The sequence below is a fragment of the Heptranchias perlo genome, chromosome 10 (genome assembly GCF_035084215.1).
Source record: "Heptranchias perlo isolate sHepPer1 chromosome 10, sHepPer1.hap1, whole genome shotgun sequence".
Taxonomy (NCBI): Eukaryota; Metazoa; Chordata; class Chondrichthyes; order Hexanchiformes; family Hexanchidae; genus Heptranchias; species Heptranchias perlo.
In genome coordinates, this window is record NC_090334.1 from 70,167,330 (window position 1) to 70,239,418 (window position 72,089).

Sequence of the window (72,089 nt, forward strand, 5' to 3'; positions counted from 1 at the left end):
TCCTTTAAGCAAATTAAACAGTATTTTAAAAATGCAATTATTAAATTCACCCACACACTTTATCAAAATAAATTATAAATGACTAATTATGTTAAACAACAGAACAATCAGCAAGTAAATCCTGATGGAAAGATTTTTGTGTATTAAATACTTCTGAATTCTATATTCACAGTACTTTGCAAAGCAAATTATAAAACAAAAATTATTTTAAGTTTACAGCGCAAACACGCAATAGAAGGAACATGTGGAGGACTGAAAAGATGTTTGCTAGAGATTGCTGATGTTCAATTTGAAAGATTGGTCTGTTTTTATTTTCAATATTCTGCCAATTAGAAACTGTGTAGAGGATGGTTTATTATGCAGACTCTTCATATATAACACATGCAACAAGTATTATCATGTTTTAGGGCTGCAATACTCTAAAGCGACAGTGTCGCAGCACTGGAAGGGTTAATTTGTTTGTATCCTTGCGATATCGATGAGCTCTTAGATTTCGTACACGCTCTAGGACCCGGGGGACACCTTTTTCTCTGCCGTGGCTATAATGAAGATGGTTTCGGGAGGAGTGAGTGGAGGTTGTTGAGCTCTGGAATGCAGGGATGGAGTCAGTGACAGGATCCGGGGGACAGGGACAGGGGCAGGGGCAGGATCAGGATCAGGCAGAGCCAACGAGGAACCGGCTGCAGTAAAGAGAAAGGAAAGAGCCCGTTTGAGGAAAGTTGCAGCGAAGTTTTCCTCCTAACTTCACAAACAGTAACTTGTAAATCTGAACTGTCACTGGACCTTCACTCCTCCACAAGTTCCTTCTATCTGGGAAATTGGTGCTTTTTTTTAAAAAAAAGTTAAAATCCCATTATTTTATCCCCATAATCAAAAAAAAAATTGTATCTTGCAAAAAAAAATTCTTTTGTGATTTTATTTTGAGAAGATGTCAGCGGTTGAAGTTTAGCGAGTGTCCCCTGGTCTATATCCTTTCGATAACTCTATCAGTACTTGTGTGTCCGGTGTTTGGAGCTGATCCACTTTGACTTCTGCTGAAACCCCCTACCCCCAGCAGATGGGATTGAGGTCTCTTTTTATATGAAGAAGCCCAGGACAGTGTTGGAGATCAGCGGCCGGAGGTAGGTGTGTTTATTTCTGTTTCTCTCTTCTGAATAAAATGTCATATTAGTTGGAGAGCCCCGTGGCCGCCAAAGTTTGCTGTTTGTGAGCGCAGCCTGCTTCTAGCTCCCAATTGCTGCAGAATGTGTGCTGCTTTTTTAAAAAAATTCTTGAGAGAGGGGAAGACATGAAAAAAAAAATAGACCGTCCACTTGATATGGGACTGTCAACATCGGCTGTAATTTACCTTCCAACCAGGGCTCTCGAATTTCCTGTTTAAATCGATGGTAGCCATGGTGTGGAGATGCCGGTGATGGACTGGGGTTGACAATTGTAAACAATTTTACAACACCAAGTTATAGTCCAGCAATTTTATTTTAAATTAAATTCCACAATCATTTCCACCATCCGCCCGACGAAGGAGGAAGCCTCCGAAAGCTTGTGGAATTTAATTTAAAATAAATTTGTTGGACTATAACTTGGTGTTGTAAAATTGTTTACAACTGTTTAAATCGAGCAGGCTTTATTAAATTGGGTGGTGCTGTCCTCATTCCTTTATATGATATTGGTCTCCCTAGAGCGATACTGAACAAGTTCAACCAGCTTCGAATTCCCACCGGCATAACTTCCAGGCGTGGGTAGTGTATTCTGCCAGCTGACTCAAACTTATCTTTAGCTCAATTGTAAAAACATTGTCGGATGGATTTATACACTGGTTTAGATTAAAGTAAACCTTTTTTGGGGGGAGGATGATGGAAGGGTTAACAATTTTTAAAATGTCACGGTGTTGGTGTGTTTACTGGTTCCTTTGGACTCGTATACCCGCAAATGCATCGCAACATATCTCTGTTTAGTGAATTGGCCCTGTCGTCTCTCCCTCCCAGTCCTGCCGGTTTATACAGCACCGTAAGTACATGTTTCATTTCTACTGCGTGCGTGGACCAGGTGATTTTCGTCAGTTATTAGTCCAGATATAAGAGGTGGAGATCTCTATAATGGAGATTGCCTTGATCCCATATCTAGTTTACTTGTGATGTGGAGATGCCGGTGATGGACTGGGGTTGACAATTGTAAACAATTTTACAACACCAAGTTATAGTCCAAGTTGTGTCAGAAGCAAAATACTGCGGACGGCTGGAAATCTGAAATAAAAACAGAAAATGCTGCAAATACTCAGCACGCCAGGCGGCATCTGTGGAGAAAGAAACAGAGTTATCGTTTCAGGTCGAAGACCTTTCGTCAGAACCAAAGCAGGTAGTTTACATGTGTAACTGCTGCCCCAAACGCTACCGCGTTAAATGCGATCGTTTCATTCTTTTGAGTTAAAGAGTGACTCTCTTGGTTAGCACAAATGTGCACATATGTCGTGCCTTTAACGTGGTAAGATATTCCTAAAATACTTCGTGGGGCAGGAGATGGAGGGAGAAATTGGACACTGAACAGGAGTTAGGGGAAGTTTCCTAGAAGGTGTGGTCCAAGAGTTAAGTTCTGAGGAGACATTTGGATGTGGGGGAAAAGATGTGACAAAGCAGAATGGTTGAGAGAGAGGATTACAGAGTTACAGAGTGGCTCAAGATTCTGCGAGTGATGGTGGAGTGACCAGAGACATAGACCAGAGTTAGAGGAGCAGAGGGTGAGATCCCATCCTACATGACAAATATTGGCTAAAACGCAGTAGTTTGTGATTGTGGCTATGTCTGTGATCAGAATGTGTAATTCTTTAAGATACTTTGTACAGCATTTTTGTTCCTTTTTACCCCCTTTCAATGGCAGAGGATTGCTTCATCACTGACTAAAAAGAGATTTGTCCCAGGCAAACCCACTTTAATATTAACAATCTCTCTGGTGGCACACAGGGTTTATGACTTAATGCACTGTAGAGTTGGCAGAGCAAATGTTGCCGCTCTAGTGGTGTGTCCAAAAATGCGACCGTCACTAACTTTAACTGAACAAGTGTTCGAGCATCGTTTATATTAATTGGGGGGAAAAATAATCCTTTTAACTCCCAGTTTACAGTGTGATCCCAGGTGTGCCAGGAGCACAGTTAAACAGCATAGCCCTGAAGTTAAACAATGTACCGTACCAGTATACAAATGCTTAATGTGTCTGTCTGAAATTTCTCTCTCTACTATTCTAGTGGCGGCTTTAACTCATTTAAAATAAATAGGTTAATGCCTTTGCTAAAATAGTGGAGAGGGGAATATCAAACAAACACATTGGCCCAGAATTTGCTGGGTAAATAATGGTGAGTTTAATGCGCATGCTGTTATTAGTGTGTAAAAAAACCCAACAATTTTTTGCGAGGAAGTGATATCCCATGAGTTGTGAATCGCAACCAATTGCGGGATGATTTGTGCAGCTCGCGAAAACAGGCACTCATCAACAACTTCCCCATGAATTTCAAGAAATTGCTGCATTTGCGCTGTTAAAACAAGAAAGTTAGGGCTGGTATCCCATGTGTAAGGACCCTTTTAATGATGAGATTTATGTTGCTGCCACTCAACTTCTCCGGCCCAGAAAGGGAACAATTGAAACTGTGGAGTCTCATTCCTACAGGTAGTAAATTGTTCCTCAAGACTTTTAAAATTTAAAATTTACACTTTTTTTCTTATTTTTTTTCTCTTAATCCAAACTTTCTTTCGCTCTCTTTATTTCTCTTTCTGTATCTAATTTTACTCTATTTCACCCAATTTCCTTCTCCGCCAGTCTTCTGTTTCTTTCTCAATCCTTAAGTTTCATTGGTTAAGGAGGTAGGCTTGTCCCATCATTCACCAAGGTCCTGGATGCCCCATTATCAATTCACACTTCCAGCAATTTGCAGCACAAAAAAATTTCGAGCTGAAGGGTGAGGACAAAAATCCAACTTACGGGACGTGCCGCGAGATGCCTCACTCCAGCAAATTCTGGGCCATTAATTATCGCACAGTGCAATTTTAGGGCCCATAACTACGATGAGCTAGTGTGTAATTCTCTGCTGATCCAGGGATAAATAAATACATAAATAAAACTCATGGGTTCTAAAATTTGGTATTTATTTGGATGTTAAGGTTTCTATGCCTGTAGCAGTTAGAGGGTCCTGCCCAGTATCTCTATCTGTGTGGACAAGCAAATGACCTGTGAGTTAACACACCTATCGAAATAGAGTCTCAGCAAAGTGGTTTAAAAAGTACACTGATCAAAAGAGGAAATCCTGATATTTAAAATCTGACACCCACAAGGGATACTTTGCGAAAGACCATTATCTTTAGCTATTTTAAATTTGACTTTTTGCAAAGGTGCTGAGAAAGTACAAGAAATCTGATATTCCAACTTATAAACATCCTTTGTCTCAAGTCACTGGTACCAAAGATCAGCAAACGCATTGCTAATAATGGTTTTGTATCAACCCCCTTTTACTTGTAGGATCAGATTTCTGTACCTCAAAAGACAATTACTTTTTGATTGAGAAACCCACTGGTAATATGTTTTAAAAAACCTTCTATTATTGACTGTCGTCATTCTGCAGTCTGCGAGGGTTCGTCAGTGTTTATGGGACATTGTCACTCTCTTAGGAGGTGTGATATGGTGAACATGGCAATAGCCGACTTGTTCTCCACGTAACAGAATAACCAATACACTGTTACTAATGAGTAAATGAGGCAGTCATTACTTCCCCCTCTCCACCCACCCCCCCAACCCCCTCCATGACTACACTTCAAAGGTAATTCACTGGCTGTAAAGCACTTTGGGACGTCCTGAGGTCATGAAAGGCACGATATAAATGCAAGATCCTTCTTTCATTGTCTCTCGCCACATCTCTCATAAACTTTAACCATATCATCCGGCTCACCGTGAGCAATGCCACGGGAGGTTCGTTGCTAAACTGTAGTCTATAGTATGCTACCATGCAAATCATGGTAATTGTTATTTAAAAGTCAAGAAACATCCTGTGCCCCTCAGAGTTATAGGATCATTGTGATGTGCCAGGGGGTGGGGAGAGTGTGTTGCCTTGCCTTCACTGATGAGCTGCTGACCTTCTGGAATATGTGCTCGAGCAGCCTGCTCACAGTCACTTGTCTACCCTCCCAACAGCAGGTGGAGAGATACTAGGGAAAATAAAGATTGGAAAATCGTTTCATGAGGGTATCAAAAAAAAATCTAAGCTGTAATCTAATCTTGGGATTCAGATGACTGTTACGAATTGCTGCAGCTTTGCTTGTGTGCTTTGACGTCAGTTAAATTCCCTGATAAGTTTGCAGCTGTAATTGCTCTCATAATCTATTATGTGTAATATGAAATTAATAGTATCTTTGCACTAATGGAAGTCACTCCTGGGCAAACTGTTAATTTAAAGTATATTTGTCTGTATTAAAAACATTGATTGTGAATCTGTAATACCGTAGTGATGATTGGCGTCTCTCAACATGGACCAATTGGATCCCTTGAATAGACACATAAGGGAGCCATTTTTAAAAACTTATATTTTTAGCTTTTTTTGTTATTTTTATGGTCTTCCCTATTTTTTCCCTCTTGTACTGCCAGCTTTCCACCCAATCAGCCTTTCCCCTCCCCTCCCCTCCAAGAATTGCAACATGCTGGGGTTCCACCTCTCTGTCTCGCCCTGTTCGTCCTGGCTCCAAATGCAGTCTCTGCCTGACTCAGCACTGACCTAACCTGGTATCTTTTAGCCACTAAAGCTTTAATAGTGTGTGCTGTCACAGCCAGTCAGATCCCTTCTTCCCCCACTCCACTATTATTACTCCCGAGATGATACCCTCTAGCCTGGAGACTTCCTTCATTCCACCACCTATTTCCTAATATAGAAGACATCGGCAATTCCCAGAGAGGTCCACTAGTGAAGTGTCAAATTCTTTGTTATTTAATTAATTTTTTTTGTATGTTGGCAGAAGTTATCTATCCAGATGTTGACAGCTAATGTGACAACCCGTAATAGGAACCATTTTAACACTGCTGACAGAAACAAACCAGTTCATTGGAGGAAATCTTGTAATCATTTATGTAACACCCTGGACAGCTTTCTTCCTAGTAGCAATATCCAAGCACAAGCTTCAACTCTTCCCACTTTGATAGTGAACTGATTGATAATATGAAGAATTTCTCTACACTTTGCTTCAATATCATGTTCCAATTCTTCAGTATTGGAGATAAAGCCTTGGGACAGCCTGAAGCAAAACGTTACACGTATATCTGAATTGAAGTGTTTCAATTTTCTCCGAAGGGTATGGTTACATCGTAACTGTTGATCTCAGATTGGTACTTCCAGCATCCATTTGCAGCCTGCAGTGTCCTGTTTTGTGTTGCCTGACTGTGACTCAGACTGTCAGATCCGGGAGAAAGCTTCGCATTCATTGCGTACACACAGACCCGGAGCTCTGTGCCCTGCCATTTAGTTTAAATATTTGATACTATAGTTAAGATCACCTTGGAACATCGGAACAGGAGTAGGCCATTCAGCCCCTCGAGCCGGTTCCACCATTCAACTAGATCATGGCTGATCTGTATCTTAACTACATTTACCTGCCTTGGTTCCGTAACCCTTAATACCCTCATCTAACAAAAATCTATCAATCTCAGTTTTGAAATTTTGAATTGACCCCCAGCCTCAACAACTTTTGGGGGAGAGCGTTCCAGATTTCCACTACCTTTTGTGTGAAGAAGTGCTTCCTGACATCACCCCTGAACAGCCTAGCTTAATTTTAAGGTTATGCCCCCTTGTTCTGGACTTCCCCACCAGAGGAAATACTTTCTCTCTATCTACCCTATCAAATCCTTTAATCACCTTAAACACCTCAATTAGATCACCCCTTAATCTTCTGCACTGAAGGGAATACAAGCCTAGTTTATGCAACCTGCACTCTTTCAATGTATTTAAATATGCATTGGGTAAGTTTTTAATAAAATATCCAGGAGGTTTAAAAGACCCCCGAACACTTTCTAAACCTGGTTTGAACTTGCACTGGAAGTTATACTGTGTGGTGTCAAATTCAAGGGACAGCCTCCTGCAGGGGAGGGGGGGATCTCACACGGCTCCACTCCAGAGCTCTGGACCAAGCTCTGGAGATAGACTACAACGTTGGGGCCACTCCGAATGGAAACCGCTTCTCTGCAATGCCAAAGTTGCAGTATAAATGTACCCGTAGATTGAGACAATGAGCTGGGTGACTGACTAGCTGGCTTTCATTTTTAGTGTTTAACTGGAGTTTTTCCAATATTTTCAGTTCATATGGAAGCAAGAAGAGACTGCAGTGCAAGGGACTGAAGAGAAGTTGTGTAAACCTTCCAAGCTGAGTATATTTGAGTATATTGTGTTAACTGGTCTGGAGTTTATCTATATGTGGTTCTATCGGGGGAGGTAGTTGGTGGACTCCAGGACATCTTTCGATGTGCTGGGTGCACTGAAAGAAGTTTGTTTTTTTAATGGGGATTAAAAGCTAAAGTCTTGGTGTAACTTAGTGATTGCGGTAGTAATGTAAAGGTTGTGAGTTCAAATCCCACTTTGGTAAATTTGAAATTGAATTCAGTAAATCAGGTAATTATAAAAGGACAATAGAAGCTGCTGATTCTTGTAAAAACCCAACTGGTTCACTAATGTCCTTCTGGGAAGGAAACCTGCTGCCCCTCCCTGGTCTGGCCTACATGTCCCACATTATGTGGTTCACTCATTCACTCTAAACAAGGCAACTAGGAGTGGCAATTGTAAACAATTTTACAACACCAAGTAATAGTCCAACGATTTTTATTTGAAATCTACAAGCTTTCGGAGGCTTCCTCCTTCCTCAGGAAGGAGGAAGCCTCCGAAAGCTTGTAGATTTCAAATAAAAATCGTTGGACTATAACTTGGTGTTGTAAAATTGTTTACAATTGTCAACCCCAGTCCATCACCGGCATCTCCACATCATAACTAGGAGTGGGTAATGGATGCAGCTTTGCCAGTGTTGCCCATATTCCAAGAACATTAAAAAATGCAGCAAATGTGTAATCTGTTCCAACGTTTAGATATCCCAGAAACCATCTGAAATTTACTTGGGATTAATTTATCATTTCTTCTGTTCAGTCTTTCCACACTTGTGGTAAATCTAAAGTAGGAACAATGGATTAACCCATTAACCCACTCCTACAGACCATTGCCCCCTCTCCCTATGATGGATTCTACTCACCTATTTAACATTCTGTAAAATTTCACTCTTTAACTTCCAAAGAGAACATAGCAAAACTCTGCACAATATCTACCCATTCTCCACCATTTTAAAAAGCCATTGGGATTTGGCTTTTCTGTATCCCACCACCTGTGCTCTGATCAAATAGTGCACTTAAATTTTAAGTGTACTTGGCGCTAACCAAAGGCCATGCCTTCAGCTGCCTAGGCCCAACACTCTGGAATTCTCTCTCTAAACCCCTCTGCCCCTCCACCTCTTCTCCTCATTAAGAGTCTCTGATAGATTGTTCTTTCACGCTGTAAATGGAATAAAGTTCCGGCATAAAGCTTTAGTATGTATTGCAACTAACTAGGGAGGATTGCACGTGTCTCAGTTACCAACATGCTGGGCGACTGCACTCATTGAATAGCTGACTGCCCAATGTACCAGAAGACCCGAAGACACTTCATTCTCACAAACTGTTCTCACGTTTTGCACCAGTGAACTTTTTAAGTCCGTGTTCTCTGACAGCAGCAGTTTTTCATTCTCTCTTCTGTATTCTTTATTAATGGAAGGTCACATCAAACAGTTATACATTGCTGGCAAGAAAGAAATGAGCTATTTCAGTTGTGTGTTTAACAGAGCTCACTCACTGTTCAGATAAGGCTCCGTGCATTCACTGGAGACCGGAGCTAGCTCTCGGTGACAGTGACAGAAGCTAAGTCTACAGAAAAGTTGTCACACGTACAGTATGCTACTGTAAATATGTTTACCCACATTATTTCCATGTACCTTAGAGGAGCTGTAGAAATACAATACCACAGCAGTTCAGATCTACTTCGTCATTACTATGTGTGATACTACCCAGATAATACTGTAAGGTGGTTGAATATTTAACATTGGTGCGTACAATGGGAAGAATGGCCTGCAAAATGTATTCACACTGAGTCTAAACCTCTGTATGCATTTTAAATAATTAATTGATTAGGATTGGGTCCTCATTCCATGTTTTTGTTTTCTAACATAACTTGACTAAAATGGCAAAATCAAATATTTGTGTTTATTCCACTTCTTAAAAAGGATATAGAGGTACCGGAAAAGGTGCAATAAAGATTTACAAGGATGATACCAGAACTGAGAGGTTATAATTGAACAGGAAAGACTGAATAGGCTGGGGCTCTTTTCCCTAGGAAAGAGAAGGCTGAGGGGTGACCTGATAGTGGTCCTTAAAATTATGAAGGGGTTCGATAGGGTAAACGTAGAGAAAATGTTTCCACTTGTGGGGAGTCGAAAACTAGGGGTCATAAATATAAGATAGTCACTAATAAATTCGTTAAGGAATTCAGGTGAAACTTCTTTACCCAGAGAGTGGTTAGAATGTGGAACTTGCTTCCTGATGGAGTAGTTGAAGCGAATTGCATAGATGCATTTAAGCGGAAGCTAGATAAATGGATGAGGAAGAAAAGAATAGAAGGATATGCTGATAGGGTTAGATGAAGAGGGGTGGGAGGAGGTTCATGTGGAGCATTAATACCAGCATAGGCCAGTTGGGTCGAATGGCCTGTTTCCGTGCTGTAAATTCTATGTAATCAGTGAGGGTGTTGGTCCTTCTGTTCCGTGAAAAACTTGGTCATTCCCAAAACTCCAGCTTCAGCATTTTTTAAATTTATGCTCTCTGCACAATTTAAGAGTGAAACTTCAATCCCCAAACCCTGTTCGCTGAATAGATGTCGCCCATTACCATTGACCCCTGTCTCTCATCGGAAACCATGTGCAACCGGCTGAATCGGAGATGCTCCTGACCTTTGTCTGGGTCACTGCCTGGAGCTGCGAGTGTTTCTATTCCCGGATCTCTCCCATTCACGGTCCAGGAAACCAGACAGGAAGCAGGTTGTCACTTTGGGAAAGCTAGCTATTTAACAAACTGGGAAATAAAAGTTGGAAATATATAGCAAGCCGCTAGCCTCTGTAAAAGGAAAGGATGGTTTTGAAGCTTGGGGTGTGTGTATCCTGAAGCTTATACACCTGAAGGCCTTAACCTGTCTTTGCTTTTTACCTAATTTTGACTGACCCACTGTTATACTTTCAGCATTTTCTGTTCTTATTTCAGATTTCTAGTCATTGCAGTTTCTTTTTTTTTGCTTCTACCTGTTTAACATATTCTCTGAACTCCTAAACTGGAAACATAATTAGAAAAGTGTACAGAATATCGCCTAGTCTGAAAAAAAAGTGCTTTATCTTCTTAATTACATTTCCGACAGGTGAATATTACTTCTTTTAGGCCGGTTGGGGGGTGGGGGTGGTGGAGGAGAGGGGCGGTCAGAGTGGGCTGTGTTCCCATTCCCTATAAAAGCAGACAGAGAAATTAAATAATGAAAGAGCTTGCACTTCCACAAAGAAAGAAAGACTTGCATTTATATAGCAACTTTCATGACCTCAGGACGTCCTAAAGCACTTTACAACCAATGAAGTACTTTTGAAGTGTAGTCACTGTTGTAATGTAGGGAAATGCAACAGCCAATTTGCGCACAGCAAGGATCCACAAACAGCAAGGCATAATGGCCAGATAATCTGTTCTGGTGATGATGTTTGAGGAGTAAATATTGGTCAAGACACTGGGAGAGTTCCCCTGCTCTTCTTCAATAGTGCCATGGGATCTTTTACGTCCACCTGAGACAGGCAGACGGGGCCTGGGTGTAATATTTCACCCAAAGGATGGTACGTCCGACAGTGCAACACTCCCTCAGTACTGCACTGATGTGTTGGTTCAGACTACATGCTCAAGTCTCTGGAGTGGAGCTTTGAACCCATGGCCTCCTGACTCAAAGGTAATAGTGCTACTCACCGAGCCAAGGCCAAGACCTAAATTACAGCTGTTGAGTGTTGTACTCCAACGAGCTTTGCCAGGAAGCAGACTAGGGAAAAAAAATGCTCCTAGCTATGTACACTTACTATTATAAATCACCTTGTAAACATTTTTGATCTAAAGATATTTTAAACAAAATAAGAAAGTAACACCACTATTGCAGAAAACTGGCTTTTATTTAAATTTTAAAAAAAAATTTAAACCCCCAACAAAATCACAAGTGAAAGTTTAAAGTGAAAATTAAACTCACAGGCAAGATCCTCATTTAATTAGCAACTCTATTTATCCATAAAATGCTCCCACTTCTCGTCCTATTGTATTTCATTGCACCTGGTGTTCCAAAGTCCTTTGAATTTGTTCTTTTTTTAAAATGTTTTTTTAAAAGTTTCAATGTTTGCCAGTTCAAGGAACTTTTGTTAAAACATTAACTGAGCAAGACAAAAACCCATCTTTGTTTAAAAGCCAAATTAGAAATGGACACCAACTTGGCTTCTCGGTCATTGATTGAGAATGTGGAATGAGGAAGAGAGATAATCATGTTTACATTAAACAAAGATGCAAGAAACATTTTGTTTCCTCATTCTTTGAGAAGTTAACATCTTAGAGCTATTCACAATCTATATCAATGATTTGGATGAGGGGACCAAATGTAATATTTCCAAGTTTGCTGATGACACAAAACTAGGTGGGAATGTGAGTTGTGAGGAGGATGCAAAGAGGCTTCAAGAGGATATGGTCAGGCTAAGTGAGTGGGCAAGAACAAGGCAGATGGAATATAATGTGGAAAAATGTGAAGTTATCCACTTTGGTAGGAAAAACAGAAATGCAGAGTATTTTTTAAATGGTGAGAGATTGGGAAATGTTGATGTTCAAAGGGACCTGGGTGTCCTTGTACATGAGTCACTGAAAGCTAAAATGCAGGTGCAGCAAGCAATTAGGATGGCAGATGGTATGTTGCCTTTATTACAAGACGATTTGAGTGCAAGAGTAAAAATGTCTTACTGCAATTATATAGGGCCTTGGTGAGACCGCACCTGTGTACAGTTTTGGTCTCCTTACCTAGGAAAGGGTATACTTGCCATAGAGGGAGTGCAACGAAGGTTCACCAGACTGATTCCTGGGATGGCGGGATTGTCGAATGAGGAGAGATTGAGTAGACTAGGCCTGTATTCTCTAGAAGAATGAAAGGTGATCTCGTTGAAAATACAAAATTCTTACAGGGCTCGACAGGGTAGATGCAGGGAGGATGTTTCTCCTGGCTGGGGAGTCTAGAACCAGGGGTCGCAGTCTCAGAATAAGGGGCAGGCCATTTAGGACTGAGATGAGGAGACATTTTTTCACTCAGAGGGTGGTGAATCTTTAGAATTGTCCACCCCAGAGGCCTGTGGAGGCTCAGTCATTGAGTACATTCAAAACAGAGATGGATTGATTTCTAGATATTAAAGGCATCAATGGATATGGGGATAGTGCAGGAAAATGGCATTGAGGTAGAAGATCAGCCATGATCTTGTTGAATGGCGGAGCAGGCTCGAGGGGCAGGATGGCCTACTCCTGCTCCTATTTCTTATGTTGTTATATACGTCAGGTTACACTCGTTGAAGAACAGCAAACAATACATACAGAGAATGTGAAAGCAACAGCTGTGGACGATGTCAGTACTGTCAATCTAATTGAAGTCATATATAACTTTATATCTGCAATCATACTAAAACTGTACTAATGATGATATATACAGAGGGAAATATTAACTTGGCTTTGTCTGTCCTCGTGTCACCTGGAATGCACCTGATATGCAGTTCGACACGTAGCCTGGCACTGTACACTGTTGGAGTTGCAAAATGGTGACTCTTCAAATCTCCCTATGGATGGAGATGTTGCTCTGTCCAAGTACCATTGGTTATCTGTGGTTCTGAAGGCGAACAAATTCCTTGGGCCCGATATTACCATGGCGGCGGGTTCGCGGCGGGGGGGTCAATTGGGCGCGTGGGTAACGCGCCCGGTGAAATCAGTCTGCTCCGCGCGCAATCGCAGGCTGATTGGATCCACTTACCTGGTCTTCCGGGTTCCCCGCTGCTAAGCTGCGCAGCGGGCGGACTGCGCATGTGCAGTAAGGTCTGTCAGCTGGAGTAGCCCTATTTAAAGGGGCAGTCCTCCACTGACTGATGCTGCAAAAAATAGGAAAAATTACAGCATGGAGCAGCCCAGGGGGAAGGCTGCTCCCAGGTTTAATGATGCCTCACTCCAGCTCTTATTGGATGGGGTGAGGAGGAGGGGGAGGACAGAGATCTTCCTCCCCGGCAGGCGGGAGGAAGCGGCATGCCTCTGCCACCAAGAAGGCCTGGCTCGAGGTGGCAGAGGAGGTCACCTGCACCACCAACATATCGCCCACCTGCATTCAGTGCAGGAGGCGCTGCAATGACCTAAGTAGGTCAGCCAAAGTGAGTACACTTACTCATTCCCCTACACTCCGTCTGCCACATCACCGCCCCCACCCCACATCTCCTTCTGCACAGCCAACACTACTCTGTCACATCACTCCTCACACCCACTCAAACCTCATCCTCATCTTCCCTGCACTTACTCACCTCGCCAGTACTCATCCCACCACTACCACTCAACCCAATCCTCATACAATCTCATGGCTCTATCTCATACTCACCCTCTCGTGCATCTCTTTCACGGTCAGCCTCACTCAACCTGCCACTACCTGTGCTGCAGCCACAGGGCATGCATCACATATGTGCAGTAGGAAGCGTAAGGCAAACGTGTCGTGAGCATGAAGGGGATGCACAAGGGTGTTTGAGGGTTTGTCATGGTTTTTACTTATGTTTAATTTCTGATCAACTCACATTACATATTATATTGGCACCAATACTGCCACGTCTTTGTGAATCTTGTCTGGTTTGTGCAATAATGCCCTTTCCTGAGGATCACAACGAAGACCCACAACTGATGCCACCCATTGTGTCTCTGCAGAGTGGGTGTAGGTGTATTTGCAGGGCTCTTTTGTGCAGACGACTGAGAGACGTTGGCGATGTCCCCGGTGGCACCCTGGAAGGATGCGGAGGAGAAGTTGTTGAGGGCAGTGGTGACTTTGAGAGCGACAGGTAAGAAGATGGTGCTCGGGCCAGCCGGGAGCAGCTCGGCATGAAGGAGGCTGCAGATGTCCATGTCGAGTGACTCTGAGCCTCCGTGTGCACTGCTGCTCAGAGAGGTCCAGGAAGCTGAGCCTCGGTCTGTGGACCCTGTGGCGAGGGTAGTGCCCTCTGTGACGCATCTCTCTCTGCGGTTGCCCTCCCTCCTGCTGTGCAGGTGGATGTGTCACAGCACTGTTGTGGAGCTCCACGTGTCAGAGGTGGACGGCGTGGCCGGCGAGGTTGGTGATGCTGCTCGCCCTCCGAGGAGGTCATGACTGCAGCTACGGCAGCCCCCATCCGGAAGATATACATCTGAGGGGGACCGCAAGGTAGGTAAATGTGTCTGGACACCGGGGTAAGTTTGAAAGTTGGTGAATTTTATTGTTAGGAGGAGGGTGGTGGAGGCCAAACTTTGTCCCAAGTGACAGAGTGGCCTCCTGCAATGAGTGAGGGTCCCCCCCACCACCTGTCAAATGGACCTTTGCAGCTGCCACAGGCTGATGGCTGCAACTCGTCCATTTGAACTGGGAGTGTTTCCCCCAGTACGGGAAACAGTCCCAGTCAGTTGCAAAATCCCATTCCTGCTAGAATAACAGGTCAATCAGGTCTGTAAACAGCCTGAAGTACCTGTTCAATTACCTGCCGGCGGGAGTCCCACATGCGGGGACTGAGCGTGCATGTCAGCGCGTCAGTGGGGAACCCAGAAGTGGGTGGGTTGGAGCCGGGCTCCCAGCCCGCCCCGGGAATCCCAGATTTTCGCAGCCCCCCCACCACGAACGCACCCGATTGCGGGTGTGAAAATCGAGCCCCTTGTCTCTCAGACATCAAAGTGCTTCCCACGACTAAATACTTTTTTTGATTACATACAAGTAAGTCCATTTTTTGATTACATTTCTGGATGTTTCTCTGTGTTGAAAGCACTATATGAATGCAAGTACTTATTGTTGAAGCAGAGGTGCAATTTTCGGTAAAGAGTTGAGGGGGCGTCACCAGAGGCAAGTTTTGGGGATTTGAAACATAACATGACAAAAATAAGATTGGGGTTAGGCATGTGTCCATTTCACACTCGCCTCCAATTTATGGGAGCAGATTTAGAGGTAGGGTTTTGCCTTCACTGCCTTGGCGCCAATCTGACAGCTGATCGCCCGTCCTTTATAAAAGCTGTTGATCTTCATTCCAATTGAAATCCGCCCCGTCAGGAAGTGATAATGGGACAAGTATGGAAACACCACCCAGGTGGTGAAGATGTAAATCTACCTCTTATTCTTCATTCTCCCCACCTCCCTCCTCAGTTGCATTTTGAAATTTAGTGAATGTTATGTAGGCTAAATATGGCAGTTACTTAAATGGTGGGCTCCCCCGTCCTCGAGGGGGGTTTAAACCTTCTAACAAAGGAAAGAGTGTGACCAACTGAGCCAAACAGACACCAGTAGTCCTTTTAATATAATGCTAGTTGATATATTATGTCGCTCTTGGATCCATTCACCTTTTTAAATTGCTTTTTTAACTCATCTCTCACTGTGATCGTAAATAATGAAACTCAAATAATTGGATTAAGAGTTATTACAACAGACTTTTATAACTCCCAGCACCAATTTCCAGAGGAACAAAGGATAAGAAAGACTTTGAGATTTTATTATAATGCGAATGGTCGTGCTGAGCGAACTTGAGAACCAATATGAGGGTGTGTTGGTGACTGGGGAAAGCTTGTCCTTTCCTATTGTATATTTCTAAAACATTTTTTACCTTGATTTGTTACCAGATAACGGATTTCCAGCTTAAAAATAAATATCACTGACTGCTATTTAACCTGATTTGAAATCGATTGTATGCACCAAAAAAAAAGATTTTTCGGGAAACAGGATAATAACCAATGCCTATTACTGGCAGTCCCTGCAGTGTCTAACAGTTCAGACCAATGTGCATTTTGTTTCTTGCAAACGTAGTTAGCTATTGGATTGTACTATTCTTGTTCTGGTTTTCTAATGTTGTGTTCAATGCCTCTGGAAACTCCTTTTTTATATTTAATAAAATGACACGTTGCTGCTTTATTTACGCAGGAGTCTTATGACATGTAGAGATCACTCAGAACTTAAAAAAAAATATTCCCAAAAGTCTTGGAGCCTGAGTAACTGAAAGAATGGCTGCCCAGCAGATAGACACATCCACCACAGGTAGGTCTCTGTTATTCTAGCTGGACCTCGATAGGAGTTCTGTTTAGGTGATGTGCGTCTTTTGTTAACTGTTGAGTTTCTGGCTCTCAGCACTGCGCTAGAACTGCAGGAGTAATCTGGAAGGGTAGCTGGGTTAGATGTTGCCCCATTAACCTGGTGCTGCTCAGTGCCTCCGTAGAATGCTTTGTGACTATTTATGAATTTTGATATACTCTGTATTCATAGCTAAATTAATCACAGCTGCCAAACTAAATAGGCACAGCAAAAATCAGGACTCGCGTTTATTTTGTTCTTGAGACATTAAAGTTAAACTTTGAGTTAAATTCAGTTTAATTACTAATCAGACGCTACTTGTACATCAGCCCACCTATATCATTGGGTTGTATGTTGAAGCATTTATCCATTATCCATATGTATTAACATTGAATGCCTGTAATTTAATAAGATACCTTTTATTATCTATAAATGGGACTAACTGGTTATACGCGATTGGAAATGCTCTTTTATATTGTTACTTTTCTGTTAGAGTATTTAAGTAGTGACAGGTTATTATACATACTATGTTTGATAATGATTGTAAAACTATCTGTGCCTGGGGGTGGGGTTGTGATTATACGGCTAAGATTGGAAAACTATATACAAGTTGCCACGAACATGCAGTATTATTGCACTGCCATTCAAATCTGTCTCCATGTTGTACATATTACTTGGTAAAATCCCTTGGGCCATTGCCAATACAAATCACTACAGAGTAAGAAAGGTTGAATGTAGGACTTTCTGTAGTGAATTAGAAAGCAGAATCCGTGCTGATCCATGACCCCTTACATTCCAGGGAACTAATGATCATATTTTTATTCTCTCCCCGATGCAGAGTAACCCTTTCTATTTGGCTAATTATATTTTCAGGAGAGTTGATGTGAGAACTCTGGTTGTCTGGTATTTTGTTAGACTCATAAAACCCTTTTGAATCAAGAAGAATGGAGCGGTCTACATCGAAATAGAGCTTCCTCCTTTTATAGCAAACATAATAAAGCAAAAGAATGAAAACAGGTTTCGCCCCATCCAGCTTGTTCTTTCTGCAGACCATTGCCTTATCATGGACTGTACCAATTTACTAATCTCCAGAGAGTTTCTCCTTATCTCTCATCTTCCTCCTCCCCCCTCCCCCCCCCCCCACTCCCTGCACCTAGTTATTACTAACACATCAATACCTCTCGGAAGTATGGTGCCAAACCTGCTCCACAATATTGCAGCCTAGCTGATAATCTGTACAAAATCAGTATAACTCTTCCTGATTTTTAATCAAATGCCCTTCAGGTATCTTAGTATTTGATTAACCTCATATTGACACAAAGTTTTGGTGAACAATTCAATAATCACAACAAAAACTTCTTTGATTACTCATTAATTTTGCTAATAGGAAATTCTAAAGTATCATCCCTTCCTGGCGTACACACCTCATGTTACCCGTTCCAATGTGCAGAACCTTGTATTTATCCTCTTAAATAATCCATCAGACATTTCTTAGCCCATCCAGTTAATGGACCTTGGGCAGAACTTTCAATTCTGACAGGGATGTAATGCTGGCTGTATCGGATTGCCCATATTATACACCTTAACCACATTTCCTTCCCATTGACGCTGAAGTTGAAAGTTCTCTTTGAATACTACCAGTCTCCTTGAAAGTTTATCACCTGGCCACAAGGTTTAGTGTCATCAGAAAATCATACAGAGGTACCCTTTCGCCACATTGTCTATGAAGAACAGGTGCTGCAGAACAGATCGCTGCAGAACTTCCTTCCCCCCGCCCCCCCCACCAAACGCCTGACCACCAAAAAAAAAATTATTTATCATCCCTTCGCTTACTGCACTTGCTGTGCGCAAATGAGCTGCCACGTTTCCCTGCTTTATAACAGTGACTGCACTTCGAAAGTATTTCATTGGCTGAGAAGCACATTGGGACGTCCTGAGGCCATGAAATGCGTGATATAAATGCAATTTTTTTCTTTCTTATACTACTACTGATCCAGGTTACTGCCCAGCAAGCTAATTTGCCATTAATTCCATGAACCTTGAATCTTAACATGCCTTTTGAAAACCCATGTTGATTCCGTCCTCAAAGAATTCCAACAGATTCCAACCTATTGTTTCCAAATCCATTTTAACTAGTTGTTATGGTTTTTCCACTCTTTAACAATTGATAGCATCCTGTAAAATGTTGCCAAGCATTCCTCACCCCACAATGGATGTTAGGCTAACTGACATCTACATGTGGCAACCCCATAACAAGGAGGAGAACAGCAACACTGAGAACAGGTGGTTAGTTCAAATTAACCATCTGGGACTTCAGTTATGTGGAGAGACTGGAGAAGCTGGAGTTGTTCTCCTTAGAACAGAGAAGGTTAAGAGGAGATTTGATAGAGGTGTTCAAAATCATGAACACTTTTGATAGAGTAAATAAGGAGAAACTGTTTCCAGTGGCAGAAGGGTCGGTAACCAGAGGACACAGATTTAAGGTGATCGGCAAAAGAACCAGAGACGACATGAGGAAACTTTTATTTTACGCAGCGAGTTGTTATGATCTGGAATGCACTGCCTCATAATAATAACTTTCAAAAGGGAATTAGATAAATACTTGAAGGGGAAAAAATTTACAGGGCTACGGGGAAAGAGCAGGGGAATGGGAACAATTAGATTACTCTTTCAAAGAGCCAGCACAGGCACGATGGGCCTACTATGATACAATGGATATCCTGAATAAATAAAGATGAAAACAAAAGCAAAATACTGCGGATGCTGGAAATCTGAGGTAGAAACAGAAAATGCTGGAAACTCTCAGCAAGTCAGGCAGCATCTGTGGAGAGAGAAACAGAGTTAACATTTCAGGTCGATGACCTATCGTCAAGTAAATAAAGGTAACTTAAATTACAATTGTTGGATCAAGTTGAAAGAAGCACTCAATCCCTTCCAGTACCCACTAATTCTGGAATGCTTCTAACAAACTGGCGGCCACCACATACCCTCACGTTAGTGTGAGCTGGGCATGTAACAAAGCTCGAAAGATGGCCAAGCAGCCACAGCTGTAGAATTTGTTTTCAAATGTAGAATCATAGAATGATTCAGCACAGAAGGAGCCACTCGGCCCTTTGTGCCTGTGCCGGCTCTTTGAAAGAGCTATCCAATTTGTCCCACTCCCCTGCTCTTTCCCCCACAGCTCTGAAATATTTCCTTCCATCACAGCATTTGGAAGCCCACTTTGAGCAAATGCTCTTTTGAAACTTTTCCTGTATTCATATTAAACCTCATCATTCCCATCTCTTCCAGCATCACTTTGGTTGCTCATCCCTGTTTTCATTGGATTGCTGCTCAGCATTGTACTGGGGCTCACCACAGACTTTCTAAAGGATTGCTGCAAGAAAGCATTTTCAAAGGAAAACAAAAAAGATGACACCAAAAGTAAAAGTATGTATTTTTTTTTGCTCTTCATGTCAAGTTTCGTCTTGAGGTGACAATATGGAGAAATCAGGATAGATCTTCAACTTGCTGCCCAAGTGTAAAACTGATGTTGTGGATCGGCCACCATTGATTAGCCTGTTTCTGTAACAGGCGGACAGCAAATCTACCCCATTATTTCCAGTTTAAACAACAACACCAAGCATTACAAGTCAAGTGTTGTATTGACCAGATCTTCCAGTGCTAACTTGTCCCCCGTGTTACCCTCCTGTGCTTAAAACTCAACTTTGGATGACTGCTTGTCACTCCCATACAGTCTGACCCTCTGGAAAGTTTGTAGAATTGATGCTGTTATACTTATTGACTACAAAGTGGATGTAGGTACTGGCCAAGGTCAATTTTTTAGTATCTTCTGTTAATAGATAACATCATTCTGGAACTTTCAAGAAAGCCTGCTTTGAAAACCTAAGGAATTCTTCCTAGTTAAATACTCTAGAAATATCATTTTTTAATTAAACATTATTATTATTATAAAACATTTTTGTATTAGGCTGATGCCCACTATTTCAAAAGTTTGGATGGCCAAATGTATAAAAGGTTATGTTTGGTGTTCAACTTCATAGTGAATCTGTACTATTTGAGATTCAACCTTTATAGCATTTGGAAAACTGTTATGCTTCTAGCTTGACTTAGCTACTACCTCTAGGACTCTTGTTTCGGATCCCCCAACTTGTAAACTTAACAAAAATGCATGCTTGATATATCAATTCAATTCAAAATTCTCATTTTGCATCAAAGTTTGTTGCACCCTTTTTTAACAAAAAAACTCATCTGCTAATTAATCTAGAATTATAAAACTAGCAATCAAGCATTTTCGTAGTTTTGCCAATTGTAGTTCAACGAACAGCCTAAAGTTAAGTATGTTGATAACGAACATTAATAATGGAAAAAAATTAACATCTTCCCAGTTCCTGAGGAATCTAAAAGTCCAGCTTTGCGACCTGAGTCCAGTTCTGGCCCTAGGAAGATCGAATTTACCGAGGATGCTTTGCTGTCAAAACTTCCTCCCGACGGCAGGGAAGTGCCCTTTGTGGTTCCAAATCTAAAAGCGACCTATATTCAACCCAACTTTCCATGGAGCTATGAAGAAGCCGTACCAGGTAAGATAGTGCCATAGGCCTTGCTCTGAATGTCTGTGACATTAATTGAATTGTTGAGTGTGTTGCAGTTTAACTTTCTGACTGTAACCTTTACACAGAATATAATAATTACTACAACAGGAAAATCAGGTTTGACTAACTTGATTGAGTTCTTTGACGAAGTAACGGAGAGGGTTGATGAGGGTAGTGTGGTTGATGTTATGTAAATGGACTTTCAAAAGACATTTGATAAAGTACCGCATAATAGACTTGTAAGCAAAATTAAACCCCATGGGATTAAAGGGACAGTAGCAGTGTGGATACAAAATTGGCTAAGGGGCAGAAAGCAGAGAGTAGTGGTGAACAGTTGTTTTTCAGACTGCAGGGAAGTATACAGTGGTGTTCCCCAGGGGTCATTAATAGGACCACTGCTCTTTTTGATATAAATTAATGACTTGGATACTTGGATTTGGGTACATAGGGTATAATTTCAAAGTTTGCAGATGACATGAAGCTCAGAAATGTAGTAAACAATGGAGGATAGTAACAGACAACAGGAGGATATAGACAGACTGGTGAAATGGGCAGACACGTGGCAGATGAAATTTAACGTAGAGAAGTGTGAAGTGATATATTTTGGTAGGAAGAATGAGGAGAGGCAATAAAAACTAAATGGTACAATTTTAAAGGGAGTGTAAGATCAGAGAGACCTGGGGATGTAAGTACACAAATCTTTGAAGGTGGCAGGACAAGTTGAGAAGGCTCTTTAAAAAAGCATATGGGATCCTGGGCTTTATTAATTGAGGCATAGAGTTCAAAAGCAAGGAAGTTATGCTAAACCTTTATAAAACACTGGTTAGGCCGCAGTTGGAGTATTGTGTTCAATTCTGGGCACCGCACTTTAGGAAGGATGTCAAGGCGTTAGAGAGGGTGCAGAAGAGATTTACTAGAATGGTACCATGGATGAGGGACTTCAGTTATGTGGAGAGACTGGTGAAGCTGGGGTTGTTCTCCTTAGAGCAGAGACGAGATTTGATAGAGGTGTTCAAAATCACCCAGGGTTTTGATAGAGTAAATAATGAGAAACTGTTTCCAAACTGGCGGAAGGGTCGGTAACCAGAGGATGCAGCTTTAAGGTGATTGGCAAAAGAACCAGAGGTGACATGAGAAAACATTTTTTTTTATGCAGCGAGTTGTTATGATCTGGAATGTGGTGGGAGCAGATTCAATAATAACTTTCAAAAGAAAATTGGATAAATACTTGTAGAGAAAAAGTCACAAGGCTGTGGGGAAAGAACAGAGAAGTGGGCCTAATTGGATAGCTCTACCAAACAGCCAGCACATGCGAAATGGGCCAAATGGCCTCCTTCTGTGCTGTACCATTATGATACTATAAACAGCAATAACTTGCATTTATATTGTGTCTTTAACATAGAAAATGCCCTAAGGCATTTCACTCGGGAAAAAATGGACACCGAGCCAAAGGAGATATTTAGAATGGTGACCCAAAGCTTGTTTCAAGAGGTGGGTTAAAGAGGGTCTTAAAGGAGAGCAGGGAGACGGAGGGGTTTAGGGAGGGAACTCCAGAGTGTAAGATCCAGGCGGCTGAAGACGTGGTTGGCAATGGTGGGTTAAGATGCACTGCAGCAACTCCAAGGCTTCTTCGACAGCACCTCCCAAACCCGCGACCTCTACCTCCTAGAAGGACAAGGGCAGCAGGCGCATGGGAACAACACCACCTGCACGTTCCCCTGACCATCCCGACTTGGAAATATATCGCCGTTCCTTCATCGTCGCTGGGTCAAAATCCTGGAACTCCCTACCTAACAGCACTGTGGGAGAACCTTCACCTCACGGACTGCAGCGGTTCAAGAAGGCGGCTCACCACCACCTTCTCAAGGGCAATTAGGAATGGGCAATAAATGCCGGGCTCGCCAGCGACGCCCACATCCCGTGAATGAATTTTTAAAAAAGGGCTGGGGGGGAATGCACAAGAGGCCAGAGAGAGAAATAGAGAGTTTGGGGGTGGGGAGGGGGAGTGGGGGTTGTAGCCTTGGAGGAAGGTACAGAGATATGGAGAGAGAGATAAGACCATGGAGAGATTTAACCACAAGAATGAGAATTTTAAATTTGAGGCCTTTGGGGATTAGGAGCCAATGTCAGTCAGTGAGGACGGGAGATGAACAAGCAGGACTTGATGCAGGATAGGAACCTTTTACAAGCAAATGGTTACTTTAAGTAACCACTCAATTGGATCAAGATGGGAGTTGATACTGTTGAGTGAGAACTTTTTTTTAATATACATATCTATTTTTACTGGCAGGTTTCTCAAGGACTTATTATGCTGAAAGAAAAATGGAACTGTCCACTGCTCTTCAGCACATGCAAGATATTAATGAAGTGTACAATCCCAATTATATGTTGCAGCATATTTCTCCAGGAGCAGGTATTCATATGCTACCTAAGTGGAAAACAGGGAATCCATATGGGTCAGGTAAGGAATACTCTTGAACTGATTGATTGATTTAAGAATAAGTATAGTGAAGGGGGGAAAAAGCAGTTTAGAACAGCAAACTCAAGGGGGCATGAGGTATACCTTAAGGGTAGATAGCAGAGAAGGATAGCGAAGGAAAGAATAAACAAAACTAGAAGGGAACAGGGTACAGAGGAGAATGAATGGGTCAGGGATGCATCGCTTATTTACAAAGGCACAAGGCATTAGAATTAGGTCAGGGAACTAGAGGCACTATTTGGAATAGAGGAATATGATATTTTAGCCTTGATGGAAACCTGGTTACAGCTCGGTCAGGACTTTGAATTAAATATTCCTGATTTTAACATTTTTGGGAGCGATCCAGAAAGAAGTAAAGGGAGGAGGGGTGCCCTTGTAGATTAAGGGCACAATTGCAACCGTTGAAAGGAAAGATTGTATCAGTGATGGTGCTCAGGTAGAGTCTGTCTGGGCTGAGTTAGTAAACGATAAGGGATTTGGTATTGGGAATACATTCTCGACCACTGAACAGTGGGATTGAAATTGAAGATGAGATTTGTAGGCATTTAAGAAAGGTTTGCAGTAGTAACAAGAATTTTAATAATAGAGACTTCCTAAGGTAGACTCAGAAATGGATAAGTGCGAGAAATTATCTTCCCAACTTACTCTGTATATTACACAAACACTGTTGCATCAACATAGCCCTACAACGTGATAACTGTACACATACCCACTGACCATCAAGGTGCTAAGCCCAGTGCATCTAACAGAACGAGATTATTGTCTTGTGGATAATTAGGCATGTTGTTGAATACCAGAGTTATTATTCAGCTGATTACAAGAGTGATGACAAAACTAGTTTGCCGCAGGCAACATTCTATCTGGTGCTCATTGATCAAAACAAACAGCTACCCAGAGCAAGGTATAATCCAAACAGATTCCAGATTTGATGCACTATGTACATATTTAAAATAAAAAGTACAAAAGTAACTTGTAATATATCTGCAATATATCCTTGTCTCAGTGCTAACACTCTCATCTGAATCAGAAGGTTGTGGGTTCAAGCCCCACTCCAGGGACTCAGGCACATAATCTAGGCTGACATTCCCGTGCAGTACTGAGCGAGTGCTGCACTGTCGGAGGTGCCGTCTTTCAGATGAGATGTTAAGCCAATCTTGCTCCATCTTCCCTCTCAGGTGGGTGTAAAGGATCCCATGGCACTATTTGAAGAAGAGCAGAGGCGTTCTCCCGGTGTCCTGGCCAATATTTATTCCTCAACCAATATCACTGAAACAGATTGGGCTATAAATTGGGCCGTGCAGCGCCGGTTTTGTTGGGGCTACACACGGGCTCCTAAGGACCCAAAATGGCATCCGGAATGCGTCGCGCACTTCTAGCATGACGTGCGCCGGACACCATCTTGGTAAAGGTGTTTGCGCACGTGCAGATAACGATCACTGGCCGCATGTAAAGTAGGGAGAATATGCGGTAGATCAGTGTGCAACGCTGATTTAAAGGGACAGATGCGATTTTGGAACTCAGCGCTCCAGCCAACGCACTGTCTTAACCTCGCACCACTGAACAGATCATAAACAGCATGGAGGACCCTCCCCCTCCCCCACCGGCACTATTTAAAGGGATCATGCAGGAGTTACAGGTTGGTTGCTAGATTATTGCCTCTGGCTGCTGATGCATCTGTACCTGCTTTTGGAGGTCTCCTATACTTGAATACTAGGACTAGAGGACGTAGCCTAAAAATTAGATCCAGGACTTGCAGGAGTGAAGTTAGGAAATGCTTCCACACGCAAAGGGTGGTAGAAGTTTGGAACTCTCGTCTGCAAACGGCAGTTGATACCAGCTCAATTGTTAATTTTAAATCTGAGAGTGATAGATATCTGTTAACCAAAGTTATTAAGGGATATGGGGTTAAGGCTGGTATATGGGGTTAGGTCACAGATCAACCATGATCTCATTGAATGGCGGAACAGGCTCGAGGCGCTAAATGGCCTTCTCCTGTTCCTATGTTTCTATAATAAAGTTTCAATACTCTACAGGGAGTGGGCTGGTTAGTTGCCAGGCAACGGCAAGGTCATTGGCAGAGTGGTAGGGGTGGGACAGGCATGCTTTCATCCTGAGAGAGGACAGCAGGTTCATATTCCATGGAGCCACGGCCACTTGCTGCCTCCTGTTATGCGCTGCCTCCTCCTGCAAGAAAGCAGGAAGTGTGTCGGTGAGTGTCCTGCAAGATGTTTGGGTGATGTGCCTGTCATGGTTGAATAGCTGCCAGTGTGTGTGACCTGTGAGTTTGTGGATGTGCGGCTTGCAACATTGGTAATGTGTGAGGGTGAGAGGAAGCATCTGATTGGAAGAATTGAGTACTGTTTGAAAGAGTTTATTGGTATGTGGGTGATGGGGGGGGTGTAGTGCCTGGGGTAGTGGATGAGGCTAGTGGTGCAGTTGGTAGGAGACGCCACTTAACAGTTGACCTCAGTCACCTTGACCACTCGTGGCATTGACTTCATCCGCTATTGCCTTCCACTGCCTCGGGAGCATATATTTGGAGGGCCCCTTGCCCCAATCCGGACGCAGGACGCCCCTCCTTCTGTCCACCTCTTGCACCAAGACCTCCAGTGCATCATCAGAGAACCTTGGTGCACGTTCACTCGCCGGTCTGGTACAAACTCAGATTGGCAGATTGGTGAGGTCTGGCGTGCAGATTGGAGGATGTGGGATTTAGTAGTGCGCAACCTTTATTCAATGTTTTAACATAACTCAACACTTTGTAAACATAGGGACGGGACCTGCATCTGTGTTTTACGTGTGCGATGTCTGATCTCTGTTCAGAGTCCGTGCGGACCCATATCTTATATTTTGCTAATAAGAGGTGCAGGCTGCCTTGAAGAGGTGCAGGCTGCCTTGAAGAGGTGCAGGCTGCCTTGAAGAGGTGCAGGCTGCCTTGAAGAGGCGCAGGCTGCCTTTAATTGGTGCTAGCCACTTGCGATATCTGGGCAACCCTGCTGGTGAGCAGCCACTCATCAGCGCAGATAGGCCTGGCTGCCCGCAGATAAGAGATAAATCACCAGGCAGCATGAACGTTACGTGACACCGGCGCCCAGTTTCGGGGGTTATCCAATATAACCCCCATTACCTGGTCATTTATCTCATTGCTGTTTGTGGGACCTTGCTGTGAGCAAATTGGTTGCTGTGTTTCCCTACATCACAACGGTGACTACTCTTCAAAAGTACTTCATTGGCTGTAAAATGCTTTGGGACGTCCTACGGCCGTGATAGGTGCTACATAAGTGTACGTTTTTTTCTTTTTTCTTTCTTTTTACCTTTTTTCTGTCTTTTTTTCCCTTTACTTTCTTTATTTTTTTCTTTCTTTCATGACCCTGTTGCACCGAAAACCAATTCTACCTTGTTGATATGTTCTTTCTCAGTGCAGTTTCTTTGTGGCTTGGGTGAAAACAATTTCCTTCTCTAATTCATTCTTTCCCAAGATCCCAAAAATGTGGAACTCCTTACCTCCCTCACTCTGCCCTTCCTTTTAGCTACATCTTTTTAAAGCTCAAATATAGTGCCACTCAATACTTCTGCCCTACTTTTATTGTTCTACATTGGTAGGATCCTGCCTTCTGGGCCATGACACTTCACTTGGTTTCTGAAATAATTCTTTAAAAATTCTGTGCTGCAATAGGGTCCCTCCTAGCAACATGAAACACAATTATCTACAGTGCGCACAGCAAATTATAGACGAGGAATGGTTATTTCCCATGGATGAAATATAGAATTTATCCCACTTATAGGAGAACAACTACTTTTCCACAAGACACCAGCGGTTTTATTTTTAATCCATTTTCCCCCCTCGCATTCGCTAGATGTGAGCACTAGGAGTAACCATAACAATTCTCTCCTATAGTTGCCTATAAGGCTGCCGTCTGTCAGCAGCAGAACAGACAACTCCCCTGTACCACGTGCCTGGAATAAATACCTACTTTGGAGTAGGATGGAAAGCTCCAAAAAGACGGGTTTCATCGCTAATCACATGACGGTCTGTGGGGCCATTTATTGAACCTTGCCGCAAATACCACCAGTGATAGTGCCTAAAAATGTGAAGTCAGCTTATTAGAATAATTTAAGTACTTCATCATGTGCCAGGCTTCCAATGTTGCTGGGGCCATCAAAATACTATCTGTACAAATCAACAGGTCAGTGCTTATGAGTTGAATAATGAGGTGTAAGGATAGTTAGATATTGCAGAGTTTCACTTTATTACCTTTTGATAGTTAAAAAGAAATTATGCAGCATTTTCCTTCAGGAGACCAAATATGTTTAATTACTATGATGGGGGTCAGTCGTACATGGAGTGTGAGAGGATTGTGCCTGATAAGCAGAGTATGTGCTAATTATTGTCTGTGTGTGTGTCTGTCTGTGTGTGTGTCTGTCTGTGTGTGTGTCTGTCTGTGTGTGTGTCTGTCTGTGTGTGTGTGTCTGTCTGTGTGTGTCTGTGTGTGTGTGTGTGTCTGTCTCTGTGTGTGTGTGTCTGTCTCTGTGTGTGTGTGTGTCTGTCTGTGTGTGTGTGTGTGTGTCTGTCTGTGTGTGTGTCTGTCTGTCTGTGTTTGTGTTTTGTTTGGCTATCAAATCCTATGATAGTTCTAGAACGATTATTTTGTCTTACAAAACCCAATATGCTTTTTGTGTTTCAGCATGGGAGTTGAGGAGCCCGAAAATAATTAACGCAAATAACTTAAGCAATTCCATGTTCGATCTTTCAAGTCCACAGCGAACACAAGTAAGTCTCTAATCAGAGTTCTCCAACCAGCTCTGACGACCTTATTGGAATCTGATATTGATAACGAGGTGTGCACATTCTCAAAACTCACCGAACAGCTGCTTTAATATGAGAGACTTATTTTGAGTGAAGAAATGTATCTTGTAAACCTACAACAATTATTTTTCCTCTCTTGCTACAAGATAATCCCACCCCTAGCAATTGGCAGAGCTTTTCCTACCTTTGAACAGCTCACAAGATGCTTTGACGTTTGACAGGATTTTTGATCCTGTTTTCAGGAGAGTGACCTCGGTGAATTGCTCTTCCTTTTTCTCCCCACTCCATGTCGGGGAGCCAATCCCTTTAGAGCCACCATTAGTACAGTGGTCTCCACTGTTAGTACAGAGACTCGTCCTCCAAACACACAGGGCACGCTCCCTGCCTTTACTCGTGGGACTGGAGTCACATTTAAGCTAGACCGGGTGCGGACAGCAGGTTTCCTTCTTTGAAGAACATTAGTTATTTTACTTTAATTAACCCGGCAGCATATTTTGATTGCCACAATTTTGTGGGTCTGATGCTATTGGGTTTGCTGTACTCCGGCCGGTTTACACTCTGGATTGGACGCAATGGGGGAATCATTGTGCATACGTGTGTACAATCGACTGCGTTCCAGTAGTGTAAAAGCACCGTCAACTTCCAATCAGCAGCCACCTGGTTGGGAAGCTAGCACTCTTTGTGCTGTGCTGGCACTTTATGTTTACACCTATTGGAGGAGACTCGTTTTGTAAGTACCCTTATAAAACGAGACACAGATTCTGCAAAAGGAGCAGAAATAAGTGGCTTGCCCTATTCATTTCTATCAGATAAAGAAGTGGGCAATGTGATGAGGGGTGACAACTAGCACCATTCCTTCTGCTTGCACCCCCGCCCCACCTTGTGCTCTTATAATGGATTCTCCTCTCCTCCTATCACTTCCAAAAAAAATTAGAGAGCTTTATCAAGTTTCACGGCCCTGAAAACCCAAGGATAGCTTTTTATTTTCCTAAGTAGTGCTAGACCCGCAAAAAAATGCCCAAGCTCTGGTGAGAATATCTAGACAATAAAAGTATGTTGCAAAGCCACAGAACCCAAAATCTGCCACTCGTGGTCATTGAGTTGATTGGCAGAAATACCCTGTTAAGCGCTTGGTAAAGGGTAGCCCATAAAATCACCTGTGAGTTAGCGAAGACGTTTGCCAATTTGAGAGGGACTGAATCTTACTATAACTGTGAGTGTTTTTGAAGTTGACCATGTGTTTATGATTTTTTTAAATGGAACTATTAACACACCCCCAGTGGGTAGGGTTGCTGTATTTGTAAGCTGAAGTCAATCCAAACTAGATGAGCTGCTCTTAAAAAGTTACAGGTGGGATCCATGCTAAGAGTTACACAAATCTGTAAACTAAAAGACCTGTGCGTATCTTTTCCTCTTCCTCTTCCTAGCTACACCCTCCCCAAAGTGACAGTAGACTCCACCGCTGAGCTAAACTCTCTCTCGTGCTTGGAATTTCCGTGAGGATTTTCTGGCAGGCGATTATCAGGACCCCTGGAGAAATAGCGTAAACCGCCATTGACGCTGTTTCTCCAGGGTTTCTGTCGAAGTTGCAGCAGGGGATCGGGAGAACCTCAAGGAAATTCAGGCCCTCTCTCAGTAAAAGCACCAAAACCTGTTGTTACACGGTAAATGTTGAGTGGAGCTGCTGTAAAGTCCAAATGGGGATTCATTGAAAATCAGTTGTTGGATTAAGTGAAGTTACTTTTCAGTTGAGAGTGTTGTGTTAGCTGTTTCAAATGACACTTATTTTTGTCAAAGTACCGGCCTTCTCTTTGAACCACAGCGGTTTCCATGGTGATGGTGCTCCCACAGTGATGTTAGGTAGGGTAGTTATTTCTGTTACAACTGAGTAGCTTGCTGGGCTACTTCAGAAGGCGTTTAGGGCGCTAAATTGGGCCATGTAGCGCCCGTTGTCTCAGCGCTACACGGCCTCTCCAGCATCGAAGATGGAGTCCTGGCTGCACGCTCACGTTTCCAGCATGACGTGCACCAGACGCCATCTTTGATATATGAGTTAGCGCAGGCCCAAATACCGAGCGCCGGCAGCATGTAAAGTAAGGAGAAAATGGATACAATCAGCATGCAATGCTGATTTAAAATGATAGACACCATTTTGGCACTTAACGCTCAACTCAACGCACAGTCTTAACCCCGACCATCTGAATGTGTCTTAGAGTGCCTGGAGGATCCCCTACCAGCGCTATTTAAAGGGGCCATGCAGGATTTACAGGTTAGTGGCTGGATTATTGCTTCTGGCTGCCTAGACATTTGTAACTGTTTTTGGAGGTCTCCTATACTTGAATACTAGGACCAGGAGACATATCCTAGCATTAAGAGCCAGGGCGTGCAGGAGTGAAGTTAGGAAATGCTTCTACATGCAAAGGGTGGGAGAAATTTGGAACACTCTTCTGCAAATGGCAGTTGATGCTAGCTCAATTATGAATTCTAAATCTGAGAGTCAGAGGTTTCTGTGAACCAAGGGTATTAAGGGATAAGGGGCTAAGGAGTTAGGGCACAGGTCCACCATGATCTCATTGAATGGCGGAACAGGCTCAAGGGGCTAAAGGCCAATGCCACTTGCTGCCTACTGATGTGCGCCACCTTCTCCTGCAAGAAAGTGGGATGTGTATCTGGGTGATGTGCCTGTCATGGTTGAATAGCTGCCAGTGTGTGTGGCCTGTGAGTTGTGGGTGAGAGGCTTGCAAAAGTGGTAATGTGTAGGGGTGAGAGGAAGCATCTGATTGGCAGAGTTGAGTACTGATGGAAAGAGTTTGTTGGTATGTGGGTGATGGGGGGTATAGTGCGTGGTGCAGTTGGTAGGAGAGGCCACTTGACAGTTCACCTCACTCACCTTGACCACTCATGTCAAAGCATTGAACTTCTTCCTGCACTGCATCCATGTTCATGATGCTGTGCGCCTGGCATTGACCTCGTCCCCTGTTGCCTCCCACTACCTTTTGGATATATGTCTGCAGGGCCCCTTGCCCCCTCTCCTCCCCCCCCACCATGGATATAGAATGTCCCTCCTTCTGTCCACCTCTTGCACCAAGGCCTCTAGTGCATCAGCAGAGAACCTTGGTGCATGCACTCTCGCAGGCCTGGTACCAACTCAAATCGGCAGATTGGTGAGGTCCAGTGTGCAGATTGGAGGATGTAGGATTTAGTAGTGCGCAACCTTTATTCAATGTTTTAACACAACTCATCAGTTTGTAAACATAGGGACGGGAGCTGCATTTGTGTTTTGCATGGGCGATGTCTGATCTCCGTTCAGACTGCGTGCCAACAGCAGACTGTTATTTTCAGCAAATAACAGGTAACAGCTACCTTTAAGAGACTTTAAAGAGATAGCCTGCCTTTAAGAGATTGGGGCTGCCCCTGCTGGTGGGACGTGCGAATTGCATTGAATCCTCGTGTCAACGCTGATTCGGAACGCTGCTTGATGGTAAGTCCTCAGGCCTCACAAAAGTCTCGTCCTGCCTGCGCAATAGCCATTGGGAGCGGGTAATAGCGGATCGCACTACCCCCGCCCAGTAATAGGCCCTATCCAATTTTTCCTCCTAAGAGTCAACCACACATACATATTGTGGGATTGGAGTTTTTTTTTATTCGTTCATGGGATGTGGGCGTCGCTGGCAAGGCTGGCATTCATTGCCCCATCCCTAATCGCCCTTGAGAAGGTGGTGGTGAGCCGCCTTCTTGAACCGCCGCAGTCCGTGTGTTGAAGGTTCTCCCACAGTGCTGTTAGGAAGGGAGTTCCAGGATTTTGACCCAGCGACGATGAAGGAACGGCGATATATTTCCAAGTCGGGATGGTGTGTTGCTTGGAGGGGAATGTGCAGGTGGTGTTGTTCCCATGTGCCTGCTGCCCTTGTCCTTCTAGGTGGTAGAGGTCATGGGTTTGGGAGGTGCTGTCGAAGAAGCCTTGGCGAGTTGCTGCAGTGCATCCTGTGGATGGTACACACTGCAGCCACTGTGCGCCCAATGGTGGGAATGACCTCTATAGTCAAAGGATCATAACCAGTAACCATAAAATGCAGCAGGAACCTCAGCATCTTCCATTTTTAAAGAAAGGAGTACTTGCAATCCTCTTGATGATCCTTTCCTTTGCTGAGAACTTTTCTGAAGCTCATCAAAGACTTTTCAGCATAGAAGGAAGTTGCTCGCCTCCATATCTGACCTACCCACTGCAATCCCATGGCGCTGCTCCTTCCCCATAGCTTTAATTAATTTTTCTTCAGGCGTTTACAAATTTTTTTTAAATGTCATGATTTGACGAGGTTTCAGTAGACAGCAGTGTACCGTGGAAGAATTTATTTACCCTAAGGGAAGGGAGGAGTGCTCTCCTTTGTTCCACACCATGACTCAACAAACTTGCCTGTTATGATTCAGAAATTGCTTCTCCACAAAAGGAACAACTGCAGTTGGGAATAACTGTGCCACGATTTCTGCTTTCAGTTTGCACAAATAGTACATTTTTAAGCCGAAACAGAAATTTAGCCAAATCAGTGACTAGTGAGATGCCAGTGGGGTGGCATGGTTGGCCTGGTACAGGTGATGCCAATAACTAAATGATGGACTCCTGTTTCACCTCCCCATCCCCACCCCCCCCAACCCCGATTAGGGGTTGCCAACCCTCCAGGTTTGTTCTGGAGTCTGCAGGAATTAAAGATTAATCTCCTGGACACTGCTGCGAGCAACTCTGGAGAAAAATCATAGGGGCATTAAAAAAAATAGGTTTTTTTCATTTTCTTTGGACTCTTGTTTATCCATTGTAAAAAAATATTGGGGGCGGGGGGAGGCTGTTTGACTGATGGTCAAGAATCATCCATTCGGCCAACTAAGAGTCTGTTGTGAGGTTGGATGTGTTGGGTGACCAATGGCGAGAGTGTGGGGGTGGGGCGGTTGGAGGTGGGAGGTCATGTGATGAAACCTCCAGGAATACATCCAACCACGGGTGGCAAGCTTACCCCCGAATCAGGTGATCCATTCCAATTTACAGTATTGAAAGGGAAACATGCTCAACCTTCCCAAAAGCTTTAATTTTATCCATTTTAAAGACAAGTATATCCTCTTGATTTGGAGGAGGAGGGGGAGCACGAACCCACGGGCAGAGCAGCAGCTCACCTGGCTGCTCATGAGGCCAGGGAGTCACTCGTATGTGAACGGTTCTCGTAAGATCAGAAAGTGAGAAGAGTCCAGTCCTCACACCACCTGGAAAGAGCAGCGCCAACACCAGCAGCCCCCACCCCCCTCCCCCCGCACCAAACAGTCCTGTAACTACACATACATCCACTGTAAAGTGACCCACTGGGTGGCATCAAGTGTCACCGTTCATGATGAAGCACATGAAAGGACGTTATCACAAAAGCCAGTCAAGAATGGGCAAGATGTAGCAGTAGTGGTGAGAATGGTAACATTTAATGTGACTTTAACAGAAATGAAAAACATGACAGTCTGTCAGACACCCTTGTGCATACTCTTCGTGCTCACAAATCCTTAGCCTTTCTCTTCCTATCGCTTCTATGTGGTGCATCCCCTGTGGCTGCAGCAGAGGTAGTGGCAGGTTGCTCATGTTCATGCCCTGACTGCTTAGATGCTTTGGGCCTATGCCCTCTGGGTTTTGGAGCCCGTGAGGGCCCCTCCAAAGACTGCTCCACCTGCACCTGTACAGGTGCAGACTCGACCACCTGGAGAGGAGGCAGCATTGCGGGTAGTGGTTGAGAGGGGGGCAACAAGTGAGAGGTGGGAGCGCTTTGAGTGGCGTCCCCACTTCCATGTCCCCTTTCGCCATCATCCCTCTCCTGGGCCAGGCCCACATCACTCCTACCACCCTGCTGGACAACTGTTTGGAGGACATGTGTGATGCCTTGTAAGGCCACTTCTAAAGTATCTGTCAGCCTGTTTATGGCGGCAGAATATTGTTCACCCTGAGTCCGCGTGGCCGTTGTCAGCTTTCAGCTCAATCAAGCGTATTTGTACCTTCAGTCCCTTCCATCCAGGTCACATGTAGAGTAGATTAAAGTCAAGTGATTTGTTTGTCCCGTTAACCAGTGGGTATTGGATGGATAGCAGCCGATTAGTGGAGGGGCTGGGGCGGATTAGTGGAGGGGCTGGGGCGGATTAGTGGAGGGGCTGGGGCGGATTAGTGGAGGGGCTGGGGCGGATTAGTGGAGGGGCTGGGGCGGATTAGTGGAGGGGCTGGGGCGGATTAGTGGAGGGGCTGGGGCGGATTAGTGGAGGGGCTGGGGCGGATTAGTGGAGGGGCTGGGGCGGATTAGTGGAGGGGCTGGGGCGGATTAGTGGAGGGGCTGGGACGGATTAGTGGAGGGGCTGGGGCGGATTAGTGGAGGGGCTGGGGCGGATTAGTGGAGGGGCTGGGGCGGATTAGTGGAGGGGCTGGGGCGGATTAGTGGAGGGGCTGGGGCGGATTAGTGGAGGGGCTGGGGCGGATTAGTGGAGGGGCTGGGGCGGATTAGTGGAGGGGCTGGGGCGGATTAGTGGAGGGGCTGGGGCGGATTAGTGGAGGGGTTGGGGCGGATTAGTGGAGGGGCTGGGGCGGATTAGTGGAGGGGTTGGGGCGGATTAGTGGAGGGGCTGGGGCGGATTAGTGGAGGGGCTGGGGCGGATTAGTGGAGGGGCTGGGGCGGATTAGTGGAGGGGCTGGGGCGGATTAGTGGAGGGGTTGGGGCGGATTAGTGGAGGGGTTGGGGCGGATTAGTGGAGGGGTTGGGGCGGATTAGTGGAGGGGTTGGGGCGGATTAGTCAAGAGTTTCAGATGATATCACAACAGTGAAGATTTTAATAACCTGAATGACCTGGGTGAATTGCTGTCACCCCATCCTGTATTGTTTGAACTGATTTTTTTAAAGTGCCTCCTGCTTCTTCTGTTCAGTAATTGCACAGGATCTCTGATTTTTCAATCAATGAACTTCAAAGGAATTGACTATCTTCTTTAAAACGTTTTTTTTAAAAATCATTATTGCACACTATGGAGAATGTGCCCCCCACCCAGGTATGCTATTGTATGCTTCGACAGGCCTTCTGCTCCAGTTTAAAGCTATATATATGTCTTTATTTTTGTTCATTCACACAGCGGATTAGTTCATCATCCAGTATAAACAGCACTGCATCCTCAATGATGGATTCCCAGGGAAGCTCTCGCAGTCTAGGTGAGTACTGTCCTCGAAAGCAATGAGAAACGACTCCACCTCTATCTATTTCAGAGAGTGGTTCTATGAGACCAAGATGGCTGTTTAGCCTCACTGCTGGGATAAAGGAATTCTACCCCTTCATTATCTACACTGCAGGTTTGCCGGGATGTTAAGTGGGACTTTTATTGAGTTAGCTAATCTCTCTCTCTCTCTCCCCCTCTCTCAAAGAAATTTTCATAACAATAACAGTTCAGGCACCAGCTTCCCTCATGGTTCCCCCGCCACTCCCAACCAAACACACACACACACACACACACACACACAAACACACTACCCCTTATCTGTACAATCCAAACACCCATCTTCAGCCACAGCACTTGTTTCTCCACTTGGATCCCAGCTCTTTTGTGCCCAATTGTGCTCAATCAGGCTGGCTGCTGGGTGCGAAACCCGGAAGAGGCTTTGATTGGCCTCATTAGGGTTGCAGTAACCCGCCTACTTCCCTTCCGGGTTTGGCGCCCGCAAATCAACCCCCCTTCCCCGGACTCTTCCCACCAGCATATTAAAATTGTGCCCATGGTGTCACAGTTACTACTCTAACCTGGCAAGATCAGAGTCATTGGGGTGGATTTTAAGCAACCTGGCCTGGCTGGAACGGCGTGTGGGAGGCGTTAAAATCACCCCCCTTAACCCCCCCATTCCCGTCGGCTGGGCATTTGGGCCCTATAGCTCCCCTTACTTGCTCGCTTGGCTGGAGGTTCAGAGGAGAGAGTAAAGCATGGTGGTTAATGGTGACCTGACAATGAAAGGTACACAACAATAATATTCCATAGAAGATCTGATCTCCTCATTGTGTCTGAGCAATAGCTCCGTGGGCTAAAGACAGTTAAAGACATTGTGGCAGGCGTTATTTAAATCAGGTCCTATTTTTTATCTCTTCTTCTCTCCTCCCCACCCCCCTTACTGGCTTAAAGAGAAAGTGAAAAGTATGAATCTTCCTCCCACCTTCAGTGAAGAGCACTGTTACAGAATAGAATCATAGAATCATAGAAGTTACAACATGGAAACAGGCCCTTCGGCCCAACATGTCCATGTCGCCCAGTTTATACCACTAAGCTAGTCCCAATTGCCTGCATTTGGCCCATATCCCTCTATACCCATCTTACCCATGTAACTGTCCAAATGCTTTTTAAAAGACAAAATTGTACCCGCCTCTACTACTGCCTCTGGCAGCTCATTCCAGACACTCACCACCCTTTGAGTGAAAAAATTGCCCCTCTGGACCCTTTTGTATCTCTCCCCTCTCACCTTAAATCTGTGCCCCCTCGTTATAGACTCCCCTACCTTTGGGAAAAGATTTTGACTATCGACCTTATCTATGCCCCTCATTATTTTGTAGACTTCTATAAGATCACCCCTTAACCTCCTACTCTCCAGGGAAAAAAGTCCCAGTCTGTCTAACCTCTCCCTGTAAGTCAAACCATCAAGTCCCGGTAGCATCCTAGATTTCTTTAGGTTACTGGACCTTGGCTTTTAAGCGGTTTTTAACTCTATTGCTATGATAGGAACAGGAGTAGGCCATTCAGCCCCTCGAGCCTGCTCTGCCATTCAGTTAGACCATGGCCTTAGCTCCATATCCCTTTATACTCTTACCCAACAAAAAGCTATCGTACACTAAATGGTAACCCAGAAAATGTTTGTTTTCACCAAGTGGTACTGGCAGTGGATGGCCACGTATACTTAAAGCATTTTTACAAACTAAGGCCTCGATATTAACCCCTCCACAACAAGCGGGAAAGGGTCGGGGTCAGGGGTTAAAAGGTGAAAATACGAGGAACCCAACCTCAATGCTAAGGCGGCGAATACCGGGGGTCCGAGTGTCCTGCCATGGAGAGGCAGGATGCTTAATTAACATTTAAATTGGACTCCTACTGTTAAGATCGGCAGGACCTCCATGTCCCTGGCCTTGCCAGGTTGATCGGCCGTTTTTGGCCTCACCCGTATGCTCCCCGCCTCCCCGTAAATATCGGGGCCTAAATCTCTCTGCCTGGATCTCCTTAATGGAAGTGATCTGGACATTGGGAAGACTATTTCTAGTGGTCCATTTTATGTTGGGACCAGGATTAAACAATCTGGGACCAATGCCAGTATCCTGCATCGTGTACTTTGTATAATTGGTGGCTGTGTCACACTGAGACTTGATGTAGGAGCTTCATTCTCAATGAGAATTTGTAATGCCATAATGACATTGTCACCTCACCACATTGGCAGTACAAGTGACTGGCCAACCAAACTGGCGAATTGGCCAACCATCTCATTGTAACCCTCAAATTTAAGAATTTAAGGTGCCCGGCCCCTGCCAAAGTGGATCTGCCAGAATTTGGGTCTGTTCTTTGCCAGTTGCTGTCGGCACTGTCCATTGCAAACCAGATCATCTGGAGGAGAAACAGAGTGCTCCAGTTTCCTGTGTGTGAAAATCTGCTGAGTTATGGTGTACATTGATTTGTGGATATTAATCTTTTTTAATTCATGGTCTTCTTCAGATGGACTCCCAGATGACTTTGGAAAGCTCAATGTGAAGCTTAGTTACAGTCTGGCAGTGGAACAAATCTGGATCACCGTGGTACAGGTGAGGTCTAACTATGCACCAAGAGAGCTGGAACCTCTATTGTAGTGATGCTATCACTTTATTTCCCTCTCACTTTTCAACCCATCCTCTAGATGACTGTGGCCAACCTGTGGATATCTCCATTGCCGTTGTGAAACTGCTCCATAATTCCTCACAAAGGGAGACCAATCTCATGTTCCTTTACCTCGATTTCACATGAATTTCCACTGAACAGCCCAGTTGGGAAAAACGTTTTTAAAATTACCCAACCAAATCAAACATGTTGACTTGACCAGGTTCAAACTCAGTACCTCATTGTCTGAGAATGGAGTACTAAACAATCTGCCTGTTCTATCTTTCTAGTTCTTGATATCATCCTTTAGTCCATTGCTCTAGTGTCTGCTCATTCATCTTCGTATAAACAATCCACATTTCTCAAGTTAGGAATTCACAAGGAGTTTATGGATTTTGCACTCTAGGAAACAGGGGTTCAGACAGTGACTACAGGGTGGGACTGGGTTAGGTAGCTTTGTGGACTAGACTTGGCCCACGGACTACTGCTGTGCATCTCTAGTGTAAACCTAACATTATTGCTTATGTTTCTATGTGGCTAAATAGATGGGTGCTGATGAAGATTTAAAATGCTTAGACGATGATACAGAATCAGACCATAGCAAAAGCGAAGTGATAGCAGTGACCCAGCTAATTAGATGGGGTTGTGTTTACATGAAGTTTTCCCTACACTTTGTTTCTGAAGAGGGAATGGAATCTTCAAATGCTTCTGTTTCTGAAAAAGAGTTTGTTGCACCATCATTTTCTGAATAAATTCATTGTGCAAAGAACAATGCAGTCCTCTCAATTTTGTTTTGCACTAAAAATGGAATTATCCAATAATTTGAACCAAGCAACATAAATAGCACCACAAAGTGTGAAAAGGTCTGAATTATTAGATTCTTTGAATTAAAAGGAGCATGTAATGTGTGTTTTAGATTGTCATAAAGTGTAATAAGTTAACAATTGTATTCTCATCCTTTAACAGGTTAAAGATTTGTATCTGCACTGCAAACCTACAGAGAAAGTTAATGTTTACCTTAAAGGAATAATAACATTGCCAAAGCCAGTGCACTTCAAATCTTCTGTGAAGGACGGTGCCAGTGTAAGTATTCTTTAACAAATCTATTATGAAGTCCATTCTGTAACTATGCAGTAAGTGTATTTTTGTTACCATATCCCAGCCCGTTCCTGGATTAGTACAAACACAGCCACGATTATATCGGCGTCTAAAGTGACCATTTATCTATCCCGTCTGTCATTGCAATACAGTCATTGCTTTTCACAGAAGATGGTTAGAATCCACTGTGACAAAAACTTTGTTGGAGCAGAATTTATAAATTCTTTTAAAAGGGAATTAGATGGTGGCTTAAAAAAGAGGATTATCGAGGGAATGAGCAGGAGAGTGGGAATAGACTAGCTGGCTCACGTAGAGAAAGACACCAGCGCAGACTAGATGGGCCAAATGCCCTGTGTCATTCTATGATTCTGTGTACTTTGCGCAGAGTAAAATATTAACCTGAACTGAGGGATCATCAAGCTTGTACACATGATTGTCTCAAGTAAGTATATATTTTTTTCAAAATGAATGATTTAAGTCTCAGCTGTGGAAAGTTTTTGTGACCTGCTAACTCAGTGTCCAATCACAGGCATGACCTTTTTTAATATATATTCATTCAATTTATATTTTCATGAAAGAAAGAAGGAAATTGCATTTAAAAAGGATTAAATTTTACAATTTAGCACTCCTGGTGCAGAACTTCACATTAGCAGATGGGGTATCAGGAGTTCCGCAATTAATTTGAATGGATGGAAAGTTATGAAGGCCAGAGGTGCTGACTGCACTCGAATTCCTGATAAACAACATGTGACAGGAGTGCTGAATTGTAACATTTACTTTTATAGTTCCATCCCGTACCATCAGAACACCCCAGAGTGCTTCACAATCATTACATTGTATTGTAAATAAAAATAGAAAATGCTGGAAATACTCAGCAAGCCAGGCAGCATCTGTAGTGAAAGAAACAGAGTTAATGTTTCAGGTCGAAGACCCTTCGTCAGAACTGGAAGAAGTCAAAGATTAAACAGTTTTTAAGCAAGTTTAATCTCCAACTTCTTCCAATTCTGATGAAGTGTCATCACCCTGAAACATTAACTCTGTTTCTTTCTCTACAGATGCTGCCTGACTTGCTGAGTATTCTCAGCAATTTCTGTTTTTATTTCAGATTTCCAGCATCCGCAGTATTTTGCTTGTAACACTATTGTTTTGAAGGGCCATTGTTGTTATGTAAGAAGCAGGGTTCATTTGCTTCAAATTTCCAGTCATGGCCATTCCATTTAACACAAGTATTATTGAGTCTGTGATTTTTTTTTAATGTAATGTACATTGAGATGACCATCATAGTCATCGCGGTTTGCTCATTCAGCTAATTTTGGAAATGGTTTTCAAAGTATTGAGTTGGACTGGAATTCAAAATTTAGCTCAATTGTGAATTTTTAACTTTTGAAATCACAGACAATTGCAGACACCTGCACAGGGAGCAATTTTGACCTATCCCACCCGTCGGGAAACTGACGAGATCCGGTGCAGTGCTGGTTTTACACTCCGACTGATTTTACTCTTTGTTGAAGTCAACAAAGAGTAACATTGGGCGGGATGTAAAACCAGTGTTTCACTTGATCCCATGGGTTTCCCACCCAACAAGTTGGGTTAAATTTACCCCTATGGCTTTCACAACTTATTGGTCAGAGGATTAACTAACCGTTTCCTCTGTGCTTTTCCAGTATTTGATGTTCATGGAAACCTTTGTGTTTAATGTCAAACTGCCTATTCTCCAAACACACGGCCTTGTCATCCAAATTGTGATTCAGACCCCACGGAAGAGGGTCATTGGTGAATGCTCAGTGTCACTCAGAGAGTTGAGCAATGTGGAATCAGACCTCTGGCTGGATATTAATCCACCTTCAAAGATCCCGGTGAGTCTGTCTTTATTATTATTTATTGATCTAGTACTTGGGATTGTGGTATGCTTGTGTTGGGTTTTTACTTGGAGTGTCTCCTATAATGGCTACGTTATGAACTTGAGATGATACGAAGGAGAAACCACATCGTGGTTCCTTCCCTCCTTCACCCCAAAAGCATGGAGTCATTACTGCTCCTCCTTGTACTCTGGCAACATATCAGTAAATAATGGGCACAGAGTCCACAGTCCATTGAAATGAATGGACAGAAACCTGTGGGGAACACTGCAATGATTCCCCAACATGTGCTTCCAACAGGGTAAGAATCTTCAGTAGGAATGAGCATTCATAAAATTGACCCTGATGTATTATGCTGCAACATATGCTTGTATGTGAGGGAGGAGTGAGCAAATGAGTAAAGCATGAATATCAAAGGTTGATACCAGCCACGAACTTGGTGGAAGCCTCCAACTCTACTCAGTCAGGGTTTGCAGAATCTAAACGTAATTGCTCCTCACACTGTAATACCTTTATGCCACACAGGGTATTTTGGAAAGGGATTGAGTAATCAGTTTCTCTGTCCTGGTGATGCAGTTCTATCATTTTATTGGTGGTGTTCAAAGCCAGCCTCGAGCCGTCTCACTCTTATGCTTCAACTTTGGCTCCTGCCTCTCACCCCAGTTAATGGTTTGTGCGCTGCAGATGTGTTGTGCGCTGCAGATGTGTTGTGCGCTGCAGATGTGTTGTGCACTGCACATTCTTCCTTCTGAATCTGCCAGTGACTTTATTCTTCCATTGGAAGCTCCTTAAAGTGCATCATAGAATAATCTGAGCCCATCATTCTTCAGTTATTTGCCATTTGATCAGTTGGGAAAAAAAACAGCTCGGAATGGCAATTTTTCCCTCAAAGTTGCTTGCATCTCCAAAGTAGGGAGGCAGAGGATAGAAAGTGAGATTAAAATTAATGAGAAACATAGCTTAGAAAAGGTATAATATAGTATATTAGAGTAAAATGTAAAAATAGAGGAACAAAACAAAAGAGGGATGGGGTGAGAATGAGTCACGTGCTTGAATTAATTTTAATTTTTTGTAAAATTGTAATATTTTAATAATTTCAAAGTTAATACAGTAATGGCGTCCCTTGTGTTGAAGTAGATGAGTTGCTTTACATTAGTATTTTTAGTGTTCCAGTAGATGAGCTGAAAACTTACAAAATAAGTTGGCCCAGGGAGCGGGGGCCTGAAGCTGCTGTTAATCTGAAAGGTCTTTTATATTTGTCTCTTCAGTTGGCATCTGTGAGCCCGCTCCCAAAATTAATGCTGTTTAAATTCAGTTTAAACTACAGGCCAGCAGACCCAAGTCTCAAGGAATCTAATTTAAAAGGCTAGAAAAACACGGCCTCAGATTAACGATTAATGCAGTTTGCCTTGGAGCATGAAGGACTTGGCGTCTGGTCGATAAATGAAAACTGGTGCTTTTTCTTTTCATTCCAACAAGAGCCGTGTCCCAAGGCACAGCCCATAAAAATCACTTGAGATTCACTTGGGGCACAGCAGGAGGGCTCGAGTCAGTCAGATTGACGGTTACTTATTATTTATTTAGCTGCCTCAGATTCTCTTTTGACTTTGTTCCGGGTCATAGAAACAGGTGGGGAAGTTTGTGCAATCGTTTAAGTCTCCAAATTTTCAAAACCCACCTAGAAATTCATTTCTAAATTATTGTGTATAATGGAAAACAGGAGGTAAATTGTAACTTGTTTTTTTGTTGTTTTACCTTGTTTTTACAGTTACCTGGCTGTCTGCTAAAGTATAAGTTGTTTTCTTTTATTGTTTCTCTTCACCCAGACCTGTCATGCACTTCTGCGAATAGGAACCTGTTTCCAAGCTGTCAGCAATCGGATCCAGCTGCAAATCCTGGAAGCACAGAACCTGCCGAGTTCCTCCACACCTCTGACATTAAGTAGGTGCTAATGCAGACTTAACATTCTCTATCAAGTCCTCAAAATGTTTGTCACGGAGATTATAAACGTTTGGATTAGTCAAATTTAAAATACCCGGGGGATAGAAATTCGGGCGCATCCATTTTTGGGCACGGGGTGGGGGTGGGGGGGCACTGGGTACAATCCCTGCGCCTGAATGGTGTGTCCCGAGGCTCCCCTGATATTGGGCCTTGCTTGGACCTCATTTAACATCAAGCCGGCGGCCCTTGGGTAAGTGAAAGTCGGAGATTTGGGGTGGGGGATTTGGAGGCCGGGGTGGGAGTTGGGAAAGGGCAAAAGGCCCAACACCTGTTCCAGGCATGGGCACCGTACGAGGATATTTTTCCATTCCCAATATGTCAAGCAGTGCACTTCTGGTCGGAAATTTGTGCCTGATTCCCACCCGCCATATTGGAGGCTTAGTAGGCCAGTTAGTGCCCGAGAGACGGGCGGTGCGTGGACGAATTTATAAACCATGGTTTGCAGAATAATGAATCTTTCTTGTAAGATCAGACAAAACGCATAATGTAAAATTCATCATGGTACAACTTTTGAAACAGGTTGATGTGTAGAAACAAAAGATTTGTTCTCATAGATTGCTTTCGTTATATAATAAACAGTGGCTGATATTCTCCTGGAATGTAAAGGGGTAAATATTTCTGTTCCACTGGCACGCTGTGATGTGCTGTACCTCAGCATTATTTATCTTACGATGTGACCTAAATGTGACTTGCTTGAGAACACTCTTGTTCTGGATATTAACAGGGTCCCTAGTTATTAGGAATTGTAATTCCACTCAAACAAAACAACCATTGTATATTGTGTTGGAGTCTGCTATAGCTTGGTATTTAAATGATTGCAGGCTGCTTGAACTTTATTTACTCTGTAATTTCTCAGGCAGTGTGCTTTTCTTGGAATTGCACAGGATAGCAACTTAGTAATTACATAGCATTTACAGCACAGAAACAGGCCATTCGGCTCAACAAGTCTGTGCTGGTGTTTATGCTCCATATGAGCTTCCTCCCACTGTACTTCATTCAACCCTATCAAAATATCCTTCCATTCCTTTCTTCCTCATGTGTTTATCTAGCTTCCGCTTAAATGCATCTATGCTATTTGCCTCAACTACTCCATGTGGTAGCAAGTTCCACATTCTAGCCACTCTGAGGAAAGAAGATCTCCTGAATTCCTTATTGGATTTATTGGTGACTATCTTATATTTATGGCCCTTAGTTTTAGACTCCCCCACAAATGGAATCATCTTTTCCACATCTACCCTATCAAAACCCTTCGTAATCTTCTAGAGAACAGAGCCTCAGCTTGTTCAGTCTTTCCTGATAACCACTTTATTCTGGTATCATCCTCGTAAATCTTTTTGCACCTTTTCCAGTGTCTCTATATCCTTTTTGTAATATGGAGACTCTGAGCACGGTGCTCTGAGCACTCTAACTGAGCGCGGTGCTCTGAGCACTCTAACTGAGCGCGGTGCTCTGAGCACTCTAACGGCGCGCGGTGCTCTGAGCACTCTAACGGCGCGCGGTGCTCTGAGCACTCTAACTGAGCACGGTGCTCTGAGCACTCTAACGGTGCTCTGAGCACTCTAACGGCGTACGGTGCTCTGAGCACTCTAACTGAGCACGGTGCTCTGAGCACTCTAACGGCGCGCGGTGCTCTGAGCACTCTAACGGCGCGCGGTGCTCTGAGCACTCTAACGGCGCGCGGTGCTCTGAGCACTCTAACGGCGCGCGGTGCTCTGAGCACTCTAACGGCGCGCGGTGCTCTGAGCACTCTGAGCACGGTGCTCTGAGCACTCTAACGGCGCACGGTGCTCTGAGCACTCTAACGGCGCACGGTGCTCTGAGCACTCTAACGGCGCACGGTGCTCTGAGCACTCTAACGGCGCACGGTGCTCTGAGCACTCTAACTGAGCGCGGTGCTCTGAGCACTCTAACGGCGCGCGGTGCTCTGAGCACTCTAACGGCGCACGGTGCTCTGAGCACTCTAACGGCGCACGGTGCTCTGAGCACTCTAACGGCGCGCGGTGCTCTGAGCACTCTAACGGCGCGCGGTGCTCTGAGCACTCTAACTGAGCGCGGTGCTCTGAGCACTCTAACTGAGCGCGGTGCTCTGAGCACTCTAACGGCGCGCGGTGCTCTGAGCACTCTAACGGCGCGCGGTGCTCTGAGCACTCTAACGGCGCGCGGTGCTCTGAGCACTCTAACGGCGCGCGGTGCTCTGAGCACTCTAACGGCGCGCGGTGCTCTGAGCACTCTAACTGAGCGCGGTGCTCTGAGCACTCTAACGGCGCGCGGTGCTCTGAGCACTCTAACGGCGCGCGGTGCTCTGAGCACTCTAACGGCGCGCGGTGCTCTGAGCACTCTAACGGCGCGCGGTGCTCTGAGCACTCTAACGGCGCGCGGTGCTCTAATTAGAATAAAAGGATGACCATCTAAACTTTTTTTTTATTCGTTCATGGGATGTGGGCATCGCTGGCGAGGCCAGCATTTATTGCCCATCCCTAATTGCCCTCGAGAAGGTGGTGGTGAGCCGCCTTCTTGAACCGCTGCAGTCCGTGTGGTGAAGGTTCTCCCACGGTGCTGTTAGGAAGGGAGTTCCAGGATTTTGACCCAGCGACGATGAAGGAACGGCGATATATTTCCAAGTCGGGATGGTGTGTGACTTGGAGGGGAACGTGCAGGTGGTGTTGTTCCCATGTACCTGCTGCTCTTGTCCTTCTAGGTGGTAGAGGTCGTGGGTTTGGGAGGTGCTGTCGTAGAAGCCTAGGCGAGTTGCTGCAGTGCATCCTGTGGATGGTACACACTGCAGCCACAGTGCGCGAGTGGTGGAGAGAGTGAATGTTTAGGGTGGTGGATGGGGTGCCAATCAAGCGGACTGCTTTGTCCTGGATGGTGTCGAGCTTCTTGAGTGTTGTTGGAGCTGCACTCATCCAGGCAAGTGGAGAGTATTCCATCACACTCCTCACTTGTGCCTTGTAGATGGTGGAAAGGCTTTGGGGAGTCAGGAGGTGAGTCACTCGCCGCAGAATACCCAGCCTCTGACCTGCCTTGTAGCCACAGTATTTATATGGCTGGTCCAGTTAAATTTCTGGTCAGTGGTGACCCCCAGGATGTTGATGGTGGGGGATTCTTTTTTTTTATTCGTTCATGGGATGTGGGCATCGCTGGCGAGGCTGGCATTTATTGCCCATCCCTAATTGCCCTTGAGAAGGTGGTGGTGAGCCGCCTTCGGCGATGGTAATGCCGTTGAATGTCAAGGGAAGGTGGTTAGTCTCTCTCTTGTTGGAGATGGTCATTGCCTGGCACTTGTCTGGCGCGAATGTTACTTGCCACTTATGAGCCCAAGCCTGGAAGTTGTCCAGGTCTTGCTGCATGCGGGCTCGGACTGCTTCATTATTTGAGGGGTTGCGAATGGAACTGAACACTGTGCAAGTTATTTATGTCCCCCTCTGGCTAGCTCTAAAATAAAGAATAAAAGATGATGATAGGAAGCAATCCAGAGATGACTAGTGTTGCCAACCCTACAGCATTGTCCTGGAGTCTGCAGGAATTAAAGGTTAATCTCTTGCTCACTGCTGAAAGAAACCGGGGAGAAGAATAATAGGGGCATTACAAAAAACTTTTTTTTTTCATTTTCTTTGAACACTTTCATTTATAAGTTATATAAATAGTTTGATCAGGCGGGAGGGTTGGAGGCAGGAAGTCGTGTGCTGATAAACTCCAGGAATATGTCCATCCAGAGTTGGCAAGTATATAGGTGACTGGGTTCTAAACTTTTTGTTGGAGTTTAGTAAAAGTTCGAAACAGAGACAATCAACTCTATCAAGGTGGATTCTCAACTCATTTGAGTAGCTCACCTGAGAGTGTTACTTGAATGTGCCCTACTTTGATGTTCGCAGGTATTTTCATCTTTGGCACTCCTGGCACAGATCGTTGTGTCCTGGGAGCACATATTGACAATTCACGTAACTTTACGGGATAGAATCCATGGGGAGCAGAAGCCCAAATTATTGTTACATACTTCTGCTCTTGAAGCTCTGTGCCAGGAAGACAAAAATTTCCCCAAAGGATCGATTTCCTGGGTGATTGAAGTGTTTTGGCAATGGGCTGCAGTTCTGACATTTGGGGTGTTCTGAGGGTACAATCTAATGTAACACTTCTTGTAATTTGTGACAAACGTGAGGAGCTCGGACTGCTCAAGCTCATTCTGCTATGTTTCTAACTGTGTGTTTTCCCCACCTAGATTTCTATGTGAAGATAGTGATGGAAACCACGGATGGGCTGTTTGACAAGAAGAAGACTCGTCCTCTGAAATCTGTAAATGGTCAGGTGAAGTGGGGAGAAACATTTCTGTTCCCTGTTATACAAAATAAGATCCATCTCCAGAGAGTCAGTTTCAGCCTGAAACTCTACAGCAGAAGTTCAGTCAGAAGAAAACACCACTTGGGCCAGGTAATGTCTATTATTTCAGTACAGCTGGAACTATTTATGGACAGGAAAAGAGCACATTTCAAGGCTTTGTTCTAAACTCTCTTTATAGCAGAGGGATGGATGTCCAACTGGTAGACCAGGTCTTTAAATGGGGCCCTCCTGGCATTTACACTTAGGCTTCTCTTTTGGGGTAGAGGGTAGAATTATATTTCCTGAGAGTAGGTGGAGTGGGGGAGGCGGTGGGCAGAAATTGCCAAGAGAAGCATCCCTTCTTGGACCATTCCAACGAACCTTGTGACCATTTGACTAAGGAGGAAGAATGACTATTTGTCGATATTTTGGAAGGGGCAGATCGATGCACCCTCCCAACTAAAAAGGGATAATATGGATGTAAGGAAGGGATAAGGGAGGGAAGTTACAAGAACATTGTAATATGTAATAAAAGCTGGCACATTTTGTCAGAACATGGCCCTGAATTACTCCACTGAATCAATTCCTTATCTGCTGCAGTTGTTCAACATTTATGGTTTCTTAATTAGCTGCAACAGTTTGGTATGATGGTGAGATTTGTAAGCTATGGGTGCAGTTTGCTTTATCAGCATGTGAAGTGCTGGGATCTTCTGGCACAACTGGGAAATTAACAGTCCTTAATGCTTTTCAGTTGCGTTTCAAAGCCCCAGTGACCAGGTAGTGATGCACTGTAGTACCAAGGTGGTACTGAATGTTAGTCATTTTGACTTCTCCAGATTGGCAACCAGGACTGAATGAAAGATGCCAGTTCCTGCTGATTAGTTTACTGAAAGACTCACTGCTAATATTGCCTTAAGAACTCTCCAGCAACTTTCAATCATCCCAATATCAAGCCAGGTTCAGGTAAAACTAGATTCAGTAGAGTAAATTTACAGCAGTGCTCTGTAAAACTGCAAAAACTTTCTAGAAGAAAACATTTTGATGGCTTTCTTACTAATAGGGAAGGGCAGACGCATTTGTTCCTGCCTGTCGTCACCAATTTCTATTTTAGGTCTTGCTGCAGGGTAAAACTGTTAATGTACATTACAACACTTGACCTCACCCTTTTTAAAAAAAAATCTATTAATCTATAACTTTAAATCTATTTCCTGTACATGGACACATCAATCTCTCAATAGATGTGGGACAGGAAAGGAACTCCTTTTAATTTGGATCTTCTATTCTTTGGCTGTTGGTTTCTGATCTAAATCTCTATTTACAAGCTTCAACTGGAGACAATTTGGGGCCTAATGAGAAGAATTTTGAGGGTTGGGGAAGCCACGATTGGTAAATCACAGGACCTCACTGGAATCAGTTATGCTTCACCAAGTGTCTTGAATTTTTGCTTTACATTTTTCAACCCAAGATTTTTATAACCCTTTAAACTCTGATAAGATCATGACTGGAACACTTTATATTTTAAGTTTCTCTCCAGTGGAGGGAAGCTTAACAAAGCCTGTCTTTCGTTAAGGCTTCACTTAAATATTCAGGTAGCACTGAATACAGTGAACTATTCATTGCTGTGCTCCAGGTAAAATCCTGACTCAGTGGAAGGTGGCAGATGTCAACCATATCGTTTTCACTGTGGCAAACTTTAAACCATTCTTCCTTCAGTTTCCAAAGCTGATTTTCCATTCAGACTTCAAAGAAGTCTTTGTAGGCCAAGGCATCGCAGGTTGCTCCAAGATCAATGAAGGCAAAACCGCTTTGATACCCAAATTAGCATTAAGCCTGAAAAGGCTTGTATTACATACTATTAGTTCAGAACTCTCAAAATTGCATCGACTTTTCTCTTAATGCACCATGGTTAATGCCACATAGTTTATATTCCAGCTGGACCTGTGCTGTAATGCAGACTGTGACATAGTGCCAGATATACTGTAAGGATGCTCTTTCACCCATTAAAGGTCAGAGTGCTTCTGAACTCTAATAAAAAACAGAATCTGGGTTGAAGTATCTGAATTTCAATGAGAAATGCAGTTGGAGAAGAGCCTTGCCTTGTGTTCAGTGCAGTATTGGTTATTTTATAGGAAGAAATTGCCTTTTCTCAACATTTAAGAGTATGTGAAGGATACTTTTGCTTGATCAGGCTCCTACAACAACCAATCATGCACCTAAACCAAAAAAAGGGGCTGTGTTATTTTTTACTGCACCAAATCTGAATCTTCTGATATCGCAGAAATGGATATTGGGACCTCTACTGTTTCGCATTTAGATTAATAGTCTGGACTCAGAAACTCAATGGAAACTGGTCAAATTCAGATAATACAAACTTGTGGAGTGGGAGTGGGGTGTTGGGGGGGGAGGGGAGGCAGGTGAATCTGAAGAGGCAGCCAGAGCCTAAAAAAATGAACTAGGTAAAATCTAGGCGACTGAACAATGGCAGATGAAATTCAGTAGGGACATGGGTAAAGTATTACAAGTTGAAAAGAAAAACAGAGTGGCATTCACTGTGAATGTTGTACAAATAATTAAGGGTGAACTTGAAAGAGATCTACGGGTTTTAGACTTGGCACCTTAACATCTGTTATTGCAGATCAGCAATCAACAAATGAAAAAGGAATGCTCAATTATAGAACCAAATCAATAGAGTGCAAATCAGTGGATGTTATACTGAAACTGTACAGTCTGTTGGACAGATTGTACCTTGTTTATGGTGCTATGCGCCTGGCACTGACTGTGTCCCCTACTGCCTCCCACTGCCTCTTGGGCATATGTTTGGAGGGCCTCTTGCCCCCCTCCTTCTGTCCACCTCTTGCACCAAGACCTCTAGTGCATCATCAGAGAACCTTGGTGCACGTTCACTCGCAGGCCTGGTACAAACTCAGATTGGCAGATTGGTGAGGTCTGGCGTGCAGATTGGAGGATGTGGGATTTAGTAGTGCGCAACCTTTATTCAATGTTTTAACATAACTCAATAGTTTGTAAATATAGGGACGGGACCTGCATCTGTGTTTTACGTGTGCGATGTCTGATCTCTGTTCAGAGTCCGTGCGGACCCGCATCTTATATTTTGCAAATAACAGGTGCAGGCTGCCTTTAAATGGTGCTAGCCACTTGCAATATCGGGGCCCCCCTGCTGGTGAGCAGCCACTCAACAGCGCAGCTAGGCCTGGCAGCTCGCAGATATCAGGTAAATCACCAGGCAGCACGAATGTTACGTGCTGCCTGGTGATTTACCTGATATCCAATATAACCCCCAATGTCTTTCTGTTCTAGTTTCTATCCTTATATTGCCTCTTTAAGGCCAGCCCAGTAGTCATACCTTTATCATGTGACTGACAAACCCTTCCAGGAGCAAACTAAAACTATCGATATTAAAACTATTTTTAAAGACAGTGGGCCCGATATTAGGAGGGCGGTGGGTTGGCAGCGGGGGGTCGACTGGGCGCATGGGTAACGTGCCCAGTGAAATCGGGGTGCTCTGCACGCAATCGCAGCTTGATTGAAGGTACTTACCTGTGCTTCCGGGTTTCGCGCTGCGCAGCGGGCGGACTGCGCATACGCAGCAAAGGCTGTCAGCTGGAGTAGCCCTATTTAAAGGGGCAGTCCTCCACTGACTGATGCTGCAGAAAACAGGCAAAATTACAGCATGGAGCAGCCCAGGGGGAAGGCTGCTCCCAGGTTTAATGGTGCCTCACCCCAAGTCGTTTTGGATGGGGTGAGGAGGAGGGGGAGGACAGAGATCTCCTCCCTGGTGGGTGGGAAGAAGTGGCCCGCTTTTGCCACCAAGAAGGCCTGGCTCGAGGTGGCAGAGGGGGTCACCAGTACCACCAACATATCGCGCACCTGCATACAGTGCAGGAGGCGCTTTAACGACCTAAGTAGGTCAGCCAAAGTGAGTACACGTAGTCTTTCCCCTACACTCCGTCTGCCACATCACCGCCCCCACCCCACATCTCCTTCTGCACTGCCAACACTACTCTATCACATCACCCCTCACACCCACTGAACCCTTATCCTCATCGTACCTGCACTTCCTCACCTCGCCAGTACTCATCCCGCCACTACCACTCAACCCAATCCTCATACAATCTCATGGCTCTATCTCATACTCACCCTCTCATGCATCTCTTTCACAGTCAGCCTCACTCAACCTGCCACCACCTGTGCTGCAGCCACAGGGCATGCATCACATATGTGCAGTAGGAAGCGTAAGGCAAATGTGTCGTGAGCATGAAGGGGATGCACAAGGGTGTTTGAGGGTTTGTCATGGTTTTTACTTATATTTGATTTCTGATAACTCACATTACATATTATATTGTCACCACTACTGCCACGTCTTTGCGAATCTTGTCTGGTTTGTGCAATAATGCCCTTTCCTGAGGATCACCATGAAGACCCACAACTGATGACACCCATTGTGTCACTGCAGAGTGGGTGTCGGTGTATTTGCAGGGCTCTTTTGTGCAGACAACTGAGAGACGTCGGCGATGTCCCCGGTGGCACCCTGGAAGGATGTGAAGGAAAAGTTGTTGAGGGCAGTGGTGACTTTGAGAGCGACAGGTAAGAAGATGGTGCTCGGGCCAGCCGGGAGCAGCTCGGCATAAAGGAGGCTGCAGATGTCCACGCCTACATGTTGAGTGACTCTGAGCCTCCATGTGCACTGGGGTCCAGGAAGCTGAGCCTCGGTTTGTGGACCCTGCGGTGAGGGTAGTGCCTTCTGCGACACATCTCTCTCTGCGGTTGCCCTCCTTCCTGCTGTGCAGGTGGATGTGTCACAGCACTGTTTTGTGGAGCTCTATGTGTCAGAGGTGGACGGCGAGGCTGGTGATGCTGTTCGTCCTCCGAGGAGGTCATGACTGCAGCTAAGGCGGCCCCCATCCGGAAGATGTACGTTTGAGGGGGTCCGCAAGGTAGGTAAATGTGTCTGGAGGCCATACTTTGTCCAAAGTGACAGAGTGGGCTCCTGCAATGAGCGAGGGTCTCCCCCCCCCCTCACCTGTCAAATGGACCGTTGCCGCTGCCACAGGCTGATGGCTGCAACACGTCCATTTGAACTGGGAGTGTTTCCCCCAGTACAGGAAACAGCCACAGTTAATTTCAAAATCCCAGCCCTCCTAAAATATCAGGTCAATCAGGTCTGTAAATGACCTGAAGTACCTAGTTAATTACTTTAAGTGGCATCCCGCCGGCGTTAATTGCTCCGGACCCGCCCCGGGAATCCCCGATTTTCGGAGCCCCCCCCCGCCACGAACGCACCCACTCGGGGGCGCGAAAATCGAGCCCAGTATTTCACATATTTGGGACTGAGCCAGAAAACATCCACAAGGAAGTTCTATAAAATTGGTGATCGCTTTGTTTAACCTTAAATCTAGATCTCCTTTTATACGGAAGCAAGCAATCTGAAAAGGATACAGATTGTCCCTTTTGAGCTTTGAAAAGCCAGGACTTTTCTAATTCGGTGATTAAATGGAGACCCGTAACTTCAGGGAGGTAAAAAAGAGAGAATCCATTTTACTGCTTTCCGTTTAAATGGCGATGAGACAGCAGCTCTCGAGTCCCATGCAAAAGTATCTGAGTTCCCTTGCTTTATGTTGGGTGAGTGGCATCGACGGTGGGACTGCCACACCTCTCCAGCTGATGATTAATTAAAACCGCCTTGAGAAGTTCCTCCTGCCATTCTCCTTTTAGCGTTGCTTGTTGAATGTTTAAATGGCCAGTTGTCCTTCATAGCGTCACTGGTAACATTAAAAGTTTCATGAAGATTGGTAAGACATGCTGGATAACAATTATTTTTGGGGGGGTTCTCTCCATGATTCAATACAGGCGTTTGATTACCAGTAAAGCCTTTGTTACACAGAATATATTTTCTTTGGCAGTCAGCAGAAATACTGACAGGAATTTACTTAAAGGAATGTTCCAGGCTGAAGGTTCACATAAATTAAATCAAATTTAATCAGTCTGGCAAACCTTCCTGTTCGTTTACATCGTTCAAAGACTTGAGAGATGAAGAGCGAGTTAGAGACAGGATGGTTGGATGTAGGAGCTGGAAATGGCTTATTTGAGGAGCAGGTTATTACCGCAGTCTTGAGTATGAGGGACAGAGCACGTGGAGAGGGAGCTTTTGATGATGTCAGTGAGCACCGAGCAGAGGAGGGGCTGGAGGGAGAAGAATGGTCTTGATATTTGAGTCAGGGAAATCCATGTGCTTCTCTCATTTGATGTTGGAATTGAAAATGGGAAGATCGGAGGCGGGGGGGGGGGGGGGTTGGAGTAGGCAGTTCATAATCCAGAGGAGGAGCTTCCTGTTGTCCTTCCCCCTCCTGGATAATTCTGGAGCACTGAGAAGATCTGGATGAGGAGAGGGAGGTGCAGTATCGCTTTAGGTTATAGAACCAGATCTGATGGTCAACAATCAGGCCGGCTGTGCTCTAGTCACACTACAACCTGTGATACTCAGAATCACGGATACAGAAGTGGTTCTGGGGGTTAGAAACAGCGAGGGACTTGGACCTGCCAAGGGCATCGAAGGCAGAGGCAAGGAAGCTGCTGAGCATCTGTGTCGAGTTGGGTGTTGGGCAAGAGGAGGAGAAATTGGGAATTTATTTTAGAGGACTAGTTTCTTTGAAGAGGTGGAGGGTAACTATAAAGGGGTTTCAGGCTGTTAGTGGATGCAGTGCAATCCTCTACAGTATTCCCATTCATGGCTTAGGAATCAGGAAAACCTCAGAGTCTTTTTTCTCCCCCCCCCCCACAGTGTCCTTGTTCATCAATGATCAAAAGACCTACTTACCAGGAGGAAGTGATTTGGACCAGGAGCAGAAAGACAATTGAAGTAAACAGGCACTGCGAAAATGAGCCATAGAGATGGAAAAAAAACAATGTATTTCCAAATCCAACCCTAGAAACCCAGAATTCAGACGGGTATTAGCTAAAGGGAATTCTTCTAATTCTCACCCTTTCTGCTTTCTCCTTCTTCCCCCTCCCCGCAAAAACAGAAGCCTTGAACACAGTATTAACAATGCAATTTATTTCCCAGCCAATAGGTCACGTATTAGACCCTCAAGGGCTACATGTCGCAGGAATCTTTGAGCTAGTTGCCACAGTTGGGATCAGCTTTGTCTGCCCCTTGCACCTGCGGGGATTGAAAAAGTGAGATGGGCCTTCTGGCTTCCTAGGCACCAAATCTGCTGTGACTTCATCTTTAGTGATATCTGTAACAATGGAGAGGTCAGTGGGCCCTGCTCACCCTTACTGCCTGAAAGAGGCTCTGTATGATGAGGAATGGCCTCGAGTAGAGAAAAAAATAGGCCGACTCCTGTCAACCTTTAACCCTGGGTGTCCATTCCATTTTAAAAACCTTTTACTTTTGGTGCTTTTTTTATATATGAAATGTGTGGCTGGGGAAACTACAGCTGGTAAATCCAGGCCCAGGATCAATTTAATTAGAATGGACTCGTCTCTTTTATTTGTTGGTAACAATTCAGTTGTTTAAATTGATATAAACCGATTTGTTTGACTGTGACCCGTGTGCTTTTAATTTTTAGGTTGTGATCGGGTGGGACAGCAGTGGAGAGGCTTTGGAACAATGGCAAGATATGAGCGCCAACCCAGAGAAAGTTGTTGTCAAGTGGCACAACCTGAACCTCACCTGAAGCCACAGCACGTAGCTGAGCTGCGCCTGTCCCAATCGGACTTGCGACGCAAAGAACTGGGACTGAACTATGAACTGTGTCTTATCGCATCTTTTTATAAGTAGATTCATGGGGAATGTTAGCATGGTAAAGTTGCATTCTTGATTGTAAAACGTAGACCTTCTTGAATACAAATGGCAAAGTAGCTCGTTGGAGTGCATTATGGGACAGTGATTGAGGGTACCTAGTGATCTGTGAGAGTGATTTCCGAACCCTCTCAAACTGTCTTATGCGCTCAAGACTGTATAATATACACAGACCTAATGCTTACCATTGCCTTCATTTCATATCACGGCAGACAGCCAGTGAAAGCTTCCTTCGTTCATTACATCAACTGAGTAACAGCGGACAACACAATATAAATAATAGCTTCGAAAAAACAGCACTTTTATATAAGTGAAATAGAGACCCTCAATTTAAGTCTTTCAGCTTTAAGCACAACTTGGGCATAAATTGCACGACTCGAGTATTCTGGAGATCAAAGACTTGAAGAGACTTATTAATGAATAAGAAGATTCCCACGTTAAGGAGCAGTCAGATGTTTATTGTTACAACTGATGCAATGTTATCTGTCAGGTGGGATATTTAGACGATGACTGCAAATAGAAAATGAAGAATCTAATCTGAGCAATGCTCAGTGCTTTCCATACATGCTATTTGAATCTGATATAATCGTTGTTCTATAAGTAAAACAAAATAGCCAGTTTCTCTGAGTGTCTTATCAGTGATATGGGCATATTTTCTACCAGCTGTTTTTTGCGTTTTAAATGCTCCCTTCAGGTTAGAAGCTGTCCATTTGAAACAACTGTTGATATTTTGATTTTGCTGCTGATGTGAAAATGAATGATGAATATTTCTGGATTCTTTATCTCCAGCTTGTATTTGTATGTTTTTACGTTTATGCTGCTATCTGTACACAATTTGATACTGGATTTCCCTAGCTCTTGGACAAGGTAAATTAACTGAATGGCACCACTGGATGCACGTATGCGTACAATTTGCACGCATATGCCTGTACATTTTTGGCTGTACATTTTTGGCTGTACTTTTTCACGTGTATACCAGTGCAACTCATGCAAGATATGTGGTCCTGGAACACAGCTGTATCTGTCGACAGTGTTCAGATAGTGCTGGGAGATGGAGAGTGCATTTCCCTGCACCAAATTCCACTTCTGAGAGCCACCCAGACCTAAAATGTACACATCAGGATGAACGTACAGCTAATTAAATGTTTTGTGTGTGTTTTCAGGAGGGAGGAAGCGGGAATGGTTCCATCCCATTCTTGAGATGGGAACTCCACTTCTTTCCACTTTGATGGAAACGAGAATCGGACAGGGTATAGAATAGGCAGCCAATCTGTTACCGCCCACTTACCACCTGGCGTTAAACGTGAAACTTCACCCACTTGTGTCAGAATTAATTGTGCTCTTAATTCACTAGAAGTGAAGGCTAGCTATGTCTGAATTTATGCTATTTGCACTTCTCCATATGTGTATGGACTACATGAAGAAGCTTAAATCCATTTTATTTGCAAATGTAAAATTTTAAATATTTCAAAATATTTTTTCTTTCTCTCTTAATGACAGTAACTGGATCTGCATCCGGGAGCAGTTTTGTTCAGTTGGAGTAAAGATTTGGGTTAATGAAGAGATGAAATGTATAAACTGTACTGTGAAATGGCTTGGCTTTATATTGTTCTATTTATATATTACACATAGAATCATAGAAAGGTTACTGCACGGAAGGAGGCCATTCAGCCCATCGAGTCTCTGCTGGCTCTACGCAAGAGCAATCCAGCTAGTCCCACTCCCCCGCCCTATCCCTTACACAGCTTATATTAATTCCCCCTCGGAAAACAGTAGAAAACAAAAAGGCCTTTTCAGCTCAGTTACAGCAGCTCCACAGTAACAGAAAGTGGAAAGGAACCTATATTGTTAAGGATAAGTTAGAAATGTCAAACTTCTGTGAGAGAAGAAAAGAAAGAACTTGCATTTATATAGCACCTTTCACGACCTCAGAATGTCCCAAAGTGCTTCTGAAGTGTAGCCACTGATGTAAAGTAGGAAACATTACTACATTCATATAGAGAGTGAATCATGTTTTAGTGCTGGGTGGGATTTTAAAACATAAGAATGAACAGGTCACATTTTTTCTTTCCACAGAGCAAATACCATTTGCCGTGTATGGGACTCTGCTGAGAGAAGTGACTAATCATGAGTAAATCATACATGAAGATAACACTTTTCGTGACTGCCTAGTCTAATCCTCCAAACTTCCAGAATATCTGTTTCCTATTACAGCCTACACCACTCAGCCCTGACCTCTTCCATCCCACAGATGTCAAGTCCATAGTCCAGTAGCCCATAAATTATGATTCAAAGATTTTTTCTTCACCTATTTCTGCACTTGTAGCCTTCAATGCTGTTCTCACAAATGTTTAGCCATCTCTGTTTTAAAGGAGTTAATTGATGTAGTATTAATGGCCTTGGAGGGGAGTCAATTCCACATATCTCCATATTACTGCAGACTTGTTAATATCGTATTGATCCTTTTAGTTCCATAAGCACACTCAACACTGAGATAACTGGCTCACGTTTTTCATGCTCTTTATCACTTTTAAAGACCTGGATCATGTGCCTCCCTTCAATTTTCTTTTCTTTAGTGAAAACCCATGCTGTTTTCCATGGCACCTTCAGGAGCCCTTGGTCCTGAATTCATTCTGTATCCTCTCTGGTTTAGCAAAGTCTGTTCACCGGTGGGTGTTTTGGACTTGCAAAACATTCCGAATGCACCTTTACTGATTTATTTCTAAAGGGGTTAAAGCAATGCTTCACATTAACTGGAAACTTTCACTGAATTGTCAGTAATTACATTGGATTCTCTTTCCTTTTCCATCTTTGCGAATGGACAAAATATTCCAAATTGGGCGTTTATTATGTGCACTTTTCCTGCTGCTGTTCCAAGTGTGTTTTATCCTTATTAAATTCACCTGTGCCCATCCACTCAGTTTCTTCAGTTCCTTTTGAAAATCATCAATTTCCCTTCCATTTGTCACTTGGGTTACACAGCTTGGTGTCCCCAAAAATGTTCTAGTATTTTGAACATAAGAACATAAGAAATAGGAGCAGGAGTAGGCCAATCGGCCCCTCGAGCCTGCTCCGCCATTCAATAAGATCATGGCTGATCTGGTCCTAACCTCAAATCTAAAATCATGTCCAATTTCCTGCCCGCTCCCCATAACCCCTAATTCCCTTTACTTCTAGGAAACTGTCTATTTCTGTTTTAAATTTATTTAATGATGTAGCTTCCACAGCTTCCTGGGGCAGCAAATTCCACAGACCTACCACCCTCTGAGTGAAGAAGTTTCTCCTCATCTCAGTTTTGAAAGAGCAGCCCCTTATTCTAAGATTATGCCCCCTAGTTCTAGTTTCACCCATCCTTGGGAACATCCTTACCGCATCCACCCGATCAAGCCCCTTCACAATCTTATATGTTTCAATAAGATCGCCTCTCATTCTTCTGAACTCCAATGAGTAGAGTCCCAATCTACTCAACCTCTCCTCATATGTCCGCCCCCTCATCCCCGGGATTAACCGAGTGAACCTTTGTATTGCCTCGAGAGCAAGTATGTCTTTTCTTAAGTATTGACACCAAAACTGTATGCAGTATTCCAGGTACGGTCTCACCAATACCTTATATAACTGCAGCAATACCTCCCTGTTTTTATATTCTATCCCCCTAGCAATAAAAGCCAACATTCCATTGGCCTTCTTGATCACCTGCTGCACCTGCATACTAACCTTTTGATTTTCTTGCACAAGGACCCCCAGATCCCTTTGTACTGCAGTACTTTCCAGTTTCTCGCCATTGAGATAATAACTTGCTCTCCTATTTTTCCTGCCAAAGTGCATAACCTCACATTTTCCAATATTGTATTGCATCTGCCAGATCTCCGCCCACTCACCCAGCCTGTCTATATCCCCTTGTAGGTTTTTTATGTCCTCCTCACTCTCTACTTTCCCTCCCATCTTTGTATCATCTGCAAACTTTGATATGTTACACTCAGTCCCCTCCTCCAAATCGTTAATATAGATTGTAAAGAGTTGGGGACCCAGCACCGACCCCTGCGGAACACCACTGGCTACTGGTTGCCAGTCCGAGAATGTACCATTTATCCCAACTCTCTGCTTCCTGTTAGATAACCAATCCTCCACCCATGCCAGAATATTACCCCCAATCCAGTGATTCTTTATCTTGAGCAATAATCTTTTATGTGGCACCTTGTCGAATGCCTTCTGGAAGTCTAAATACATTACATCCACTGGTTCCCCTTTATCCACTCTGTACGTTATATCCTCAAAGAACTCAAGCAAATTTGTCAGACATGACTTCCCCTTCGTAAAGCCATGCTGACTTTGTCCTATTAAATTATGTTTATCCAAATGTTCCGCTACTGTCTCCTTAATAATAGACTCCAAAATTTTACCCACCACAGATGTTAGGCTAACTGGTCTATAATTTCCAGCCTTCTGCCTAATACCCTTTTTAAATAAGGGTGTTACATTAGCAGTTTTCCAATCTGCCGGGACCTTTGCCGAGTCCAGAGAATTTTGGAAAATTATTACCAAAGCATCCACAATCCCTACTGCCACTTCCCTCAAGACCCTGGGATGTAAGCCATCAGGTCCAGGGGATTTATCCGCCTTGAGTCCCATTAATTTACTGAGTACCAATTCCTTAGTGATTTTAATCGTATTTAGCTCCTTGCCCCCTAGAGCCCCCCGTTTGTCCACTGTTGGGATATTCTGAGTGTCCTCTACCGTAAAGACTGAAACAAAATATTTGTTCAGCATTTTTGCCATCTCCATGTTTCCCACCATTAATTTCCCGGTCTCATCCTCTAAGGGACCTACGTTTGCCTTAGCCATCCTTTTTCTTTTTATATAACTGTAGAAACTCTTGCTATCTGTTTTTATATTTTTTGCTAATTTATTTTCATAATCTATCTTCCCTTTCTTAATCAATCCTTTCGTTACTTTTTGCTGTCTTTTGAAGACTTCCCAATCTTCTATCCTCCCACTAAGTTTGGCTACCTTATATGTCCTTGTTTTTAGTCGGATACTATCCTTAATTTCTTTACTTAGCCACGGATGGCTGTCATTTCTTTTACACCCTTTTTTCCTCAGTGGAATATATATTTTTTGAAAGTTGTAGAATAACTCCTTAAATGAACACCACTGTTCATGTACCGTCTTACCCTTTAAACTATTTTCCCAGTCCACTTTAATCAATTCCACTCTCATACCATCATAGTCTCCTTTATTCAAGCTCAGTACGCTTGTTTGAGAACCAACCTTCTCACCCTCTAATTGGATATGGAATGTAACCATGTTATGGTCACTCATTCCAAGGGGATCCTTAACTAGGACATTATTAATTAATCCTGGCTCATTACACAGGACCAGGTCCAAGGTTGCTTGCCCCCTTGTAGGATCAGTTACATACTGCTCAAGAAATCCATCCCGAATACACTCAATAAACTCTTCCTCAAGGCTGCCCTGCCCAATTTGATTTGTCCAGTTAATATGATAGTTAAAATCCCCCATAATTATAGCTGTTCCCTTATTACATGCCCCGACTATTTCCTGATTAATACTTCTTCCAGCAAAGTTGCAACTATTAGGAGGCCTATATACTACGCCCACTAGTGTTTTTTTCCCCTTATTATTCCTTATCTCTACCCAAACTGTTTCATTATCCTGATCCTTTGTCCCAATATCTTTTCTCTGTATTACAATGATTCCTTCCCTTATTAACATAGCCACCCCACCTCCCCTTCCTTCCTGCCTGTCCTTCCTGATTGTTAAATACCCTGGCATATTTAATTCCCAGTCGTTGTCACCCTGCAGCCATGTTTCTGTATTGGCCACAAGATCATACCCATACGTCGTTATTTGTGCCGTTAACTCGTCCATTTTGTTACGAATGCTACGTGCATTCAGATAAAGAACTTTCAAATATGTTTTGTGACACTTAGTTCCTGCTTTTTCCTTTTTTAACACTGCAAGTGCTTTCCTTCAGATCATTTATAAATAGCCTCAACAGTTGGAAGAGCATCACTGCCATGGCATCTCTATTTGAAAGTTATGAAGTGGTGCTCCCTATATCTGACTTAGGGGTTGTTCACTGTCACAGAATGGAAAATGGGTGGAAATTGTTCCCTTTCTGCTGCTTCCCCTCGGTCGGCAAGATTGAGATAATTTCTCAAGCAATCTGAATTAAGAAATACCTGGATCATAGCCTAATTTTGGACTGAGTAATGACTTGGACTTACCAATTTTGTCCATTATGTTCAGCCGTACATTGTGCGCCATCGTGGGCTGCTAGTGTTGGTGGTTGGAATCACCACCATGAATGTCTCTTTGTTTCAATTTGGTGCCTGGGAACCATATCTGCACTATCAAACCTTCCTGTCTGTTGAGGTCAATGTTTTATTTATTTTTCCTTGTCAATCTAATTTGCTCTGCACACGCATTCATAGAATCATAGAAAGGTTACAGCATAGAAGGAGGCCATTTGGCCCATCGAGTCCGTGCCGGCTCTATGCAAGAGCAATTCAGCTAGCCCCACTCCCCTGCCGTATCCCGTAGCCCTGCAAATATTTTCCTTTCAAGTACTTATCCAGTTCCCTTTTGAAGGCCATGATTGAATCTGCCTCCACCACCCCCTCGGGCAGTGCATTCCAGATCCTAACCACTCACTGTGTAAAAAAGTTTTCCCTCATGTCACCTTTGGTTCTTTTGCCAATCACCTTAAATCTACGCTCTTTGGTTCTTGACCCTTCTGCAAATGGGAACAGTTTCTCTCTATCTACTCTATCTAGACCCTTCATGATTTTGAACACCTCTATTAAATTTTGTCTCAACCTTCTCTGTTCTAAGGAGATCAACCCCAACTTCTCCAGTCTATGTAACTAAAGTCCCTCATCCCTGGAAACATTGTAGTAAATCTCTTCTGTACCCTCTCTTAAGGCTTTCACATTTTTCCTGAAGTGCGGTGCCCAGAACTGGACACAACAGTCCAGCTGTGGCCGAACTAGTGTTTCATAAAGGTTCATCATGAATTCCTTGCTTTTTACTCTATGCCTCTGTTTAGAGCCCAGGATCCTGTATGCTTTTTTAACCGCTTTCTCAACCTGCTCTGCCATCTTCAACGATTTGTGTACATATACCACCAGATCTCTCTGTTCCTGTAGCCCTTTTAGAATTTTGCCCTTTAGTTTATATTGCCTCTCCTCATTCTTCCTACAGAAATGTATCACCTCGCATTTTTCTGTGTTAAATTTCATCTGCCACATGTCCATCCATTCCACCAACCAGTCTATATCCTCTTGAAGTCTATTACTATCCTCCTCACTGTTCACTACCCTTCCATGTTTTGTGTCATCCGCAAATTTTGGAATTGTGCCCTGCACAATTAATATATATCAAGAAAAGCAGTGGTCCTAGTACCGACCCCTGGGGAACACCACTGTACACCTCCCTCCAGTCCGAAAAACAACCGTTCACCACTACTCTCTGTTTGCTGTCATTTAGCCAATTCTGTATCCATGCTACTACTGCCCCTTTTATTCCATGGGCTTCAATCTTGATGACAAGCCTATTATGCGACACTTTATCAAACGCCTTTTGAAAGTCCATGTACACCACATCAACTGCGTTGCCCTCATCAACCCTCTCTGTTACCTCATCAAAAAACTCTATCAAGTTAGTTAAACATGATTTGCCTTTCCCAAATCAATCCACACTTGTCCAAGTGACTGCTAATTTTGTCCCGGATTGTCGTTTCTAGAAGTTTCCTCACCACCGAGGTTAAACTGACTGGTCTATAGCTGTTGGGTTTATCCTTGCACCCTTTTTTGAACAAGGGTGTAACATTTGCAATTCTCCAGTCCTCTAGCATCACCCCTGTATCTATGGATGTTTGGAAGATTGTGGCCAGTACCTCCGCAATTTCCCACCCTTACTTCCCTCAGCAACCTAAGATGCATCCCAGTCTCCGACATTTTTCCCTCACTACATGACGAATGTTTACTTGGTCTAGAATGGGCGTACTCTTCTCTTGATCTAGGATGGGTGTACTCTTTCCTTGATCTAGGATGGGCGTATTCTTCTCTTGATCTAGGATGGGCGTACTCTGCTCTTGATCTAGGATGGGCGTAATTTTCTCTTGATCTAGAATGGGCGTACTCAGCTCTTGGTCTAGGATGGGCGTACTCTTCTCTTGATCTAGGATGGGTGTACTCTTTCCTTGATCTAGGATGGGCGTATTCTTCTCTTGATCTAGGATGGGCGTACTCTGCTCTTGGTCTAGGATGGGCGTATTCTTCTCTTGATCTAGGATGGGCATACTCTGCTCTTGATCTAGGATGGGCGTACTCTGCTCTTGATCTAGGATGGGCATACTCTTGTGTTGATCTCGGATGGGCGTACTCTTCTCTTGGTCTAGGATGGGTGTACTCTGCTCTTGATCTAGGATGGGCGTAATTTTCTCTTGATCTAGGATGGACGTACTCTGCTCTTGGTCTAGGATGGGCGTACTCTGCTCTTGATCTAGGATGGACGTACTCTGCTCTTGATCTAGGATGGGCGTACTCTTGTCTTGATCTCGGATGGGCGTACTCTTCTCTTGGTCTAGGATGGGCGTACTCTTCTCTTGGTCTAGGGTGGGCGTACTCTTCTCTTGATCTAGGATGGGCGTACTCTGCTTGATCTAGGATAGGCGTAATTTTCTCTTGATCTAGAATGGACGTACTCAGCTCTTGGTCTAGGATGGGCGTACTCTGCTCTTGGTCTAGGATGGGCGTACTCTTCTCTTGGTCTAGGATGGGCGTACTCTTCTCTTGGTCTAGGATGGGCGTACTCTTCTCTTGATCAAGGATGGGCATACTCTGCTCTTGATCTAGGATGGGCGTACTCTTCTCTTGATCTAGGATGGACGTACTCTGCTCTTGATCTAGGATGCGCGTACTCTGCTCTTGATCTCGGATGGGCGTACTCTTCTCTTGGTCTAGGATGGGTGTACTCTGCTCTTGGTCGAGGATGGGCGTACTCTTCTCTTGGTCTAGGGTGGGCGTACTCTTCTGTTGATCTAGGATGGGCGTACTCTGCTCGATCTAGGATGGGCGTAATTTTCTCTTGATCTAGAATGGATGTACTCAGCTCTTGGTCTAGGATGGGCGTACTCTGCTCTTGGTCTAGGATGGGCGTACTCTTCTCTTGGTCTAGGATGGGCGTACTCTTCTCTTGGTCTAGGATGGGCGTACTCTGCTCTTGGTCTAGGATGGGCGTACTCTGCTCTTGGTCTAGGATGGGCGTACTCTGCTCTTGGTCTAGGATGGGCGTACTCTTCTCTTGGTCTAGGATGGGCGTACTCTTCTCTTGGTCTAGGATGGGCGTACTCTTCTCATGGTCTAGGATGGGCGTACTCTTCTCTTGGTCTAGGATGGGCGTACTCTGCTCTTGGTCTAGGATGGGCGTACTCTGCTCGATCTAGGATGGGTGTACACTTGTCTTGATCTCGGATGGGCATACTCTGCTCTTGGTCTAGGATGGGCGTACTCTGCTCTTGATCTAGGATGGGCGTACTCTTCTCTTGGTCTAGGATGGGCGTACTCTGCTTTTGGTCTAGGATGGGCGTACTCTTCTCTTGGTCTAGGATGGGCGTACTCTTCTCTTGGTCTAGGATGGGCCTACTCTGCTCGATCTAGGATGGGTGTACACTTGTCTTGATCTAGGATGGGCGTACTCTGCTCTTGATCTCGGATGGGCATACTCTGCTCTTGGTCTAGGATGGACGTACTCTGCTCTTGATCTAGGATGGACGTACTCTGCTCTTGATCTAGGATGGGCGTACTCTGCTCTTGATCTAGGATGGGCGTACTCTGCTCTTGATCTAGGATGGGTGTACTTTGCTCTTGATCTAGGATGGGTGTACTTTGCTCTTGATCTAGGATGGGCATGCTCTTGTCTTGATCGAGGATGGGCGTACTCTGCTCTTGATCTAGGATGGGTGTACTTTGCTCTTGGTCTAGGATGGGCGTACTCTGCTCTTGGTCTAGGATGGGCGTACTCTGCTCTTGGTCTAGGATGGGCGTACTCTTCTCTTGGTCTAGGGTGGGCGTACTCTTCTCTTGATCTAGGATGGGTGTACTTTGCTCTTGGTCTAGGATGGGCGCACTCTGCTCTTGGTCTCGGGTGGGCGTACTCTTCTCTTGGTCTAGGATGGGCGTACTCTTCTCTTGGTCTAGGGTGGGCGTACTCTTCTCTTGATCTAGGATGGGTGTACTTTGCTCTTGGTCTAGGATGGGCGCACTCTGCTCTTGGTCTAGGGTGGGCGTACTCTTCTCTTGGTCTAGGGTGGGCGTACTCTTCTCTTGGTCTAGGGTGGGCGTACTCTGCTCTTGATCTAGGATGGGCGTACTCTGCTCGATCTAGGATGGGTGTACTCTTGTCTTGATCTAGGATTGGCGTACTCTGCTTTTGGTCTAGGATGCGCATACTCTGCTGTATCACCAGCTCTGCGGATTTCCTCCGCCACTGTAACCTTGGCATTTATGTGCGTGAATGGGGTTTCCGCCGAAGTTAACGGCCGTGAGCGGGAAAAGCTCCAAGAAAAATTGCCTCCCCCTCCAGGATATTTCTTTAAATCGGTTGTAGACTTAGTCTTGGATTCAGCCTGTCAGAATGTTCGACTTGGGAGACAGGGCCATGAGGATTCACCCCCACCTCTTGCTGTAACTTCAACGAAATTCCTCCAGAGGCTTGACATAAGTAATTGTTTTTAGCCCTTTATGCCATTTCTCAGGGGACTCCACTGGCCTCCTGCAGGTGAACCCCATGAAATTCCAAGGAGGAGTCTTCAAATTGAAATGATAAATTTAGTCGGAAAGGACGTTCAGATCCGTGACCCAAAAAATGCCTGCTGAAATCTGTTTAAGACTAATGGAGTGCTATGATAATTAGCTGAGTTTTTAAAAATATATATAGACATATATATTGTTACTTTTCCTCTGGTCCCCATGTTCACCAGCCACTGGCTCAGCAACTTGTGATCCACTCCCAAGTTGTGAAAATCAAGTGGTGGGAGGTGTGCAAGAGCTGACTGGGAGTGACTTGTTCACTACATGATTTCCCTGTTCTACTTGTGAGGAAATAATTGGCTGATGCATTGAGATCCCTTAGTGTAACAAAAGGTTGGTCCACCTAATTAAACAATTGGTTTCATCAGCCATTTATATTTAATGGGTGGAACTTTCCGAGGCCGCATTCCATTATCAGGGTTTCACACATCAGAAAACCGATGGGTGTCTTGCCCATGATTTCCCTCCTATCAACACCAATGGCTGGAAAATTGTGGGCAAAGCGCCCATGATGCTTTGACAAGCTGCATGTGCTGCCCCTCGGTGGTGTGTGGCCTTGCTCATTGTTACCTGTGGTTTAAAGAAAGTAAGAACTTGCATTTATATAGTGCCTTTCACGTCCCAAAGTGCTTTACAGCCAATGAAGTACTTTTGAAGTGTTGTAATGTAGGAAAAGTGGCAGTTAATTTGAGCACAGCAAGCTCCCACAAACAGCAAAGTGATAATGACCAGATAATCTGCTTTTAGGTGTAGGTTGAGGGATAAATTGGCCAGGATACTGGGGGGAACTCCCCTACCCTTCTTCGAAATAGCGCCATGGAATCTTTTATGTCCATCTGAGATGGCAAACGGGGCCTGGGTTTAATTTGGCATCTGAAAGACGGCACCTTCAACAGTGCAGCACTCTCTCTCTCGGCCTTGATTTAACATCCGTTTCAGAATCCACTAGCCATACAAAATAGGTAGTGGTCCATTGCACTTGGGCAATGGGGAGGTACACTCTGTGGAAATCCATATTAATAGACTGGGTAATTTTTATGGATTAAGTAGTTGCTGCTTTTGGCTTTAAATGTCCAAAGCAGCAGGATATTGGATTTTAGTTAGGCTGAATGTCAGTTTCTGGAGCACTGAGACAAAAGGGGTCGTATTTAATTGAATCTGGGTGAGTGGTGAATTCTAAGGTTTCACCATGTAGCACTTTATAGTGTTCTAGGAAAAGTCTCTTTTTATATATTGATCTTTCCCAATGTAAACTCCCATGTTGAATTATTTAAAAGAAAGTAAATCTCTAACTGCAGTTATTCACGATCTGAGTCCATTTTTGATGCAGCAATATTGCACATTCTGCATGAATGAGGCCTCTAGAAGTTGCCTATTTATTTAAAGACTATAACTGTCTCGACCTGTGCTTCAGCTGTGGACAAGACACATGTGTGTGGCCTGGACTCTGCCTCATTGAAACTAATGCTTTCAAGCTTTTGTTGATAAAGGACACACTAGAAGCTGAAAATTCTGATCCACATTTAGGCCAGATCTGAAGAAACCAATGGCCTATTTTATTACTAAAATTACTAAAATACTAGTATTTAAAAAAAATCTTTACTGCACAGCTTTGTTTTAAAATATGGAAAACCTGTCAGTGATATTTACAATGCTAATAAAAGATAGAAAATGAATTCTATTAAAATGGTTGCTGCCAATTTCATTACATTTTGCCAGCTTTTTTTATATTAGAAGGAATCATGGGTAAGTTCAATAGTCTGTGTCTAACTCTCCATAATTATTGTAACAATATCATTTTCTTCACATCCAGTCTTCCCCATAATAGTTAGTGTCAGTCCTAGAGCTGAAAAACATTGTAGGGACTCTGCCCCTTTATTACGGTCTTTACATAATGAACATGTCCTGGGGTCATTTCCTGTTAAGTGTATTTATAATTTCCCTATACCAGGCAGGTGTGTCCCCACATTTGTTTTTATACTTTGGTTATTAAAGTTCCAGTAGTGCATTTCCAACTGTCATTCTAATCCATAGGAACAAGGGTAGGCCATTCATCCCCTCCAGTCTGTTCCGCCATTCTATTAGATCATGACTGATCAATGCAAAAAGTAGAGAGGGGGGAGGTAGGGATTTTCAGCTTCCATGAATTGACGTATTCCCTTGATGAGCATGAAAATTCACCAAAAATTAGTAAACCAACATTTCATCCGATGGGAAATGTTATACTACGCCAAGTTCCAACTGTGAACGGATGCAGGCTTGACATCTCCTCGGCCTGCACTCCTGAGTCCTGGGTCACTGTTAGCCATTTCTGGTAAGTGTGCTGCTGAATTTTCAAAGAACTAATTAAACTTAGAATGACAAGAGTGTGAGCTCTGTGTCCCTGGGATCTCAGATTACACTCAGCTCTGGGGGAGCGACCTTCTGGATTCCTCCTGCTTTACCCAACATAGACTCGTCCCTGTGCCGAGCTAAAAGGGTTGAAACTCAATCCACGACACTTTATTGCACTAAGCATTAAAACAAATCTAATTAAACTCTGTGATGAAATGTGCTTGGCTCAAGAAGCAATCGGCTCTGCCAGATGTCCACGATGCACAGGTGTGTCTCAGGATTTCAAGAACATTGATGTTACGGGGCTGGAAACTTCTCAGTTAAGTCAAAAGTTTATTGAACTCTTAATCAAGATCCCGCACTTTAAATATACCCTGCTTTTTTTTTAAAGCAAACATCACAATGCACACATTTTCCATGAAGGTAAAAGTGAAAGTAAGACCACGTGGACATGTGAATAGTACATTTTCTTTCTCCCAGGCTGACACCTTTAAAACATAACCCCCTCATCTCCACCCATCCACGTGCAGCCCATAGCAATGTTTGATGCCAGGAACAGACTCGTGTTACTTGTTAAGGGGTAAATGATGGGAAATACATTTATGACATAATCTCATCACTGTGTCTTACATAATTCGCTTGACTATATTTGAGCAGATGTATAATATTCCCGGCAACACTTCTATCGGAAAATCCCGGAAGTGGCATCAGGTGGCAGGAAACTGATGGATTGGCTCTTCGACGGATTCTCCTCCCCCACCTCCACCCAACGTACGCCCAAAATGAGGTGGAATAACAGAAGGAAAATCTGTCCTTGAGTGTCAGCAGGTTAACTCAACCACAGGAGAAGGCACCAAAGCTGAGCCCTCTCCTCACCTGACACATACTTTCCAGTAGGAGACAATGGGACAGTGATCAGGAGCGGTGGGTATTTCTAGTTATACTGTGTCTACCATCACCTTTGGTTGAGATCAGTACAAGTTAAGGATCAAGCCTGCCTCATCAATGTGACTCAAGACTACAATGAGCAGGGTATTTACCCTTTGACCCACTGGTGGAACTCCCTCACTGTCACCTGATCAAAGCCATTGACTCAAGTCTCCAAGTGGTCCCAGTGACTGTACCATGATGTCTCCCTAAATTTTCTCAACTCAACGGGCAGCACGAATGCCCCATGGCAGACAGCAGGTCACAGCATTGGCTCAGCAAATCCAGGGATTCACTAGATGCAGGTTGTGTACCATGGAAGCCCACGGGCCACAGACAAAGAAATACAATGAGAAACACCAAATTAAAGGAGTACTCCATCTCTCTAAGTCACAAACCAATTGTTTGAGTTGCTGTTCAGCTTCAAGAGCGGACTGCAAGAGGATGAGCCAGACAGGTTTTTGGCAGCCAGATAATCAGGGCCCGTGGCCCATATCTATCCTGTACACCATAGTTTCGATAACTCTGCACAAGACAAAAAGCAGGTGCACATGGCACGAGTCTGTGCGCTCTGGCAGGGCCCAATCGTGTTTCACGCTGCCACAAACTTTAAAGGACAGTGACTCAGTGCTCATGGTCAGAAGATTTGTTTAAATCTCATGGATGGGGGAATTGTAACTCCCCCGCCCTGTGGAAACCGGATGGGAGGGGAGGAGGGGGGGGGGGGCAGTTAAAACGCAGCAGGTGAAATAACTATTCATCCCCGGTTTTAAAATGCCCAATTTTTCAGGCCAATGAGGCGCCCACCTGAGTCATACATTTATGCAAATCGGGGTCCTATTACGTCAACAGGATTCCAACTCCATTTAAACCAGGAAGTGAGTGCCACACTCAGAGTGGCCGTCCAGACTGCAAGAACCTGGTTAGACCATCGGAGGAGCCCTCTAAGGTACATTTAAAATTTTCCTTTGTGGGGCTCGGAGGAGCAGGATTGACTCACAAAAGAAGTGTAGGATTCCCCTTCCGAGAACTCCTTCCCCCTTCCCAAATCACTGACCGCCCTGGAACCCCGGTTCCACCCCCATCCCCACACTTACCTCGGGGCCTGTCTCTCCCGTCACTTCCCGTTAATGAGGCCCGGCCATTAGACTGCCTTCCCACCCGGGAGTTCGAATTCCCGCCCATGGGAAGTTAGCTGTATGTACTCGGTTGCCCAGGCCTATAAACGTCTGCCTTGTCCACTAGCAATGATAAACCATTGCTGTTTTCCAGAGAATTTAGCACACACTTCTGTGATGACATTCCTCATCGCAAACCACCTTCCCCTTAATAGCAGGCATTGCTTTTTTGGACTCTTATGAATGTGTTCAAAGATACAGTTGACTAAACCCAAGGCATCAGAGTGAGGATGGCTGGTAAATAATTCCACTTTGGAAAGGTCACAGAGTGAAGTGGCCCTCTTCAGCATGGCTGCAGTAACTTGAGAAATTATATGGCTGATTGTTCGGTTGCTAAGATGTGAAAGGTACTAATGGCATAATGAGGAATGCTGCAATCTCCCTTTCACCAACAGCATTGAATCAGCCTGAGCCTCCTGAAACTCTCTACATAACATTTAATGATTATATCAAAGCGTCCAATACCTGTGCACGTTAAACCAGTCAATAAGCCTTTTAACAGTAATACCCGAGGGATACGTTTCTTGTCACACACTTCCCGTATCACTAATCACATTCTGTCATTGTGAAGACAGCAAAGCTACTGGGAAGGAGCTGGTATTTTCACAGCACACGGCCAATTTCAAGGGGAGTGAACAGTGATTTTAACGGCAGCTTTCTGTGTAAAAACAACGATGCCATTTTCATAAGTAACTGGGAGTGTCCCTGGAGATGGAAGTATAGGAGAGACACGTTGCATCGTAACACAGTCGAGATCTTTGTAAGGATGTTGAACCAGCTATTAAGAATAATTTACACTGAGTAAGGGAGGGAGATACAGGCAGGAAATTTGATCCCAGACAAGGTTGGACGTTAGTCAACTGGCAGGTTTAAGACCATTGGGATTGTTCCCCGATCTTCCATCGTAACTTCGGCAGGAGATTGACGGAAAACCCAGAGAAACGGTATGAACTGGCTCCCCGTAAAGGTAAATTATAAAAACTTACCTGCAGGCTTCTTCCGTGGCGTTTAAGGACCGCTGGTTAGGCCGCTGAAGAGCCTGAGAAAGTATTCGGAGCTTGTGGCAACAGGTCCGGAAAATAGGCACAAGATCCTCATTTCAAGCGGCCTCTTAAAAAAAAAGTCCTGTCGAATTTAGCAGCGTCCCGGACACCTGTGAAATCAGGTATGGGCCTTCCCACTGCTACATTTACCATCATTGCGCCTGCTTTATGCTCATAAAACGGGCGCAAAGAAGTTGAATCTAGACCCCATTGTGTCAGTTTAAATTAAAAAGTCACGGTCGATGGTGTCAATGGCACCACCTCGCCTTTTTAACTAAAATAAGTTCAAGAGGCCCACAGGTAGCCAAACCCCAGGGCAGGACCTGGAGGCAGTCAGCGGAGAGGCCAGAAGAGGCCACGGTAAATTTACCTTCTCTGTTGATTCCTTGTGGACCAAGAGGAGCAGCAGTGCACCTCTGGGCCTTGCATGGAGTCCTTGGACTTACCCTGCCCTGATCTTGCCTCTCTCCCTCCCACCA

At 44.2% G+C, this 72,089-nt stretch overlaps 1 protein-coding gene across 4 annotated transcripts; it reads left to right on the plus strand.

Annotated features, from left to right (window-relative positions):
• The first annotated feature begins 573 nt into the window (after positions 1-573).
• On the plus strand, positions 574-56,888 carry LOC137326675 (tandem C2 domains nuclear protein). 4 transcript variants are annotated; one of them, XM_067991981.1, is made up of 14 exons: positions 574-1,121; positions 7,320-7,384; positions 16,301-16,414; positions 19,739-19,876; positions 20,836-21,027; positions 23,330-23,500; positions 28,204-28,289; positions 35,458-35,533; positions 38,059-38,144; positions 39,163-39,279; positions 40,959-41,150; positions 42,980-43,094; positions 47,374-47,582; positions 55,061-56,888. In XM_067991981.1, exons 3-14 carry the CDS (start codon positions 16,381-16,383, stop codon positions 55,166-55,168), a joined length of 1,524 nt encoding a protein of 507 aa, XP_067848082.1. In that variant the 5' UTR covers positions 574-1,121; positions 7,320-7,384; positions 16,301-16,380; the 3' UTR covers positions 55,169-56,888. The 4 variants fall into 4 exon arrangements, with proteins under 4 accessions (XP_067848082.1, XP_067848085.1, XP_067848086.1 ...); XM_067991982.1 differs by lacking the exon at positions 574-1,121 and adding an exon at positions 1,990-2,007; XM_067991984.1 differs by lacking the exon at positions 7,320-7,384.
• The last annotated feature ends 15,201 nt before the right edge of the window (positions 56,889-72,089 follow it).

Excerpts from the sequence above, each read along its gene's own strand:
- LOC137326675 (XM_067991981.1), top strand. The coding sequence starts at position 16,381 with ATGGCTGCCCAGCAGATAGACACATCCACCACAG. Across the intron at positions 28,290-35,457 it reads CAAGTCCACAGCGAACACAA|CGGATTAGTTCATCATCCAG; the intron begins GTAAGTCTCTAA and ends TCATTCACACAG. Across the intron at positions 43,095-47,373 it reads CTCCACACCTCTGACATTAA|ATTTCTATGTGAAGATAGTG; the intron begins GTAGGTGCTAAT and ends TTCCCCACCTAG.